Consider the following 72,089-nt stretch of genomic DNA (forward strand, 5'->3'; position numbering starts at 1 on the left):
CAAAACTAATAATAGTAACTGCAACATTTCACCATATAAGCAAAATCATCTTGGAATTTCAGATGATTGGTTGAACTCTTTTTCCAAGCTGTACAGCCTAGTTCCTTCGCTACCTTTGCTTCCCTTGTATGACTGATCATTTATAGCATTCTGGTTCTCTCTTGTGATATGAGAACTGAGATTGACCTTTAAGTTCTGCACATCTTCAAGTGTTGTCTCCACTTGTCTCATTGTAGGCCTTTCTTCACCTTTTAAACGTAAGCATGCTTCTGTGAGTCTTGCAACCACCTCAGCATCTTCGGCCCCTCCCTCCTCAACAATTTGTGTATCTAGAATATCTAAGAATCGATTGTCCCTTATAAGTGACACAAAATGTGATGCAAGGCTTGTGCTTTCCAACGAATGAGAAGAAAAAACTGGTGTCACCCTCGTCAGTAGCTCTGCTAGGATAACACCAAAGCTGTAAACATCGCTCTTCTCCGTGAGTCGACTGGTATAGTAGTATTCAGGATCAAGGTAACCATAAGTTCCTTGGACGGCTGTAAGTATTCCTGTCTCATCTATTGCAATTGACCTTGAAGCTCCAAAATCTGATACTTTTGCTGTTAAAGTATCAGTAAGCAATATATTTGCGCATTTGATATCTCTATGGTATACTGATATGGAAGCAGCAGAGTGCAGATATGCAATAGCCCTTGCAGTCTCCAATGCAATTTTCAATCTATCTTTCCATGACAAAGGCTTCTCACTTTGGCCATGGAGATGAAATGAGAGAGTTCCATTTGATATAAACTCGTAAACAAGTAGAGGAACTTCTGTCTCAAGGCAGCAACCAAAAAGATTCACCACATTCCTATGGTTTGTCTGTGAAAGTATGACAACCTCATTTATGAACTGGTCGATTTCCCTTTGAACTACAATTTTAGCCTTCTTGATGGCCACCACATGTTGATCAGATAAGATGCCTTTGTAGACAGTGCCATGGCCACCGCCACCAAGGATGCGATTCTGGTCAAATTTGTTGGTTGCTTGCTCCAGCTCTTCCAAGCTGAAAATCCTCGTTCTTTCTGCTATGTCTTTGTTTGAAGAGATTAGCTGTTGCAGAAGCAATCCATGATTTTTCTTGAAGAACTTTTGTCTCAACTTCTTGGCTCTTCGTTGCTTGAGTTTATTGGTGATTTTGGCAATACCCAGAAGTGCAAACAGTATGCCAGAACCAGCACTAATTGCAATTACAGTAATCAGACCTGCACAAAATGTAATGTTTTAACCAAAAATAAAACAAAATACAGTAGCATTTTATATAGACGGTATAGTATACTATTGTATTTTTGAACTGATGAAAACTGTAGGGGATGGTGACCCCATTAACCATTGCTGCCCTGTCTGCGACCAAGATGAACTCTGCCGAAGATGCAAAATGCTGAAAGTGGCTGAAGTGCTTGTGAACATGGTGCCGCCGAACAGAACCCATGAGACGGGCAGCAAGGAACAATGCCATTATAGTCTCGTCAAACCAATTTATTCTATGGGATATCATGGTCAGCTAAATACACGTGCATTGCTATCGGAAAAAAAAAGGAAAACCTACAAGTCATCAGGTGCTCATGATGTCGGGCTGGTTGAATGAGTGGAAGCATAATTTTCTTATTCTATACAGTGGCATTTGCGGCAATTTCATTGCAACTTTGGTGGCAAATAGGTGGAGTTGTGCTTCCATCTACACTGTATTTCATATGAAATGGCTCGTGTCTAGAGGCGAGGAGGTTAATGGACCAACCTCGCCAACTCATATCTTTATAGGAGTACAGAAACTTCTAAGGACCTTAACTATCACTAGCGTAAGTCTTATATCTGATGATTGAGTTGTATGTGTACCTGGGAGGCTCGTGATACCTTTCTTTGCAAGGCATCGGTACGTCCCCGGCACATTGATGCAGGTTCCATGGCATGGATAAATATCTGGCCGTTGGCACTCATCAATATCTGAAAAGAGAGCACAAAAATACAGTGTTGAAAACACAAAGATATAAGCGTAAACACACATTTTGCTCACAAAGTAGGCATGGACAAATCTAATATGTTCAAAGTGCAGTTAAAACATCAAAGTCAGACGAAATTAACAACTAAAATTCCCGACGAGCAACATGGTCCCTGGCTATAACAAGTGCAAGAACACAACAAGTAGTAATATATACCTTGGCATCCATTTGCGATGTAAGGGTTGCCCTCGTATCCTTTGGAGCAGTTGCACCGTGCCTTTTGGATATAAAGACCATCTGCCGTTCGGATATAAAGACCATCTGCGACTATGAAGCAGTTTACACTTATGGATCCCCTGTGTTCATATAAGTCAAAGTCATCCCATCCCCAGTACAATTGCCCGTCATATCCCACATGAAGTGACCATTCTACCACCGTTGGGATCAAAGTGGAATCAACAATCTTATGTGGGTTGTCAAAGTAATTCAACTGCAGCATGGGTCCCTCTCTGGCCAACCACTCTTGGTCAGCTATGAACACCGCTCCATATCCCAACGAATCACCGGTTCTCTGGTTCAAAGCACCAAACTGGAAGACATAGGACGGGAAATCTAGCCGTGCGATGGGTGTCTGGCAGCAGCCAACACCAGAACATGAGGTGTCGCTCACCCCCGGTCCGTCAGCACAATACACGGCACAGACACTAAGATAGTCGCCAAAAGAGGCAAAGAGGCTGGCTAAGACATTGCATCCCATAGCAACGAACCGGTTGTGACCGATGGACACTCTCAGGGGGCCCTCATCCGTCAGGCCAGCGGACCACATGCCATCTGATTGATTAGAGCTTGTGTTCAGCCAGATACTCACCATCTTGCTGTGGATCCGCACCGTACCATCCGCAGGGGCGAACGCACGTACACGGTCGTGGGGGCGAATGCCCCCACTTGATTTTTTGGGCCACTTATACTTGGCTTCATATACGTGGCTTTGCCCCCACTCGGCCCATGGTATTTGCCCCCACTGCCTGGCTACTTCTCTACGGATCTGTTATATAAAGCCCAGCCCATCTTCTCTCGTGTGGAAAAAGGACAGCACTGGAGGAGCCCATCTTAGAGAGATTGAGACACGAGGCAATGCATACGAGCAAGCTAGAAGCGTACGCGTTCGTCAAACAAAAAGAAAACTGTATCGTTCGTCCGTCGGTTGGCTTCTCGCACGACCGCCAAAGCGAAACGAAGCTGCCGCCGACGCCCAACTATCAGCCTTGATCTGCAGTTCTGCACGTACACGCCGAGTCGCCGATCGGCCGGCTGGCCCGGGTTGCCGTCCCTAAGGAGAAAAACTGAAAAAGACGCGCGCCACTCATCAGCCCTAGGTTCAGTTCTGATCTTTCCCTTTTAATTTTTAAAGTATTAGTCTATTCTGCTTCCATGTTTAAAAGGTACAAGTTAGTAATTAGGTTGACTCAATCTAGCTTCATATAACCACTTCGTATGAATAAGTTTAACCACTCCAGAAACCCTAGGTTGAGTTCTGCTGGGAGTAGAATAAAATATAGACTATAGTATTATACTGACTTGATGTACGTCAATTTATGTATCATTTAACTATTTGACATTGCCAGGAAAGCTAATGAAGAGATATTTTGCAAAATCCACAACTGGTAGTATGCCTGAAATAGTTGATCTGGACAAGCTTACTCGGTATCCATCTAAAAGGAAGAGACTTATAGATTATAATATCAATCAGCATGAGGAGATTAGGAGAAAGTACCTGACATGGGGGGCTTATCAACCTTGTCCAGCCAAGTTTAAACCCAGGTGGATTGGTAAGAGTAAGCGGTATTTCAATCCTGAATGGTATGATCTCCCTATGTTTGAAAATGATTTTTTTTATGCAGCCTGAAGGCTAGAAATCAAGGACATAGCAACAAAAAGGGATGGCATACCCATATTTCTCAAGTTATTCTGTCTTAAGAGGTTAATTTACTTTTATTTTGGCACTGAACATGTCATAGTTATGTGTGTGATGACATTATCTTATAATAAATTATATGATTTTGCTTCTTCGACACTATATGTATGCTTGTGTGGTTGGTCCTTTAGATGATCTGCCCATTAGTTCGTATACATGTTTCTAAAAAAAATTGTGAACCTCGGTGCCCCCACTAGTTTTTCGTCCTGGCTCCGCCCCTGACCATCCGTGAGAGAAATATCAACCACTTCCAAGCCATCACCCACCAACAGCTTCGGTGGCTGGTGCGTATCGTCGCACGTGAGGTTGAAGCCCGCGCGGAAGCACCCTTGCCGGAGGCCGAAAGGGTAGGGGACAGCTATGCTGCCACATACCTCCGGGCAACCACGCAAGGCTATTGGAGCTGCTAATGTTGCCACTATAAGCTGGAGTGTTAATGCTGCAATACTGGTGCATAACTTTGCTTTTTGGAAAGGAGAAGAGGAGAACAGCCCCATCTTGCAAACATGTCTCTTTGGTGCAAGGAGAAGGGGCCTATTTAGCGCGCACTCTTCTCTGGAAAATCTATGCCATTGTGAACAGCTGGGCCGGTGGATGTTAAAGAGTTATGTGGTAATCTTTTGTATTATTTGGAAATCGTGTCCAACCTGTCTATGCCAACAATGACCTTGGTGGACTGGAGGCATCGGTCAATATGTTGGTCATTGGTCGCACCGTGCCATCCGGGGCAAGGAGATACGGCCATTGCCCACCAACGGATTCCGTGGACAGAGTGCGTTGGGTAGGCTGAAGCCCTCGAGGTCGCGGAAGCAGCCTCGCCGCAGGTCTTCACGAAACCAGATAATGGCAATTTCGAAAACAGGGGAGAAAAGAAAGTTTACCTCAATGCTGCTCGGCCCGCCCAGGCGCCATCCACATCCTCTTGAACCAAGAGTCTTGGCCGGAGCTGACTTAGCATTTCATCGAACAGCTCGCCTGCAGTGCCAAGACCCAAAATCGAACTGAAGAACTCTCGGCTGTGATTTATTCGCCAGAAACGTCGAGTCCTGAGTCGCTCACCATTGATTCCGATCCCCGGCGAGCACCAACCACCTCGGGAGGAAGTTATTAGCAGAGGCGGACTGCCCTGCTAGCACACGACCCCTCCGCACAGCTGCGCCGCCGGCCGACTGACTGCGGGTCACCGGGCAAATCCTATTTTCAGTTTCTGCAAACCGGCGCCTGCAGGCGCTGTAGCTGGGCTCGGCCCATTTCTGTTTTTTTTTTCTTTCTTTAAAACGTTCAAAAATAATGCAGCCGCTGGACGTCGAAGCCGCACCCAGCTGCTTCGAGGCAAGCAAGCGCAACCACTAGGCCAACGCAGGACATGTGCTTTCTAAGCGTTTTGTTTCTATTTCTAAGCGCACAGCTCTAACCACCAGAACATCAACCTGCTGCTGCACAAACACTTCGTTTTCTCTCTTTATTTTTTTCTTCAGTTCGGTTCATTTTTTATTTTCCTTTTTCTCATCTTTTTTGTTTCATTCTAATGCGTGTTTTTTATAAATTCGTGAACCTTTTTCTTAATTGACGAACTTTTTTCCAAATTTGATGAAATTTTAAAAAAAATCAATGATTTGTTTTCAAATTCGATGAACTTTTTTCAAATGTGATGAACTTTTTCTCAAAACCGGTGAACTTTTTTCTCAAATTGAATGAACCTTTTCCAAAATTGATGAAATTTTTTCAAATCAAATGAACTTTTTCCAAAATTGATGAACTTTTTTCAAATCCAGTGAACTTTTTTCAAAATCGATGAACCGTTTTTGAAGATTGGTAAACTTTTTCCATTTTTATGAGTTTTTTGTTTTAAATTCGTCAACGTTTTTTTGTGAACGGTTTTTTTAATTCCTAGGATACACATATTTTTTGAACATTCAATGGTCAACTGGTCAGACCGGTCAATTGGTGAACTTTTTTCCTCAAATTAGTGAACTTGTTCTAATTCAAATAGCGCAGCTAGAGTAGTTGTTAAATTGTGCGCGCTGCATTCATTCAGTAGTAAGAGGGTGGTGTAGCGGTAGCAAGTGTATTGGTCAATAGTTGCGGCCTGAGTTCGATTCCCCACGATGCCCTTTTTTTGGTGGTATTTTCGCCCTACAGTATTGCGGTACGTTACGTGTTTATGGGCCGGCCCATTAAGGTTCTCCTGTGAGCGCCGGTTAGCTTCGCGGGCGCTTAAGGCGTCGACTAGGACCTCCCGGGTCACCGCGTACCCGCACCCGTCGTCGTGCGGGCCTACTGCCGGGCTCCGGACTGCGGGTCACCGTGCAAACAATGTACCCAAAAATTGTGCTTTTTACAATATGAAAGAATAAGCAGATAATTGTTAAATTTTCACACAAAAAACTATCCTAAGAAGGAAAGAATTAATGGCATTGGTATTACCCTTCAAGAAAAAATAAAATAGAAATAAAATAAAACAAAATCAAAATAATGAAGTTTCCTGAGGAAGATTGAATTGAATTAGTTGCATCGGTAGTACCATTTAAGAAGAAATAAAAGAAAAAATACAAATAGTGAAAAAGTTTGGACACGGTTTGCACAGAAATTGAGCTTTTTTATAGCATAAAAATAATAAGCATATACGTCATATTTTAAAAAAAGTTTTCTAATTAGGAATGAATTAGTGTTATCGGTATTACCCTTAAAGAATAAATAAAATGAAATGAAACTTAAACAAAATTAAAATATTGAATCCTACGAATGAGTTAGTTTCATTGGTTTACCCTTTACCAAGAAATAAAATAAAAAATAATGATTTTTTTGCAAACAATTAATATAGAAATTGCGCATTTTCATAATATGCAAGAACAAGAATATAATAGTGGAATTTCCACAAAAAGGGAAGTATCCTAAAAGATATGAATTTGTGACATTGGTTTTATCATTAAAGAAGAAATGAAATAAAAGAGAAATTCCCTAAAAATAATTAAAATACCAAAGTTTCCAAGAAAGTATGCATTGATGGCATTGGTATTACTCTTTCAGGAAAAAGTAAATAAAATGAAAACAATAAGGTTTTCTAAGGAATATGAATTAGTGACATTGGTATTATTACCTTTTAAGAAGAAATAAAATAAAATAAAAACTAATTCAAAATAAAAACAATGAGATTTTGTAAGGAAGAATGAATTAGTGACATTGGTATTCCCTTTTATAAAACAATAAATTAAAAAAATTAAACAATGAAAAAATTTGCACATAATATACACAAAAAAATGCTCTTTTTTATAATATGCAAAAATAAGCATACGATTGTGCATTTTTTCAAAAAAGAAATTTCCTAAGAACGAATGAATTAGTGGCATTGGTATTACCCTTAAGATGAAATAAAATAAAATAATAACCAAGTAAAATTCAAAATAATGAAGTTTTATAAGGAAAATTGAATTAGTGACATTGGCAATACCCTTTTAAGAAGAAATAAAATGAAATAAAAACTAATTGAAAAGTTACCTAATAAATTTTTATAACAAACAATGAGTTAGTACCATCGGTATTTCACTTTAATAATAAATATAATAAAAAATAAAAAATATTATACATAATTTTACACTAAAATTGCACTTTTGTAGTATGCAAACAATTATGTAATAGTGTAATTTTCGCACATATTGATTATTTGTACATTTACTTACACTCACCCAACATCGCAAAAATATGTACAAAAGAAGAAGAAAATGAAGAAAAACAAATAATAAAAGAAGAACACATAAAAACAGAAAAAATAACAAAGGGAAAGAGATATGGGCTGGGTGGTACATGAAATGGGCTTCAGCCCAGTAGAATATCCACTGACCGAAATATGTGGTCAGTCCAAACAAAAAACAGGCCAAACAGCTCACAAAACAGTCCAGAAAAAAAAACGAATCTCAAAGCAAGAATCAATGGACAAGAAATTGACTGACCCAAATTCAAAATTCAGGCGACTTACATATATCTAAATTGGATAAATTTTCTAATTCCCACACATCTAGTACTCAGCCCGATGGGACAAGGGCTGGATGGAACTATATTTGGCGTAATGATGCACCCCCCAAAGTGAAAACTTTTGCATGGCGTCTGGCAGTTTAGATAATTATGTGTAATGGTAAGATGGCAGGTTTAGAATTGTTGATATTTAGGTAATGGAAATTGTAGGAAAATGTGTACGGGCGATATGACAAAAAAATAGATAATTATTTTCTAAACAACATGGTAAAATTACAGAAAAATTTGCCATAGACAGCCATGGAAAATGAATCGTTACAGTTAAAACTCTCCCTGAACACTTCCTCATCACGGCACAAATGGTCATGGCAAAAGGTCCATACAAATGCAGAACAAAAAAACACAAAAAATGGAGGCAGAGATATCCAGAATTTGCCTTCATGGGTGTGGTTGAACTTCCACTGGACATTATGAATGCCGCGTGTGATTAGATCCTGAGCAGGAGTTTGTTGTGCGAAACCCTACAAAGCACCTGTTATTGGCAACAGCAAACCCAAAAGCACCAGCGGGCGAGAAGAGGAAGGGATTACACCAGAGGAGAGAAGACATGCGTGCAGCTACACCGCAGGGCACAGAGAACGCTTACTACATGGTGGTGTCGCATGTCGTTAGCTTCTTGCATAAGTAATTTGTGGGCTTGCTCACGATCCCGATCTCGGTGGGCGGGTAGTTAAGATCCCAATATACCTACATACCGAAATAAACTGAAAAATAATATTTGCGGCGGGGGGGGGGGGGGGGGGGGGGGCAAATGCCCCCTCACGCACACTGCACATGGGGATATGCCCCGCCCCCGGGCACTTCGCAGTGGTGTATTTATTTAATACTTGTTTACCTGTTCCTACTTAAATAATGGGTAATGTTTCCCCGTTCCGCCCTTCTTCTTTCCACCGTCCCCCTGCCTATGCATGACAACAACCCACAATGCTGATCGCATCTCCCCTTTCCACACTCCAGGGTTCCGGTACCTACCCGGAAGCCAATTTGGTGGGGGTAGTGGTTGATCCCATCACAACAAGCAATGGGGATGGCTTTCATACTCGCACGAAGCAACACCATTTTCACATTTAGTCACGCACTGGTCAACGTATAGGCAGGATGCAGGGGGAGGAACTTGAATGCTTGAAGTAATGCATTTGGAGGCATTCCTCTCTTTTGCCAGGACCAACGCACAAGCATTGTGCTAGTAGGAACAAAAATTATGTTTGGATTTTATGCCCATCTCTGAATAACATATAGAAGCAATGAATGTGATTTTCCTGATTCCAAACCAACGTGATCTCTTCCATGCATATCAAAACCTCCCTCATAATAATTCTCATGATCTCTTTCATGCATATGAAAAACTCCCTCGTAATAATTCTCCTTATTGCCCACTCATGATACTCTATGATATATTTGCTCATGTATGTACAGTACATGGGGCCATGTAGCTAGTCTCTTGCTGGCCCTAGTTGCAATCGTGTAAATTTGATTATTGCCTGGTGGATGCACACATGGAAACAATCCTCCATGCTTTGACATACATAAGCTAGTATGGTGTACGGCCATGTCATGTTTGCATGTGACAACATCAATGTTAGGGGTAGCCACGGCATATCAAAATGTCATGAAAAACACAAGCATAGCAATTTTTTGAGATATATGGCTAATTGGCCATAGCGCGCTGAAACGTACAATAGAAATTTCCATGAATATATAAAAATAATAAATTTGCATGCTATAGAGCATGGAAAATTTAGTTTGTACTAGTCACATGGCAAGTTTAGAAAAACTATATGGTAGGCAATTTTGTACTATGGCAAGGGAACTACAGAGAAATTAGATTATATCGAGGCAAATGTAGGGAAATTTGTACTCGTGACACGGAAAATTTAGGAAAAAAAGTTTTTTCTAAAAGAAGACACCTAGGATTTGTATAGGTTTTGTTCAAAAATATTTAATATGTGTTATTAATATGTATGGATGGCAAGCAGAAGGTTTATGAAAAAACTTAATGGCCAATTTGTAAGAAAGTTTATTATACAATGTAATTATATATAGCCCGTGGCACCTACACAAACAGAATGCAATCAAGACAATACATATATTAGGGAGATTGAAGTCCAGTTCATCATAATTTAGATAATTATGTGTAATAGTCAGATGGCAAGTTTAGAACTGTTGATATCTTAGGTAATGGCAATTATAGGAAAATGTGTACCGGTGAAATGGCGAAGAATTTAGAAATTTATTTTCTAAACAACATACCAAAATTACAGAAAAAGTTGCCATTGAAAGCCATGGAAAATGTATCCTCATAGTTAAAACTCTCTGTGAATGCTTCCTTGGCACGACACAAATGGTCATGACAAAAGGTCCATACATATGCAGCAAAGAAAAACACAGAAAATTGAGGCAAAGATATCCAAAACTTGCCTCACACCTTCACCTCTCTCGCCACGTATCCACTTTGCCACGTCAAAACAAGGTTCAAAATATGGTCAGTGTTTTTTTTTTGCCACTGCCATGGTTACATGCGGTGTGTTGTGTCACGATTTGTATTGAGGTGCTTTTCACATTTCAGGACACTATTGCGGTGGTTTTATGCATTTTACTCTATAACTCTGCGATGAGATTATTGTCTACTCCACTACAGTACCACCATAGAGTACCCAACGTAGGGTGCCCTTGTGCAGCTTGCTATGTAGAGTCCGGATTTAAACTCACTGAGTTATGAATGGGATTGACACACACAATTTTATTCATGATTTGCCGCCAGGGCTTCCAACCGCAGTTCATAAAACGAAACAAAAACAAGGAAAACAGATATTCCAACAAATTAAAACTCATGGAGCATACCACCACATCCACATGTACTTTCTACATAGCCAACTCACAAAGCATTGGAAATACACTTTGGTTCCTGATTGTATATACACCCTATATGGGGATTTTTTTAACAATTCAACAATAAGTCAAAATAATTAAGAACTATTTTTTAGAATAAACTTGACTTACTTGCGCACTAGTACAAAAAAAACAACATTGACTTCACAGTGAAAAAGACAAAATTTATTTGCTATTATAGGTCTCTATTCACGCTATTTTGGCCAAAACATTGTCTTTTTTTAGAAGAAGTCAAAGAGAAATTTTCTTTTTGTGGAACTTTTCGCACGAGTACAATGAAAGGTCAAGTTTATTTCAAAAGTATTTTCAGATTTTTTTGATTTTCGTTAAATTACTAAAGTGTTTTTTCATATAGGATACATATATGTACCCATAGGCCAAATGTGTGCGTCCGCATTCAGACATCTTATCTTCCCGTCACACGGAGCTTGGGTATAATATACTTGTCTTCAAGACTTCAACCCACATGGACATCTCCTTTGCCAGCCTCTCCGTGGCATGTCTGGGCAATAACATGGGCACCACAACCGTGTCCTCGCCATGCTCGTTCTTGCAAGCCATGAGAAAGCTTGAGGTCCCCATCCTCGGCAACCCACCACCAACCCTTCTGGCCCAACCAAAATTAAATTTATCCGCCTGCCCGAGCCGAGTGAGGTCAGACACATGGAACACTCGTCGACTCGCCACCAACCGTTCGTCGTCCGTGCGCGCCGGCGCCATCATGTCCACCTTGGACCTGAAGTGCTCCTCCGTGGCGCGAAAAATGTCATTTCTTAATAATAAAAATACAGTCCCTTAATAATAAAAAATTCCATCCCTTAATAATAAAAAATTCCATCCCTTAATGATAGAAATGCTAATAATAAATATTACATCTCTTAATAGTAAAAACTCCATGTACAAAAACAAACTTATCTTTAAAAAAAGTCTAAATTGCCATGTCACGTATTTTTAAAATCTATAAACTGCCATGTTAACTTTTCTAGAAAAAATTCCATGTATAAAAGCAAAAGAACATATATCATTCCATCATGTTGAAAAGAAAGAAGGCCTTGAGGAGGTCTTGGGATTCGAACCAACGTATCCCATGTGCAAGCTCTCGTCTCTAGCCAATGTAGTGCGTTGGGGTGTTTTGAGAAGTAAAATTTTACGCCTTCCGCACGAGCCCTACAGCGTGCCCCAAAGGCCTGCTGCACAGATCCTCGACTCCGGCCTCCGCCATCGGCCGGAGGACGGCGTTGCCGTAGTACCCTCTCGGGATCGGCGGGTCGAGCTTGCACCTGCCACTAGTAGAAAACAGGGCTTTGGTTCGGGTCTACCCAGCCCATTAATCCCGGTTCTACACGAACCGGGACCCATTGGGGGCATTCGACCGGTTCCTAAGCCCAGGGGGCCGGCCGGGGCCTCGTGGGCATTGGTCCTAGTTCGTCTGGACCCAGTTGTCCCGGTTCTGGGCACGAACCGGGACAAATGGTCCTCGCTCCTGGCCCACAACCATTTGTCCCGGTTCGTGCCTAGAACCGGGACAGAAGGGGGAGCTTTAGGTTCCAGCTACGAACCGGGACAAATAAGTTGCCTATATATACCCCATCGCCGCAGCAGAGCACTCCACAGTGCTTTGTTTTTTCTGGCCGGCGAGGGGAGGGCATTTGGGTGCTCTAGCTCACCTCCTATACACATGAGGTGTTCGATGAAATGCCCGAGCCACAGTAGTTAAGCTTTCTCCTCTCGAAGCTCGACCTCCGAGCTCCATTTCCCGAGATTTGTCTAGGTTTAGCGGTCTGTCACGCCCTGTCCCCGTCTTCACCGCCGTCGATCGCCCGCTGGCGCCATAGGCTTTAGGACTTTTGGCACTAGGGAATCATACTTTGATCAGACCCGAGCATATGGAGGACAAGTGGAAAGTGGATTCCAGGTTCGAGAGGTTCCTCTTGTTCCCTACTGGTACCAGTGGTGGCTTGATCACTTCAAATTGGAGGGACTATTGGGGCTCTGCAGCTCCGTTCGCTTCGGCACCACTCCCTTGCTTCTTATCGAGGGCTACTGCTGTTTTGCCAGTCTGTCTGTCCCCAATAATGAACTCTCGCGCCGATCTCGTCGCCGGCACCACAATGGTGAGCCTCTTGTTCTTATCTTCTTTCTGAAAGAAAAAAAATTCTTACTTTAGATAGATACTTGTCTAATTTTCTTACTTTTGATACACATAATTATATATAATGCACGCAGATGAAACGGCAATGGATGTACGGTGACAAACACACCTCCGAGTACATTAAGGGCGTGCATAATTTTCTCGAAGTGGCTGAGGCAAACAAGCAGAATGGTTTTATGTGTTGTCCATGCCCTAATTTGCGAAGTCTTACTCTGACCGGTAAATCCTTCACACCCACCTGCTTTATAAGGGTTTCATGCCACACTATAATGTTTGGACGAGGCACGGAGAAATAGGGTTATGATGGAAGACAGCGAAGAAGAAGAGGACGATGACAACTATGTGCCCCCTGAATACGGTGATGCTGCAACGGGGGAAGCTGCTGAAGATCAAGAGGAACCAGACGATGTGCTCGATGATGATGATCTCCGCCGGGTCATTGTCGATGCAAGGACACAATGCGAAAATTAAAAGGAGAAGCTGAAGTTCGATCACATGTTAGATGATCACAAAGAAGGGTTGTACCCCAATTGCGAAGATGACAACACAAAGCTCGGTACCGTACTGGAATTGCTGTAGTGGAAGGCAGAGAATGTTGTGCCTGACAAAGGATTTGAGAAGCTACTAAAAATATTGAAGAAGAAGCTTCCAAAGGATAACGAATTGCCCGACAGTACATACGCAGCAAAGAAGGTCGTATGCCCTCTAGGATTGGAGGTGCAGAAGATACATGCATGCCCTAATGACTGCATCCTCTACCGCGGTGCGTACGAGGATTTGAACGCATGCCCGGTATGCGGTGCATTACGGTATAAGATCAGACGAGATGACCCTGGTGATGTTGACGGCGAGCCCCCCAGGAAGAGGGTTCCTGCGAAGGTGATGTGGTATGCTCCTATAATACCACGGTTGAAACGTCTGTTCAGAAATGAAGAGCATGCCAACTTGATGCGATGGCACAGAGAGGGCCATAAGAAAGATGGGAAGTTGAGAGCACCCACTGACGGGTCGCAGTGGAGAAAAATCGAGAGAAAGTACTGGGCTGAGTTTGCAGGTGACCCAAGGAACGTATGGTTTGGTTTAAGTGTGGATGGCATTAATCCTTTCGGGGAGCAGAGCAGCAATCACAGGACCTGGCCCGTGACTCTATGTATGTATAACCTTCCTCCTTGGATGTGCATGAAGCGGAAGTTCATTATGATGCCAGTTCTCATCCAAGGCCCTAAGCAACCCGGCAACGACATTGATGTGTACCTAAGGCCATTAGTTGAAGAACTTTTACAGCTGTGGAATGGAAACGGTGTACATGTGTGGGATGAGCACAAACAGAAGGAATTTAACCTGCACGCGTTGCTATTTGTAACCATCAACGATTGGCTCGCTCTCAGTAACCTTTCAGGACAGACAAACAAGGGATACCACGCATGCACACACTGTTTAGCTGACACTGAAAGTATATACCTGGACAAATGCAGGAAGAATGTGTACCTGGGCCATCGTCGATTTCTTCCGACCAACCATCAATGTCGAAAGAAAGGCGAGGCAGATCACCGGAAGAAGCCCGCCATGCGTACATGTGATCACATACTTGCTATGGTCAATGATTTACACATAATCTTTGGAAAGGGTCCCGGTGGACTAGCTGTTTCAAATGACGTTGAGGGACGCGCACCCATGTGGAAGAAGAAATCTATATTTTGGGACCTACCCTACTGGAAAGACCTAGAGGTCCGCTCTTCAATCGACGTGATGCACGGGACGAAGAACCTTTGCGTGAACCTGCTAGGCTTCTTGGGCGTTTATGGGAAGACAAAAGATACACCTGAGGCACGGGAGGACCTGCAACGTTTGCACGAAAAAGACGACATGCCTCCAAAGCAGTATGAAGGTCCTGCCAGCTACGCTCTTACCAAAGAAGAGAAGGAAATCTTCTTTGAATGCCTGCTCAGTATGAAGGTCCCGACTGGCTTCTCGTCGAATATAAAGAGAATAATAAATATGCCAGAGAAAAAGTTCCAGAACCTAAAGTCTCATGACTGCCACGTGATTATGACGCAACTGCTTCCGGTTGCATTGAGGGGGCTTCTACCGGAAAACGTCCGATTAGCCATTGTGAAGCTATGTGCATTCCTCAATGCAATCTCTCAGAAGGTGATCGATCCAGAAATCATACCAAGGCTAAGGAGTGATGTGGCGCAATGTCTTGTCAGTTTCGAGCTGGTGTTCCCACCATCCTTCTTCAATATCATGACGCACGTCCTAGTTCATCTAGTCGACGAGATTGTCATTCTGGGCCCCGTATTTCTACACAATATGTTCCCCTTTGAGAGGTTCATGGGAGTCCTAAAGAAATATGTCCGTAACCGCGCTAGGCCAGAAGGAAGCATCTCCATGGGCCATCAAACAGAGGATGTCATTGGGTTTTGTGTTGACTTCATTCCTGGCCTTAAGAAGATAGGTCTCCCTATATCGCGGTTTGAGGGGAGACTGACTGGAAAAGGCACGCTTGGAGGGGACTCAATAATATGCATGGACAGGCATTCTTGGTCTCAAGCACACTACACAGTTCTACAGAACTCTACCTTGGTGACCTCGTATGTCGATGAACATAAGAACAGTCTGCGCTCCAAACACCCGGAGCAGTGTGATGACTGGATTACATGTGAACACATCAGGACTTTCTGCAGTTGGTTGGAAACACATCTCAGAGGTGACAACACTGTTTGTGATGAGCTGTACTCGTTGTGCAGGGGACCATCTTCGACTGTATTGACTTACAAAGGATACAAGATAAATGGGAATACATTTTACACGATCACCCAAGATCAAAAGAGCACCAACCAAAACAGCGGTGTCCGCTTTGATGCAGCAACCAAGAGGGGAAAGGACACATATTATGGTTACATAGTGGACATATGGGAACTTGACTACGGACATGATTTTAAGGTCCCTTTGTTTAAATGCAAATGGGTCAATCTGTGAGGAGGCGGGGTACAGGTAGACCCACAATACGGAATGACAACAGTGGATCTGAACAATCTTGGGTACACTGACGAACCGTTCGTCCTAGCCAATGATGTGGCGCAGGTTATCTATGTGAAGGACATGTCTACCAAAACGAGAAAAAGAAAAGATAAGGAAGCGAATACATCATACGATGAGCCAAAGCGCCACATAGTTCTTTCAGAAAAAAGGGACATCGTGGGAGTGGAGGGCAAGACAGACATGTTTGAAGATTATGAAAAGTTTCGTGAAATTCCTCCCTTCAAAGTCAAGGCTGACCCAAGCATCTTGATAAACGATGAAGATTATCCATGGTTATGGCGCAATAAGCAAAGAACACAAGCGAAGAATAAGTGAAGACTTTCTCTCCACAACTATTATGATGATACCATGCCAACTTTCAACCTTTTCGTAGTTCATTTGAAATGCCTGTTGTAACAGACGAGTTTCCGTATGAAACCCTGATATCTCGAAACAGATTGTCTGTTTTATACACGAAGTGCATCCAGTTTTTGTCGTAACCCTCTCAACTTTTCAGCACATGCTATGTGGGCGAAATGATGATACCATGTCAACTTTCAACCTTTTCATAGTTCATTTGAAATGCTTTTCAATTTCAGGGTCTCTCCTTCATCGTCTCTGCACTTAGGGCTTATTAACCGCTGCGAATGCCTCTCGCTTGGCGAGGTGGGACTAAAAAACTCTATTACCGGTTCATGCCACGAACCGGTACTAAAGGTGCTCGTGGGGCCCCAGCCTTAGAACCGGTACCAAATGAAATGCCTTTGTAACAGCCTTAGAACCGGTACTAAAGGAATCAACTAAAAAGCTTTTATAAACCTCTAGTATTATTGAAACTAAAATTATATAGAATTTATGCAACTAAAATTATCAAAGTATTTTTTGTTCAAAACAAAGCAAAAAGAATTTTCATAAAATAAACAAAAAGCAAAAAAGAAAATAAAATAAATAAGTATAAACAAAATAAAATAAACTTTTATGAAATAAATAAGTACAAACAAAATAAAACAAAATAAAATAAATAAGTACAAACAAAATAAAATAAAATAAAATAAATAAGTAGAAACAAAATAAGACAAAATAAAATAAAATAAAATAAACTATAATGAAATAAAATAAATAAACCTTAATAAAATAAATAAAAATAGCAACAGTAAGTATTTTGTTGTAAGTATAAAAAAATAAAAAAATAAAACAAAAAATAAAAATAAAAATGCCACCTACTGGGCCACCACGGCGTGAATACGACTAGAAACCCAGCTAGTTGGGCCAGGATTCAGGCCCGCAGAAGGCCCAGCAGGCCCACAGGCAAAGCAGTGTCAGATTAGGCCCATAGGCCTGCAGTTCAGAGGAGTTCGAGAGAGAGGAGGCAGCGGAGCTTATAAACAGGTCTTCGGCGCTATCAACTAGCGAGGTGGGACTAAACTCCCACCACCACGCCGCTGTGCAAGGCCATTGGTCCCGGTTGGTGGCACGAACAGGGACCAATGCCCTCCTTTGGTACCGGTTGGTGCCACCAACCGGGACCAAAGCCCTCCTTTAGTACCGGTTGGTGCCACCAACCGGGACCAAAGGCCTCTGCTTCCCGCCTTTTGGGCTGCTGAAAAGAGACCTTTGGTGCATTGGTACCGGTTCGTGCTACGAACCGGGACCAATGCTCCATCTATATAAGCAAGACTTGTGAAAATTTTCATTCAGTTCGTCTTCCCCGCCCAAATGCCGCCGCCAGGCTGCCCCTTTGCCTCGCCGTCGCCGTCGTCGCCCTGCCTCCGACGCCGTCCCGCGCCGCCCCGATGCCGTCGCCGCCCCGCGCCACCCCCTGCCCCGACGCCGCCGGCCCTGCCGGCCTCCTCGTCGCCCGTCGCCGCGCTCCTACCCCTCTGCCTCGCCATCGCTGTCGCCGTCGCCCTGCTTCCTCGTCGCCGTCGCTGTGCCCTGCCTCCTCGTCGCCGTCCCCGTGCCCTGCCTCCTCGTCGCCGCCCCCTGCAGTGAGCTCATTCTCCTCGTCGCCGGCGCCCTCTGCATATGCATTTTCCTAATTAAGTTTAGATGTGTAGTTGTATTAATTTAGATGTGTAGTTAATTTAGTTGTTGTAATTTGTTCATAAAAGAATATGCAAAAGTTAGAATTTTAATGGTGATATTATTAATGAATATGCAAATGTTTGTATGTTCATATGCAAAGAATATGTCAATTTTTTCATCGAATTTTTATGATTTTTTGTTGTAATTTTGTTCATAGAATTTTTTTTCATAGATTTATGATTTTTTCTGTTGTAATTTTGTTCATATTGTGTATATGTTCATATTGTGTATGTATAGGAAAATTGTGATCAAAGTCATTTATGTATATGTTCTTATTTAGAAGAAAAAGTAGGAGAGGAAAAAGGAAAATAAGAAGAGGAAGAAGGAGAAGAAGAAGAAGAAGAAGAAGAAGAAGAAGAAGAAGAAGAAGAAGAGGAAGAAGAGGAGAAATAAATAAGAAGATGAAAAAGAAGAAAAAAAGAGGAGAAGAAGAAGGAATAGAGGAGAATAAGAAGAAATAGAATAATATATTATTCTATTTTTTATTCTTCTCCTCTATTCCTTTCTTCTTCTCCTTTTTTTTCTTCTTTTTTTTCTTCGATCTCCTCCTCTATTCCTTTCTTCTTCTCCTCTTTTTTTCTTCTTCTTCCTCTTCTTATTTTTTATCGGGTATGTCGTTGTCGATATACCCCCCTCCCCGATAACTTTTAGTAAGTACTAATTAATTAGAAAGTGTTTAATATAATTAGTTAGAAAAATAATAGAACTAGTTAAACTAGTTTATTTTTAGTAAGTACTACTTTATTTTATTTATAGTAAGTGCTTATAGTAGTTGAACTAGTTGATTTAATAAAACTACTTTATTTTACTATATATAGAAGTAGTTTATTTTTAGTAAGTACTACTTTATTTTATTTATAGTAAGTGCTTAGTAGTTGAACTAGTTGATTTAATAAAACTACTTTATTTTACTATAGAAGTAGTTTATTTTTAGCAAGAAAATTAATAGAACTAGTTTATTTTTTTAGTTCAACAATTATTCCCGCATCGACGTCGATGATGCCTATCCCGCATCCTCGTAGTCGACTCGGCGGAGGAGGCCTGCTTGATCAGAGGGGCCATGTCCGGGACTGGGCTCCGCCGGGCTGGTATTGGGAGGTGCTACCTTCCGGGGGGCGTAGGTTGGTGAGGAGCCAGCCCGTCGTTGACCCGAACCTTGTTTGGTGGCGGTCGCATAGGCCAGTGATGGTGCCGAGGCTTCCGAACACCGCGGAGGTGGTACGTCACCATGTCAGCGAGGAGGACGAGCACGTCCGTCGCTACATGGTTGCGTTGGAGGTCAGCTTCGACAATATCTGGTAGGTTCTTCAGTGATCTTACTGGGGCTATGATCCTGTGATGGTTCCTTCTCTTTGGGTGTCCACCGCCCGCGCCGATACCCGTCGAGCGCTACGGTTCTAGCTGTATTAGCGATGCTATATGTATGATACTATTCGAGGTGTATTAGTGATAATATTCGACGATGTACAGACGCAAGAGATGATGTAGTTTTGCTTATAATTGAATGCATGCTAATTTGAATACTACTTTATTTTACGATTTGGTTTTGCTTATTGAATGCTCAAATTGGAAAACTACTCCTACTTTGAATGCTAAAATTGGAGAGCACTATGCAAGGCATATGCATTTGATTAGTTGATAGCTTATAGGGTTTTTGTTTTTACAGGAATCTAGGAGCCCGCCCTCCATCATCCTCGCCGTCGTCCCCGTCACCGCGACCCCCCTCCAACCTCGAGGTGAGACCAGCCAAATCTCCATGTCAATATGAGTCCTATAAGATATTTTGAATTTTTTTTCTCATATTTTCAACCATTTAAATGTAATGGCCATCAAAGTTTGAATGCTCATGTGATGTAGATAAAAACATGTATATTTTCGTTCCTGCAAATTTTAGGCGCTCGATATGTCCTTTTTTAGAAAGATAATTAAACGATATTTCGGGTTGACTTTAAGTCTGTCGAGTCTCCACCATATATGAGAGGACGAAGAATCCCGACTGTTGTCGTGGGGGTAGCTTCTCGTTCGTTCCCGTGTGCTAGACAATTTGGTGTAATGCACTCGGGAACGAAAGGAGGAGCTACCATCACCGATAGTCGGCACAATATGTGAAAAGCTCGTAGGCATTGGATCAGTGATGGATAATTATGTCGGATGCGATTCCTCACGTAATAGTTATAACATAGGGTGATACAGAACTAGCTCCAATTCATCAATGTAATGTAGGCATGTATTCCGAATATAGTCATACGTGCTTATGGAAAAGAACTTGCATGACATCTTTTGTCCTACCCTCCCGTGGCAGCGGGGCCCTAATGGAAACTAAGGGATATTAAGGCCTCCTTTTAATAGAGTACCGGACCAAAGCATTAGCACTTAGTGAATACATGAACTCCTCAAACTACGGTCATCACCGAGAAGTATCCTGATTATTGTCACTTCGGGGTTGTCGGATCATAACACATAATTGTGACTATAGACTTGCAAGATAGGATCAAGAACTCACATATATTCATGAAAACATAATAGGTTCAGATCTGAAATCATGGCACTCAGGCCCTACTGACAAGCATTAAGTATAGCAAAGTCATAGCAACATCAATCTCAGAACATAGTCAATACTAGGGATCAAACCCTAACAAAACTAACTTGATTACATGGTAAATCTCGTCCAACCCATCACCGTCCAGCAAGCCTACGATGGAATTACTCACGCACGGCGGTGAGCATCATGAAATTGGTGATGGAGGATGGTTGATGATGACGACGGCGACGAATCCCCCTCTCCGGAGCCATGAACAGACTCCAGATCAGCCCTCCCGAGAGAGATTAGGGCTTGGCGGCGGCTCCATATCGTAAAACATGATGAATCTTTCTCTCTGATTTTTTTCTCCACGAAAGCAAATATATGGAGTTGGAGTTGAGGTCGGTGGACATCCAGGGGGCCCACGTGGCAGGGGGCGCGCCCAGGGGGAGGGGGCGCGCCGCCCACCCTCGTGGACAGGGTGTGGCCCCCCTGGCCTTGATTCTTTCACCAGTATTTTTTATATTTTCCAAAAATAATCTCCGAGGAGTTTCAGGTCATTCCGAGAACTTTTGTTTCTGCACAAAGATAACACCATGGCAATTCTACTGAAAACAGCGCCAGTCCGGGTTAGTTCCATTCAAATCATGCATATTAGAGTCCAAAACAAGGGCAAAAGTGTTTGGAAAAGTAGATACGACGGAGACGTATCAACTCCCCCAATCTTAAACCTTTGCTTGTCCTCAAGCAATTCAGTTCATAAACTGAAAGTGATAAAGAAAAACTTTTACAAACTCTGTTTGCTCTTGTTGTTGTAAATATGTAAAGCCAGCATTCAAGTTTTCAGCAAAGATTATGAACTAACCATATTCACAATAACACTTAGGTCTCATGTTTACTCATATCAATGGCATAATCAACTAGCGAGCAATAATAATAAATCTCAGATGACAACACTTTCTCAAAACAATCATAATATGATATGACAATATGGTATCTCGCTAGCCCTTTCTGAGACCGCAAAACACAAATGCAGAGCACCTTTAAAGATCAAGGACTGACTAAACATTGTAATTCATGGTAAAAGAGATCCAGTCAAGTCATACCTAATATAAACTAATAGTTATGCATGCAAATGACAGCGGTGCTCTCCAGCGGGTGCTTTTTAATAAGAGGGCGATGACTCAACATAAAAGTAAATAGATAGGCCCTTCGCAGATGGAAGCAGGGATTTGTAGAGGTGCCAGAGCTCGATTTTAAAATAGAGATGAATAACATTTTGAGCGGTATACTTTCACTGTCAACATAACAACTATGAGATCTCGATATCTTCCATGCTACACACATTATAGGCGGTTCCCAAACAGAATGGTAAAGTTTATACTCCCCCACCACCAACAAGCACACTCCACGGCTGATCCAAAACAACGGGTACCGTCCAACTAACAACAATCCTAGGGGAGTTTTGTTTGCAATTATTTTGATTTGATTTTCATAAAGCATGGGACTAGGCATCCCGGTTACCAGCCATTTTCTCGTGAATGAGGAGTGGAGTCCACTCCTCTTGAGAATAACCCACCTAGCATGGAAGATACAGACAACCCTAGTTGATACATGAGCTGCTCGAGCATACAAAACAGAATTTCATTTGAAGGTTTGGAGTTTGGCACTCACAAATTTACTTGGAACGGCAGGTAAATACCGCATATAGGAAGGTATGGTGGACTCATATGGAATAACTTTGGGGTTTATGGAGTTTGGATGCACAAGCAGTATTCCCGCTTAGTACAGGTGAAGGCTAGCAAAAGACTGGGAAGCGAACAACTGAGAGAGCGACAACAGTCGTGAACATGCATTAAAATTAATCAACACCGAGTGCAAGCATGGGTAGGATATAATCCACCATGAACATAAATATCGTGAAGGCTATGTTGATTTTGTTTCAACTACATGCGTGAACATGTGCCAAGTCAAGTCACTCGAATCATTCAAAGGAGGATACCACCCTATCATACCACATCACAACCATTTTAATAGCATGTTCGCATGCAAGGTAAACCATTATAAGCCCCTAGCTAATTAAGCATGGCATAAGCAACTATAATCTCTAATTGTCATTGCAAACATGTTTATTCATAATAGGCTGAATCAGGAACGATGAACTAATCATATTTACAAAAAACAAGAGAGGTCGAGTTCATACCAGCTTCTCTCATCTCAATCAGTCCATCATATATCGTCATTATTACCTTTCACTTGCACGACCAAACGGTGTGTATAATAATAATAGTGCACGTGCATTGGACTAAGCTGGAATCTGCAAGCACTCAATTCAAGGGAGAAGACAAGGTAATATGGGCTCTTGGTTAAATCAACAATCATGCATATTAGAGCCACTAAACATTTTCATTATGGGCTTCTCCTCTCGACCCCAAAGGAAAAGAAAAGAAATAAAACTATTTACACGGGAAAGCTCCCAACAAGCAAAAGAAGAACGAGAAATCTTTTTGGGTTTTCTTTTAATTATTACTACTACAAGCATGGAAATTAAACTAACTAATATTTTTTTTGGTTTTTTCTTAAAGTTTATTAAGCACACAAGAAGAAAGCTAGAAAAAGAAATTAAACTAGCATGGATAATACAATGAAAAAGTATGAGCACCGACAACTAGAGTGAATGTGTGGACATGAATGTAATGTCGGTGAGAGATACGTACTCCCCCAAGCTTAGGCTTTTGGCCTAAGTTGGTCTATACCCATGGATCATAGCCTGACTGATATCCGAAGTTGTAACTGGGGTCGTACTGAGATGCAGCAGCCAATGCCTCATGAGCTACGGCATGGCGGCGTGCTGCCTCCATCCTCCTCTCGTATTCGGTTGCCTCCTCCCTGGTTACAACATATCTTCTTTTTGCCTGATAATCAAAAAGGGCAGGAGCAGGGAGAGTAACATGGACAGCGCGACGTCTGTCAAAGATTAGTCGATACTGGAGGAATTGTTCATTCCTCTCAACAAAATGATGACTGACCATAGCATTATAATCTAAATAAGCGAGAGGCAACTCTATATCGCCCTCACGTGAAGGTATACCAAGATAATTAGCAACACGGGTTGCATAGATCCCTCCAAACAAATCTCCAAATAAACCATTATTATGCAACCTACGTGCAACAATTGCCCCCAAGTTGTAATCTTTATTACCTAATACAGCACTCTTGAGAACACAAAGATCAGGAACACACATGTGACATGCTTCATCCTTCCCGTTAATGCATCTACCAATGAAGAGAGCAAAATAATGTATAGCAGGAAAATGAATGCTCCCTATGGTAGCTTGCGCTATATCTCTAGATTCTCCCACAGTGATACTAGCAAGAAAGTCTTTATATTCAGATTTACAGGGTTCATTAACACTACCCCACTGCGGGAGTTTGCAAGCAGTAGTAAAATCTTCTAAGTCCATGGTATATGATTGATCATAAATATCAAACAGGACACTTTGAGAATTACGCGAAGATGAAAATTTAAACCTTCTCACGAATGAATCAGTCAAATAGTAGTACTAAGGACACTTATCTTGCATGAAGTCCTCAAGATCGGCATTACACACATATGCATCAAATTCATCCTTGATGCCCGCATTGACCATAAATTGTTCTGACGGCCATTCACAAGGCCGCACGTCAGCTTCCCTTGGTGGTTCATCGTCTTGCTCACGCATTGCGCGCCTGGGTGCTTGCTTTCTTGAAGAACCACCTTGATACATTTTCCTAGACATATTTCTTCCTCTGAAAAATTTCTGAAATTTTTAGTAACTCAAAATAAAAGTGAATCAAACTCAACAAAACTGATAGCAACTACTCCCACAAGTGCCTAGAGCCTATATCATGCATTAGAATTACTTGGGACCATATAAATTTGACATGCAAGCTCAAGAACAGGGTCACCTAGGCAGCAAAAATTTGCAATGAATAAAGCACTAGAACAAAAACTAATTGGACCATTGGAGGAGTCACATACCAAGGAACAATCCCCCAAAACAGTTTTGTGAAAGGAGGTTTGAGCAAGGAGATCAAAAATGGCAGCAAAGTGAGCTAGAACTCGTGCTTGAGCTGGATGGTGAATTTTTTTGGGAGGAAGATGGAGTGTGTGGGTGCAGGAATAAGTGGAGGGGGGCCACCGTGGGCCCACGAGGCAGGGGGCGCGCCCTGGACCCTCGTGGCCAGGTGCGAGCTCCCCATGCTGTATTCTCAGTGCCAGATATTCTCAAATATTCCAGAAAAAATCATATTAAATTGGCAGGGCATTTGGAGAAAATTTATTTTCGGGGTATTTTTTTATTGCATGGACAATTCAGAAAACAGAGAGATAATACCATTTTGCTTTATTTATTCTAAATAACATAAAGTAAAAAGAGGGTACAGAAGGTTGTGCCTTCTAATTTCATCCATCTCATGATCATCAAAAGGAATCCACTAACAAGGTTGATCAAGTCTTGTTAACAAACTCATTTCGAATAACATGGAACCGGGGAAATTTCGAATAACACCAGGTTACCTCAACGGGGATATGAACATCCCCAATAATAAGAATATCATATTTCTTCTTAACAGTAGGAAGAGGAAATTCAAAACCTCCAATAATAATAGTTGGACTTTTTCCAATAGAATTGATGCTATGAACTTGAGGTTGTTTCCTCGGAAAGTGTACCGTATGCTCATTACCATTAACATGCAAAGCGACATTGCCTTTGTTGCAATCAAAACAGCCCCTGCAGTATTCAAAAAGGGTCTACCAAGGATAATCGACATACTATCGTCCTCGGGAATATCAAGAATAACAAAGTCCGTTAAGATAGTGACATTTGCAACCACAACAGGCACATCCTCACAAATGCCGACAGGTATAGCAGTTGATTTACAACCATTTGCAAAGATATTTCAGTAGGTGTCAACTTATTCAATTCAAGTCTACGACATAAAGAGAGAGGCATAACACTAACACCGGCTCCAAGATCACATAAAGCAGTTTTAACATAGTTTCTTTTAATGGAGCATGGTATAGTTGGTACTCCTGGATCTCCTAGTTTCTTAGGTATTCCACCTTTAAAAGTATAATTAGCAAGCATGATGGAAATTTCAGCTTCCGGTATCTTTCTTTTATTTGTAATAATATCCTTCATATATTTAGCATAAGAATTTACTTTAAGCATATCAGTTAAGCGCAAACGTAAGAAGATAGGTCTAATCATTTCAGCAAAGCGCTCAAAATCCTCATCATCCTTTTTCTTGGATGGCTTAGGAGGAAAAGGCATGGGTTTCTGAATCCATGGTTCTCTTTCTTTACCATGTTTCCTAGCAACAAAATCTCTCTTATCATAACGTTGATTCTTTGATTGTGGGTTATCAAGATCAACAGCAGGTTCAATCTCTATATCATCATTATTGCTAGGTTGAGCATCAACATGAACATTATCATTAACATTATCACTAGGTTCATGTTCATCACCTGATTGTGTTTCGGCATCAGAAATAGAAATATCATTGGGATTCTCAGGTGTGTCTACAACAGGTTCACTAGAAGCATGCAAAGTCCTATCATTTTTCTTTTTCTTCTTTTTAGAAGGACTAGGTGCATCTAAATTATTTCTTTGAGAATCTTGCTCAATTCTCTTAGGGTGGCCTTCAGGATACAAAGGTTCCTGAGTCATCTTACTAGTTCTAGTAGCCACTCTAATAGCAAAATCATGTTTATTATTTAATTCATCGAGCAAATCACTTTGAGCTTTAAGTACTTGTTCTGCTTGAGTGGTAACCATAGAAGCATATTTACTAATGAGTTTAAGTTCACCTTTAACTCTAGCCATATAATCACTCAAGCGTCCAATCATGTAAGAATTACTCTTTAATTCTCTACCATCATAAGCATTGAAGTTTTCTTGTCTAGCCATAAAGTCATCAAATTCATCTAAACATTGGCTAGGAACCTTAGTAGACGGGATTTCAACTTTATCATATCTATAGAGAGAATTTACCTTTACTACCTGTGTCGGGTTATCAAGACCATGTGTTTCTTCAGTAGGTGGTAGATTAAGACCATGTATTTCTTCAACAGGAGGTAAATTCTTAACATCTTCAGCTTTAATACCTTTTTCTTTCATAGATTTCTTTGCCTCTTGCATATCTTCAGGACTGAGAAATAGAACACCCCTCTTCTTCGGAGTTGGTTTAAGAATAGGTTCAGGAGTTGGCTCAATTGGCTCAGGAAGAGTCCAATTATTTTCATTAGTCAACATATTATTCAATAGCAATTCATCTTGATCGACTGTTCTTTCCCTTAAAACACAACCAACACAACTATCCAAGTGGTCCTTGGAAGCATCGGTTAGTCCATTATAAAAGATATCAAGTATTTCATTTTTCTTAAGAGGATGATCAGGCAAAGCATTAAGTAATTGGAGAAGCCTCCCCCAAGCTTGTGGGAGACTCTCTTCTTCAATTTGCACAAAATTATATATTTCCCTTAAAGAAGCTTGTTTCTTATGAGCGGGAAAATATTTAGCAGAGAAGTAATAAATCATATCCTGGGGACTACGCACACAACCAGGATCAAGAGAATTAAACCAAGTTTTAGCATCACCCTTTAATGAGAACGGAAATATCTTAAGGATATAATAGTAGCGAGATTTCTCATCATTAGTGAACAGGGTGGCTATATCATTCAATTTAGTAAGATGTGCCACAACAGTTTCAGATTCATAGCCATAGAAAGGATCAGATTCAACCAAAGTAATTATCTCAGGATCGACAGAGAATTCATAATCCTTATCAGTAACAAAGATAGGTGAAGTAGCAAAAGCAGGGTCATATTTCATTCTAGCATTCAGAGTTTTCTGTTTAAGTTTAGCTAATAACTTCTTAAGATCAGATCTATCATTGCAAGCAAGAAAATCTCTAACAGTTTCTTCATCCATAACATAACCCTCAGGAACAACAGGCAATTCATATTTAGGGGGAGAACCTTCATCATCACTATCTTCAATAATATCATTTTCAATAATTTCATTCTCTCTAGCCCTAGCAAGTTGTTCATCGAGAAATTCACCTAATGGCACAGTAGTATCAAGCACAGAAGTAGTTTCATCATAAGTATCATGCATAGCAGAAGTGGCATCATTAATAACATGCGACATATCAGAATTAATAGCAGAAGCAGGTTTAGGTGTCGCAAGCTTACTCAAAACAGAAGGAGAATCTAGTGCAGAGCTAGATGGCAGTTCCTTACCTCCCCTCGTAGTTGAGGGAAAAACCTTAGTTCTTTCATCTTTCAGGTTCTTCATAGTGACCAGCAGATATAAATCCCAAGTGACTCAAAGAATAGAGCTATGCTCCCCTGCAACGGCGCCAGAAAATAGTTTTGATGACCCACAAGTATAGGAGATCGCAACAATTTTCGAGGGTAGAGTATTCAACCCAAATTTATTGATTCGACACAAGGGGAGCCAAAGAATATTCTCAAGTATTAGCAGTTGAGTTGTCAATTCAACCACACCTGGATAACTTAGTATCTGCAGCAAAGTATTTAGTAGCAAAGTAGTATGGAAGTAACGGTAACAGTGATAAAAGTAGCGGTAGTAGTTTTGTAGTAATTGTAACAGTAGCAACAGTAAAATAAATAAGCAAAGCACAATATGTGAAAAGCTCGTAGGCATTGGATCAGTGATGGATAATTATGTCGGATGCGATTCCTCATGTAATAGTTATAACATAGGGTGATACAGAACTAGAGCCAATTCATCAATGTAATGTAGGAATGTATTCCGAATATAGTCATACGTGCTTATGGAAAAGAACTTGCATGACATCTTTTGTCAGTAAAAGTAGCGGTAGTAGTTTTGAAGTTATTTTTTACTCGTGGACAGGGTGTGGGCCCCCTAGCCTTGATTCTTTTGCCAGTATTTTTCATATTTTCCAAAAATAATCTCCGAGGAGTTTCAGGTCATTCCGAGAACTTTTGTTTCTGCACAAAGATAACACCATGGCAATTCTGCTGAAAATAGCGTCAGTCCGGGTTAGTTCCATTCAAATCATGCATATTAGAGTCCAAAACAAGGGCAAAAGTGTTTGGGAAAGTAGATATGACGGAGACGTATCAACGGTCGCAAATGTCAGAGAGGAATCAGTTAGGGAGAGTGTCCACCATATATGAGAGGACGAAGAATCCCGACTGTTGTCGTGGGGGTAGCTTCTCCTTCGTTCCTGTGTGCTAGACAATTTGGTGTAATGCACTCGGGAACGAAAGGAGGATCTACCATCACCGACGGTCGAATATATACACCACGTGAGCTGAGAGTTTTCAAGAAAAGATTCGACAGACCGATAGTCAACCCGTGATGAATAATAATGTTCTAATTTAGTTTTTGTAGTACATATATTTAATTGTACAAGTTTAATCTTTGAATTATGAACGTAGGAAATGTCGTACTCGGACGACGAAAGTCTCCCGGGGGAGTGCGACTGGTGCCACGACGATCGAGGTCTGTGCGATAGGCCTCACCTGGACGAAGATCGGCGCTTCAGCATTAAGCTCGAGGAGACCTTCGATGTTGAAACGGTACGCAACGACGACAAGTGTTTTTTTCGTAATTAAGCACGACTTCAAATATTTCAACGTGTACTTTTCATCTTCTACAATTCGACTAGCTTATCCCATGCTATGCAAGACGCTATGTCTTGGAGAGGATGGGTTTTGAAGACCATGAAAGTTTTGAAACAAAGAAAATTCACCTAAGGACCCATCATGGTGTGGATTTTGAAGTAAAGTTGTACAATTCTGAGAGCGTAACCCATTTTGGTTGCAAAAAATGGGAAGCACTTTGCAAGATGTATGGTTTTGATGAGGGTATGCTTGTCACCATGGATCTTGGTGATCCTGAAATCGAGCAAGACAATATGGACATTTGGGTCCTTGTTGATACGCCTCCAATTCTACCGCTACGTGAGTTTCTCAAACATAGTTATTAGCTAATTTATATTGTTTATTTTAAAATAGTCGACAACTTATTTCCATTGACAGCTTATTTTCATTCTTCAAAGAATGTGCGGAAGATGGTAGACAGAACCTACTACACCGAAGGCTCCGAATTAACTTATCAGGAGAAAAATCATCTGATCGCATTTTGTACTGATCTTGAGAATTACAATATCTACAATCAAACTCCTCAACATTATGGTCAATACGTGCCACTAGTGCACGTGTTGAACTACGGTAACTTCCATGGAGATGCCCTGGTAAGATTTTTTACTATTACGACGTCCATGCATCTTTTGCATACTTCTAAAACTAGTCATCATTGCTAACTATGAAGTTATTACTAATTTTTTCAACAGAGAATCCCGATGGCTTGTGTGCCTCATTTGATGTATCAGAATGGTAGTCTTGATGTTTTGAACATACAGCCAGGTCATCCTACGAATCTCAACTGTCCATACCAGATTTCTAAAAAAAGTGGAGACATGAAAATCAAAGAACGGAAAAAAATGTATGGACAGTCGTAAGGAGGTTCTTGAAAGCAAAAGGAAGCGAAGCGCAAGAATTGGAGACAGGATGATCTCCATTCTCCATAATGGAGAGTCAGGGTCTATATTGTTTTATGCTTTTTTATCTTAAAGAGGGTATTTAGGTCCTACCTAATACTGATGATCATGTGCTAAGAACAATTAACTAGGGTTGGTTCGATGACTATGAGGATGATGATCGTATGACTTGTTATTAATAACGAGTAGAAGTTGTATGATGATGATTAGTAGGACTTGTTATTATGAGGATGCATGATGCGAGCATGAAGAGTTATTATATATCAGTGGGTGAAATGAACATGGATTGAATTGAAGTGAAGGCAACATGCATGTGGTGCATGTCAAAAGTAGTACAATCCAAACTTGATCAAGTTAGGATTAGTATTACTTTCAACATGCACCACATGTTGCCTTCACTTCAATCTAAGCCATGTTTAGGCATAGCAGTAGCATTGGTAAACCAAGCACGGAGATAAGAGAGGACACTTCTCTTTATTAGCTAGCTAACAACCTAAATTAACCCCAAAACCCCTAAACCACCCTCTTTCAGAAAAAACAAAAACCTCAGCTCCTGCCAGCTGCTGACGTGTGGATGCCTTTTGGTCCCTGTTGATGTCACCAACCGGGACCAAAGGGCCTCCTGCCTGGGCTCGCCGCAGCGGCCACGTGGAGGTCCATCTGTCCCGCTTCGTGTAAGAACCGGGACTAAAAGCCTAGGGCTTTAGTAGCGACCCTTTAGTCCCGGTTCCACAACCGGAACAGATAGACCTTACGAACCGGGACAAATGGCCCTTTTTCTACTAATGTGCTGTTGCCACGCACGTCCACACGCAACACCAGCCGGACGCGTTGCCAGGGACGGTAGCCCAGCGCCGCCGTGCGGCATTTCCACAGGAAAGCGGTTAAGAGCTCGAACGTCGTGCATGGCTGCGCCGTATCCAGATGCCTGCGCAGAGCGACGACCTCCTTCCGGCCAAAGCGCAGGTATTGCCCAACCATTTCTTCCGTCGGCGTCGACAGCATCGGGTCGTCAACGTCGTCGTGGTCACCGAGGACGGTTCTACTTGGCGACGTTGGATCATACGCTGGGTAGACGTCATGCCGGACGCGGGGTGGGTCGCGCGCCTTGAAGATCCCCCTCTCCCACACCGGCGATACGGACGGATGCGCTTCGCCGCGTGCCAACTCGGCTATCGCCCTGATGAACTGGGTCACGCCGGCGGCGTCGCCGATGACGTGGCACACTTGGAAACCCAGCACAAATGCACCGTCTTTTAGTCTCGTCACCTGTATATATGCAGATAAATTGGCGATTTTCCTTGAATATATACCAACAAGTACTTTTTTTTTGCGGGAAGTATACCAACAAGTACTACATATACTACCTGGTACCATGCGAGGTCAAAAAACAAAAAACACTACATACCTGCATGTAGAAGAGCGGTCGGCCAACTACAACGACGGCGCCACTGCCGCGCTCGACCACGTCATCCCAGACGAACTCCTCGGCGCACGGATAGGGGGGCTGCCCGCCGAGCTCCTCGAGCGACACGTCGGCGTCGGCCTCCACGAACACCACCCCTTCGCCGGTGCAGTCAACCACGAGCTTGCCGCCGGGGATCTCCCGGAGGCAGCCGGCGATCGGGTAGTAGTAAACCAACGCCTCTGCCAGGGCCGCCACGATTGATCTGGCTGGGTGGACGTTGTCCGCCGTGGCCGTCGGGTCGCGGCTAAAGAAGTCGATGGCGGAGGCGTAGTACCGGCACTCGGAGAAGTCGTCGATGTCGGAGAGCGTCTTGGCCCCGCCGTGGGGCGTCGGCCGCGCCGGCGCCACCAGCTCCGGTGCGCTTCAGCGAGCCGTGAAGTGCACCATGTAGGTAGCCGGTAACGCCATGCAGATAATTAATGGGCAAATGATTCGATCTAAATAAATCGCGTGCAGCCCAAAGGTGGGCGTGCCTGCCCTGTCCAGCTAATATAGTGTTCTCTTTTTTAAACCTTTTTAACTACTCACTAGCCCATCTGAAGATAAGGCACTAACTTAAAACAAACTGAAGATAGCGGTGCCCGTCAATTTTCCACTTTGTAGCTAGTGGTGTTGTATAACCCATCGAGCACCAAAAGTATACTTTTACTCGGCAGACGGCACTGACATATATTCTAGAAGAGTCAACTTGTATTCTTGCAAGCTTTTGCAATTCACTGCCAGGAAGACAAGAACTAGATGTTTTAATTGTAAAAATATACTTAACCACTTTGTTTATGTTCACATAGTTCTACATGACCGATCAGTAGTATAGGGACTATAGACATGGTTATAGTTATGCCATCCAAACTAATAATAGTAACTGCAACTCTTCACTTCAACATGTAATGTAAGTAAAACAATCATCTTGGAATTTCAGATGATTGGATGAACTCTTTCTCCAAGTTGTACATAGTTCCTTCACTAGCTTTGCTTCCCATGTACGTTTTACAGCATTCTGGGTCACTCTTGTGATTTGAGAACTGAGGTGGAACCTCTAGTTCTGCACATCTTCAAGTGTTGTGTCAACTTGCCTCAATGTAGGCCTTTCTCCACCTTCCAAACTTAAGCATGCTTCCGCGATTCTACCCACCACCTTAGCATCTTCAGCTCCTCCTTCCTCAACAATTTGTGTATCTAGAATATCTAACAATCGGTTGTCTCTTATAACTGACACAAAATGTGCTAGGTTTGTTCCTTGTGACAAATAAGAAGAAAAAACTGGGGTCAGCCTTGTCAGTAGCTCTGTTAGGATGACCACCTAAGCTGTAAACATCGTTTTTCTCCGTGAGCCGACTAGCGTAGTAGTATTCACGATCAAGGTAACTATAGGTTCCTTGGACAGCTGTAAGTATTCCTGTCTCGTCAATTGCAATTGACCTTGAAGCTCCGAAATGTGATACTTCTGATGTTAAGGTATTCAGTAAGTAGTATATTTGCACAATTGATATCTCTATGGTATACTATATGGAAGCAGCAGAGTGTAGATATGCAATGGCCCTTGCTGTTTCCAGTGCAATCCTCAACCTATCTTTCCATGACAAAGGGTTCTCACTTTGGGCTTGAAGATGAAAAGAGAGAGTTACATTTGATATGAACTCATAAACAAGTAGAGGAACTTCTGTCTCAAGGCAACAACCAAAGAGATTCACCACATTCCTATGATCTGTCTGTGAAAATATGACAACCTCATTGATGAACTGGTTGATTTCCCTTTGGGCGACAATTTTACCCTTCTTGGTTGCTTGCTCCAGCTCTTCCAAGCTGAAAATTCTCATCCGTTTGGCCATATCTTTGTTTGAAGTGATTAGTTGTGTTAGAAGCAACCCATGGTTTTTCTTGAATAATTTTTGTCTCAACTTCTTGACTCTTTGTTGCTTAATTTTATTGCTAATCTTGGCAACACCCAGAAGTGAAGAGAGCAACCCAAAACCAGCACTAATCACAATTACGGTAATCACTCCTGCGGAGAACGAAAATAAAGGATCAACTATAGAGTATATGCCACATGCATTTCAAATATCTGAACTGAAAGTTTAAACCTATTCAGCCAAAGGTTGTCTTGTAGTTAAACCTGGAGAAAAGTATACTTTTCGTCCCTCAACTTCTAGCCAAGTCTAGATTTGGTCACTCAACTATAAAACCGGATAACTTGCACCCCCAACTCTTTAAACCGGACAAGTTTCACTACCAGAATAACTGGCGATGCCGACGGCCGAACCTATGCCAACGGCCCCCGTCGGCATAGATTGGCCTATCCCGACGGCCCAGCCTAAGCCATCGGCATAGAAAAGCCGTCGGCGTATATCCATCTATGCCGACGGCCCCCGTCAGCAAAGCTCAGCCGTCGGCATCGCGAGAAATATGCCTACGGCGGCCGTCGACATAGAGGAGCCCGTCGGCATAGAACGTGGGCCCGGCTACCCGGGCGGAAACGGCCTTTTGACGGCGTCAGTCTACGCCGACGGGCTAACGACGGCCGTCGGCATAGCCCCCACGTCATCGATCCGCGTCGCCCGCCACATCATCGATCCGCGTCGCTCGCCGGTCCGTGGGGTGGCAACTCTATGCCGACGGCCTGGCCGTCGGCATATGCCTGGCCCATGGATGTTGCCACATCATCGATCCCCGCCCTTTGCCACGTCATCGATCTGTGGCCGTGTGCGCAAGTATGCCGACGGCCTTGCCGTCGGCATACCTCTATTTTTTTATTATTTTTTTATTTTTTATTTATATTATTTACTTTTTCCTTTTTTTCACAACATAAATGTGTCTTATCTAACAAAAAAAACATACCCCGATGGTATATCGATTGCCCCCCTCACGGACGTTGCTGCTGCCGTGCCCCACAGCGACGCCGGTGAGGGGGGGCACACCCCGGAGCTGCGTGCCGGGTGCCTGCGCCAGCCACCACGCTTCCACAACCGTAGGAGGGCCCAAAGCAACACCTAGCGGCATTGCTACCCCCCAGGTACATCGTCCCGTCTAACCGGGCCCTCAAACATGCGGGGCGGTGTGGTGCCATGTCTGAAGAGGCGGGACGGGGGCCCTGGGGGGATAGCAATACCACCGGAGCGTCGCACCGGGCCCTCATACATGCGGGGTGGTGTGGTGCCATGTCCAAAGAGGCGGCGCGCATCTCCGGGGTGTGCCCCCCCTCACGGACGGTGGCGCCGCCGACACCTGGAGGGGGGAAACGGACGCGTCGGGTCTACACGGAGGGGATCTTGCTGTGGGTCTGGCCCGGATGGTTCTCCAAAGTGTTCCTATGGGCTGACCTAACACAACCGGGTGGAGAGTTCCACTGGTAAAAGCCCGTCCGTGTAAAGTCAAAGGGCTAGATCTCGTGGTCTAACGCTACATGGTTAGGCGGGACGGGGCCCCTAGGGGTAGCAATGCCACCGGAGCGTCGCACCGGGCCCTCATACATGCAGGGTGGTGTCGTGGCATGTCCGAAGAGGCGGCACGCGTCTCCGGGGTGTGGCCCCCCTCACGGACGGCGCCGCCGCCGGCACCTGGAAGGGTGAAACAGACGCGTAGGGTCTCCACGGAGGGGATCTTGCTATGGGTATGGCCCGGATGTTGCTCCAAAGTGTTCCTATGGGCTGACCTAACACAACCGGGGGGAGAGATCCACTGGTCAAAGCCCGTCCGTGTAAAGTCAAAGGGCTAGATCTCGTGGTCTAACGCTACAGGGTTAGGTGGGACGGGGGCCCCGGGGGTAGCAATGCCACCGGAGCGTCGCACCGGGCCCTCATACATGCGGGGTGGTGTGGTGGCATGTCCGAAGAGGCAGCACGCGTCTCCGGGGTGTGGCCCCCCTCACGGACGGCGCCGCCGCCGGCACCTGGAGGGGTGAAACGGACGCGTCGGGTCTACACGGAGGGGATCTTGCTGTGGGTTTGGCCCGGATGTTGCTCCAAAGTGTTCCTATGGGCTGACCTAACACAACCGGGGGGAGAGTTCCACTGGAGCCCATCCGTGTAAAGTCAAAGGGCTAGATCTCGTGGTCTAACGCTACAGGGTTAGGCGGGACGGGGGCCCTGGGGGTAGCAATGCCACCGGAGCGTCGCACCGGGCCCTCATACATGTGGGGTGGTGTGGTGGCATGTCCGAAGAGGCGGCACGCGTCTCCGGGCTGTGGCCCCCCTCACGGACGGCGCCGCCGCCGGCACCTGGAGGGGTGAAACAGACGCGTCGGGTTTACACGGAGGGGATCTTGCCGTGGGTTTGGCCCGGATGTTGCTCCAAAGTGTTCCTATGGGCTGACCTAACACAACCTGGGGGAGAGTTCCACTGGTCAAAGCCTGTCTGTGTAAAGTCAAATGGCTAGATCTCGTGGTCTAACGCTACAGGGTTAGGCGGGACGGGGGCCCTGGGGGTAGCAATGCCACCGAAGCGTCGCACCGGGCCCTCATACATGCGGGGTGGTGTGGTGGCATGTCCGAAGAGGCGGCACGCGTCTCCAGCGTGTGGCCCCCCTCACGGACGGCATTGCTACCCCCCCGCCCACAGGTACCCCGTCCTGTCTAACCCTGACATAGACGACCGCCGGGTCTAGCCCTTTGACTTTCGCCGGACGGGGTTTGACCGGTGGACCTTTTCACCTGGTTGTCATAGCCCAGCCCATAGCTACACCCCCAACACCGTCCCGGCCCAACCCACCCCAAGATTCCCTCCGTGTCGGCCCGACTTGGTCGTTTCACCCCTCTTTGGACATGCCACCACAACACCCCGCATGTATGAGGTCCCGGTGCGACGCTCCGGTGGCATTGCTACCCCCCAAGGGCCCCCGTCCCGCCTAACCCTGTAGCGTTTGACCACGGGATCTAGCCCTTTGACTTTGCACGGACGGGCTTTGACCAGTGGACCTCTCCACCCAGTTGTGTTAGGTCAGCCCATAGGAACACTTTGGAGCAACATCCGGGCCAGGCCCACAGCAAGATCCCCTTCGTGTAGACCTGACGCGTCCGTTTCCCCCCTCTAGGTGCCGGCGGCGGCGCCGTCCGTGAGGGGGGGCACACCCCGGAGACGCGTGCCGCCTCTTCGGACATGCCACCACAACACCCCGCATGTATGAGGTCCCGGTGCAATGCTCCAGTGGCATTGCTACCCCCCCAGGGCCCCCGTCCCGCCTAACCCTGTAGCGTTTGACCACGTGATCTAGCCCTTTGACTTTGCACGGACGGGCTTTCACCAGTGGAACTCTCCACCCGGTCGTGTTAGGTCAGCCCATAGGAACACTTTGGAGCAACATCCGGGCAAAAGCCACAGTAAGATCCCCTCCGTGTAGACCCGACGCGTCCGTTTCCCCCCTCCAGGTGCCGCCACCGGCGCCGTCCGTGAGAGGGGGCACACCCCGGAGACGTGTGCCGCCTCTTCGGACATGCCAGCACACTGTACGGCATGTATGAGGTCCCTGTGCGAAGCTCCAGTGGCATTGCTACCCCCTACAGCCCCCGTACCGCCTAACCCCCCAGGGTCCCGGTGTCACGGGCGTCGCACCGGGTACCGGGTCCCATACAGACGGTAAACTAAGAATCTAAAAATGTAATAATTGAATTGATTAAAAACTCCGGTATTCATCATTGAAAACGTACTATCACTGTGAAACCTTTAGTGCCCGGGCACCGGGCCGGCTGCCTGGGCACTGAAAGTTTCATAGTAATTGTCCGTTTTCTTCATATAAGTCTAATGAATACCAGAGCTTATAACGTATGGATTAGTGAACTATTTAAACAGGTCAAATTGCTTTTCCCTCGGCGAGGTGGGACTATTTTTTCAAAAAAAAGTAGTTGCCATCTATGCCTACGGCATAGCCGTCGGCATAGGCCTCCTATCTATGCCGACGGCCTGGCCGTCGGCATAGAGCCACCCTTATCCACTCGATGGCCCTCTCGCTGTCAGGTGGGACCACTCCTATGCCGACGGCATGGCCGTCGGCATAGATCCACCCTTATCCACTCGGGCCACGCCGTGGCCACTCGTTCAACTGCCCCTCCTCAACCACTCCTCCTACTTTGACCCACGCCGCGCCGCCGCCCGACCCCGACCCCCACCCGCGCCGCCGCCGCCACCGGATCCCGACCCGCCGCGCCGCCGTCCAACCCCCTCCACCCGCCGCCGCCGTCCGCCCCAGCCCCCCTCCACCCGCCGCCCCGGCCGCCCCCCTCCACCCGCCCCCCTCCACCCGCCGCCCCATCCGCCGCCTCCACCCGCCGCCGCCCTCCATCGCTGCCGCCGTCCGCCCCCCTCCACCCAAGCCCCGGCCGCCCCTCCACCCACCGCCCCGTCCACCTCCTGCTGCTGCTGGTGAGCTGGCCGCGGCCGTGGCTCCGGCGCCCTCCCGGCCCTCCTCTGCTGCTGGTGAGCACCAGGGAGGCCTCGGCCGCTCACGCTCCACCGCCCGTCGCCGGCCCCTCAGACACCACCTCCGCCACCACGTCCCCCGCCGCTCCCCTACTGCCCCCTCGGTGAGCTCCCCCGCCACCCTGCCGCTCCCCCCGCTGCTGCCTTGCTCCCCTGCCGCTACTGCCTTGCTCCCCTGCCGCTATTGTGTTGCTAGATGAATGGATGGATAGATAGTTAGATAAATAAAAAAATTGTATGTCTTTTGTTCTTCTTGCTACTGTTTTTAGGTGAATGGATGTATGGATTATTTTTTGTTAGATGGATGCATGGATCTTGTTAGAATCATAGATGGTGGATGGATGGAATGTCGGTGAATTTTTTTAGAAACTTTGTTTGTCATAAATTTAATGTTAGGTCATGTTGATAAATGGATGTTGGTCAAGTTAATGATATATGAATGGATGGATGGATGTTGGACAAAATTTTGACACTTGACTGAGATGTGATGATCTTGCTATTTTTTTATACTCATAATGATCTTGATAAAATAATTGAAGACAAAATTTTGAAACTTACTAAGATGTGATGATCTTGCTAAAAAAAAGATAGTCATGATGATCTTGCTAAAAGAATAGAAGACAAAAGTTTGACACTTGACTGAGATGTGATGATCTAAGTTGTTCTTTCGGTGGATTTTGCAGGCTTTGTGGTGTCACATTTCACCGGAGTGGTCGTTGTCCGACGCGTTGGTACCTGAGCATCCCTCTGCTGTTCGACTACTTCCTCTACAGCAGAGGGTGAGCTACAAATCCATCACCTCCTTTTGCATGTGACTAGATTTCATTCTCAAGTCAACTGGCGTAACCTAGGCGTCTCCCGTCCGAAACGGTTGCATCGATAAATATGCATTCAATTGCATATTTATCACCGCAGCTCTTTCGGATTGTCCAGCATTTTCCACGGACAGCCCGAGGATGTGTAGATTGGGTATGTTCTCCATGTTCTACCCTGTTCCGAGACAGGATTTCGGCGGCGCCTCCCCATTGTTCTCCGGAGCACATTCTCTCGGCTATTTGCCGAGACGTGTATCTGGAGAACAGCGGGGAGGTGCTGCCGCAATTTTGTCTCGGAACGGGGTAGAATGGAGAACGTACTCAATCGTCTATGCCGGAGCCGATCTCTTCATCGCGGCTACCCAAGCTACACAAGTATATTATCTGCCTTACCCATGCTAGAAAGAGTACCTAAAGGGTTGGGAAGTTGTGTTCAAGGTGTTGCCACATGGTAAGCTACCGAACCCAAATGAAGACGATTACTACAACATTAACCCCATGACATACGAGGGAGTGTTCTATCAAGAGCAACCTGATGATGATGATGTGGTTAGAAACGATGATGCTAGACCATTGGGTGATGATGATGTGGATCCAAACGACGACGATGCACGGAATGATGGTGAGACCATTGTCAATGAAAATGACATACTTATGCTAGAAAAGTTAAACGAAGACGCTGACGACGAGGAAGAGCCTCCACCTCCGTCAGACAACGAAGATGATATGATTGATAGTGATGATGAGACGGACCGAGAAAGAGGTTACAACAGTGATGATTCATATGGTTTCTAGCAGATGTACGTTTCAAGTCTTTTTTTCTATAGTTTAGGAATATGCCTTTTTATGCATTTTTATTAATGTGTTTATTATCATGCCTTTTCCTTCATTTCATTAATTTACTAATTGCTTATTTTCTTTTCAATGCAGGTTCGTGGAACATGGGCAAGGGGAAGGCCGACGGCGTGGGTTTCCTACGCAAGGTCATCGGCCTGCCTAGTCGGAGTGGTCGAGCACGTAATCCTCCCCCCGGCTACTTGATGATGACTCCTCACGGGGAGGTCGAGGGAGAGGTGCCCCTAGAGGAGGAGGGGGCGGGGGGAGAGCCCCTAGAGGGCGAGGTGGTGGGGGGAGAGCCACTACAGGGGGTCGCGGCCAGAAAGAGCGCACCCTCACCGACTTAGGGGTGTTGTCTTCGAGGCCCTCCTCTAGTGAGGTACCCTCCTCTGGCGAGGAGGAGGAGGAGGACGAGGCAGGCAAGGAGGAGGAGGTTCGGGATGGGGCCGAGGAGGAGGTGGAGGAGGAGGACGAGGAGGAGGTTGGGGAGGAGGAGGCAGGCGAGGAGGAGGGTGGTGGCAGGGATGATGGTGGTGGCGGGGAGGGGGTTGACAACAAGGGGTGGCTGCATGGTAACGCAAAGCTACCAAAGCAGGTTCCTGCTACTGAGGAGCAAAAGTGGCTCATTGAGCCCACGGGGAAAGAGTAAGTGCCACTTTATAATAATTTCATTATTTTGCTTGTCACATGCTCATTCCGGTTGTTATTTATTTTGCTTGTCACATGCTAATAGTTCATTCTTTTGCAGCAACTGGATATATTCTAAAGGGGTCCGTATTCCCAACGGCCTCATCACCGTCTTGCTGAAGTTACACTGGCCGGGGTTGTACTGTCCGGATCCAGTCAGGCACCCGGACCATCGGGTCTTGGCCACGAGCTGGGAGCACTGGGAAGCGGCCCTCCACGCGGACCATGGGACCCATGCCAAGGCCGTGATCACCACTTTCTGGGTGAGTTCTCTTCAGAAGCACAAGTCCATTCTAGTTTCATGAATGATTTAACTCATGGCTTCTTCCATTCTTGTTTCATGCATGATTGTAGAAATTCTATCGAGTTCTTCCGGAGCACAGGGCCAGAGCGGACCAGATCGTGCTGCGCCAATGCAAGAAGAAGGCCCGCTAGATGCAGTACGAGGTGCGCTATGTGGCCATCTCGACATACCATCACGACTAACTTGGTGTGAAGATGACCAAGGAAGACGCGCGGAGGATGGGCATTACCTTGGAGAGGGACGAGTTCTTGAAGGTAAGTATAAAAGATTTTTCATTATGCTTTCATTATGCTTTCATTACCTTGTGGTACATTTCACCATTTCGTGTTGACATGCCATTATGCTTTCATTATGTAGGTGTTACCAAATTGGTGTTATGGAAAAGACGAGTCCTGGGCGGCATTGGTGGATCTTTGGTGTGATGAGGCTGGAGCCTGGGCGGCTATGAGAGTCAAAAACAAGGCTAACCGAGGGAAGGAGGGAGTACATGCTTAGGGAAACCGAAACCACTATCTCCACAAGGCAGTTAATGTATGACTAACCCCGTTAAACATTCTTCTTCTATTTACCATCACTTTCTTATGTATGACTAACCTCTGTTTGGTGGTGCAGGAGGAGAAACTGAAGCGGCCGCTCTCACACATGCAGGCGTGGGAGATCGCCCATACGCGGAAGGACCCCAAGCCTGGCGAGCCCAAGTACTACGGCAAGAAGACCGCGCATAGGAAGAAGGCCTACTTCGATGGGTATCTGCAGTTACATCCTGACACACCTGACCCCATTGCGGCGGATCTGGACGAAAGGGTGGTGGTGGGCATGGGGCCGAAGGAGCACGGTCGGGAGGCGGTTCTCGATGCTGTGATCACTCCTACTATCTCCTACACACAGCTCCGGCGGATCGACCAGACCCTGAGCCAGCGCACGAGCACGCCCATGAGCAGTGCACCGTCACAGTTCCTCTTTCAGGAGCAACAAACTATAAGTATTTTCCCTTTTATCTTCATTGCTCACTTTATTTTCCGCATTTAGTAGTTTTATGAGTTTCATCATGTCATACTGTAGGCCTACATGGAGTACACACGCTAGGAGACCATGGCGTGGCACGACCGCCTTCATGCATACCATCAGCAGAGGGATCGCCAGATGCAGCACGCTTTTCAGGAAATGGCGGCCGGCAGGTGTCCTCAATGGCCATCAGCAGAGGGTCCTCCAGCACAACCAACGTTGCTGACCTTTGAGGAGTTTGTGGCACAGGACGCTGGCCCCTCGCCGGTTAGTTCATCCCCAATCTATTCACTCAAAGCATATCATGCCTTTCAACACAGTCATATATCCCATTAATATGTCTTTTCAACATCCAGGGAACCGCTGGATCAACCGTTGGCGGTGGTCTTCGCAGCACTCCCAAGTCACGGAGCCCGACCACTCCGATCCATGGAGGCGGAGGCGGAGGTGGAGGCGGTCTTGGCGGTACCGCTGCCAATAGGAGTGATGACCTGGGCTTCGGCGGTCTTGGCGGTGACGACCTCCGCGGTGCTCGACGTCCTGGCGCTTAAGCCTTTGGGTCACATTGTGGCGGTTCTCGATGCTAGGATACTTATATGCTTGTGATGTTTCTTATCTTATTGTTGTTTGTGAGATTCTTATATGCTTGGTGGTGATGATACTTATATGTTTATGCTTTGTGATGCTTCTTATGATGTGTGATGATGAATTTGTTGTGTGATGCTGCTCCTTATTGTTACGTGATGCTGCTTCTTATATATGCTGTGTATATTCAAATGAATTGAGCTGAAAAGAAACAGAAAAAAGGAAAAAAATCTGGACAGAAACTATGCCGACGGCCTGGCCGTCGGCATAGGCCTGGCGTGAGCTCCCAGTGGCCGACACGTGGCAGGTCTATGCCGACGGCTAGACGGCCTAGCCGTCGGCAGACCTGCCCCAGGAGCGCCAAGTTTCTGACACGTGGTAGGTCTATGCCGATGGCCTAGCTGTCGGCATAGTTTTAAACTATGCCGACGGCTAGGCCGTCGGCATAGACCTGCCCCAGGAGCGCCCAGTTTCTCACACATGGCATGTCTATGCCGACGCCTAGCCGACGGCTAGGCCGTCGGCATAGACCTGCCCCAAGAACGCCCAGTTTCTGACACATGGCATAGTTTCAAACTAAGCCGACGGCTAGGCCGTCGGCATAGACCTGCCCCAAGAGCAACGGTTTCTCGCCACGTGGCGAGAAGCCATTGGTCAACACTTGACGGCGGCCGCCGTTAGGCGATGACGTTGCCGATGGCCAGGGCCGTCGGCATAGATGTACGGCCACCGTCGGGATAGGGGCTATGCCGACGGTCATCCTGGCTACGCCGACGGATATGTTGCCGATGTCCCTATGCCGACGGGGGCCGTCGGCATAGACCTGTCCCGACGGCTAGTCAGGGCTGGCCGTCGGCATAGGGTGCGATTCCGGTAGTGTTTTGTCCATAGAGCGGTATCCACGCTGAATCAACGTGGTTTTGACCAGTACAAAGTGAAACGTGGCCAAGGTTTTAGAGGTACAAAGAGAAGAAAACACTTGCAGCGCTCATGGTGTTGTGCGTGCCGCTCGCATGGGCCATGCTGCTGTCCAGGATAACACCCATCAGGATCCCCTCCGGCACCCCCGGCTTCTCGTACACGCATCGGCACGGCCAATTGTGCCGAGGACTGTTCACCACGGCAAGCTTGGGCAACGCACGGATGCGGTGGCGACGATCAGCAGGGCCAAATATGTCTCGGCACGGCAAGCCTGGCCAAGGCGCGGGTGGGTCTCGACGAGCAATTTTGGTAACAGGGCAGGGCAGACGACAGTGGTGCGGCAGCTCGAGTGGTGGCCGACAGCGGCCATGGGAGCGGGCGGGCGTTGAGGCTGCCTTGTTCGAGGAGCTCGTAGACAAGGATGCGCTGACGCGGTCGGGTCCGGCGACGTAGTAGCCGAGTAGGGCCATGACTTGCTGGCTGGGTTCCCGACGCAGAGACCGCGCGGAGTAGTCTGAGCTTCTCGTCCTTGCTGTACAAGACTACAAGTATGACTGTATGAGTGCAGCGTCGATGTGACCGGCAAGTGGCCGAGCTGCTTGAGCAACCCGGAGGACGCCACGGCTGCCAGCTCTGCCGCCGCTGCCACTACGCTCGGTGTTGCAATCAGCTCGCCATGGCTGTCGGGTGGAGCGAGCGCAAGCGCGAGAGCTGAGGGAAAGAGCACTTGGAGCGGGCGAGTGTATGCTGTCAGATGCGCACGTGGTCTTGAGCGCGTCGCCGGTCACCGCCATGAGCTCCCGCGCCAGCGACATGCAGACTTTACTGCCGTCGTCCTCGCGCTGGTGAGCCCGGCACGGTACAAACGTGTTCGTGTCGCCAGAGCACGATCTCGGTGTCAACGTCCGCGGCGTGGGTAGTGCGCTGGGGGACGCGAGCCGTAGCAGCCTTACGGAGGTCGCCAAGGACCAGAGCCACCTCGCCGGAGGCTTCCACGCCCATGTCCTCCTCCTGCTGCAACACGCACGCCAACTGCTCGACAAAATGCCTAGCCGAGTTAGAACATGAAGGAAGAACAAGATCCGCTAGGGATTGCCACGTGGACACAGACCCAGTCAAAACCATGCCACATAATCGTGAAACCGCTTGTAATCGGGAGAGGGACTTAGCTTGTCCGGTTTCAGGAGTTGGGGGTGCTAGTTGTCCGGTTTCGTAGTTGAGGGACCAAATGTAGACTTCATCAAGAGTTGAGAGATGAAAAGTATACTTTTCTCTTAAACCTGTAAAAAATGAAACCGAGGATTGATATATCCATTGACATATTGAACAAAAAACTAAAATTTTGAAATGACTCACCATGCCATGCATGATAATGGTTTTCTTGCTGTGTTTAACTATTTACCATAGAAATCATATATGAAGTATTTTGTTCCAGTTCAATGGTCACATTGTTAGAATTAATGGGCTAGGCCCATAGCAATTTCTGAAATCTCAAAGCCCATGTGCAAAATGGCAAGTGGTGGTGCTAAGTTTAGTCCCACCTTGGAAGTTGAAGAAGAGTTGGACCTCTTTATATAGTGGGTTCTCTCCACCACTCTAAGTGGTGTGTGAGAAGAGAAAGGGAAAACCACACGCGCGCGCTCGCTCGCCTCGCCTCGCCTGGCCGGGCCGGGCCGGGCCGGGCCGGGCCGTGGCGAGGCGAGGCGAGGCGGCGCGTACATGCGACATGCGCGTGAATGGTCCGCCGAAATCCGGTCCGTCTCCTTGCAGGAGCGCAGCTTCCTTTTGACATTTTATTTTTATGTCTTGGCAGACAAGTTTTTGATTTCTTGTCCGGTAAGTATACGAATTAGAAACCGAGTCGGTTTGGGATTGTGGTCACGACACAATACCGCCTCTGGTCCTAATATATATACAGCTACCGGCTGCGGCCAGAGACACGCCGGAAAAACACCTAGGGTTTTGCCTCATCTCACAACTTGCGCCGCCATCGTAGTCTACTCCATCCCAAACGCCGGCGTGCATCGGCGCGTGGGAGAGCAGGTCTCCGGAACCGTTCGGCTTTGCGATCCTGCACCGGGAGAGGACGAATTAGGTTTTTGGGAAGCGCTGTGCGCGACTGCTCAAATTCGTCATCACGGGTCGTCTTCCGTCCAAGTCGGGCGGTGCTACTCATCGTCGTATTCATCGCCGTCAGCAGCAGATCGTCGCCAACATTGTCATCAACACTGTCGCACCCATAATAGCTAACGATCAGTACGTCCAACATCCTCTGTTCATGTCTGTTTCTACAGCTATTGTTACGTGTTTGCTGCTGTTATGCATGTCTTGCTGTTCTTCTAGTTTGCTAGATTATTGCATGCTAGTATCTCTTCTAGTCATGAATTATTTACTGGAATTAATCATGAACTTGCCTAATATTCCAACAATCCAAAAACCTAATTATAGGCAATTTCCTGAGTTAACTATGGCCGGATTCGCTGATGCATTGAGGCCGGATAAGTTTACCGGTGTGCACTTTAAGAGGTGGCAGGTGAAGACCACGCTCTGGCTTACTGCTCTGAAAGTTTTCCACGCTAGTGTTGGTGTTCCAGAGGGAATGACCGACGAAGATCGGAGAAAATTCCAGGAAGCCAATACTATGTTTGTGGGATGCATTCTGAGTGTTCTTGCTGACCGTCTGTGTGATGTGTACATGCACAAAAACGACGGAAAAATTCTGTGGGATGCACTGAATGCAAAATTTGGTGCAACAGATGCAGGCAGTGAACTGTACATCATGGAGAGTTTTCATGACTACAAGATGGTGAATAACCGTTCTGTGGTTGAACAAGCTCATGAGATACAATGCATTGTGAAGGAACTTGAACTCCTTAAATGTGTTCTACCCGACAAATTCGTGGCTGGGTGCATGATTGCAAAGTTGCCTCCTTCATGGAGGAATTTTGCCACATTCTGAAGCATAAGAGACAGCAGATATCAGTTGAAAATCTGATTGCATCTCTTGATGTTGAAGAAAAAGCTCGGGCTAAAGATACCACTGAAAAAGGAGGTGAGGTTCAGCATACTGCTAACATGGTGCAGAGGTACCCACAGAACAAGAACAAAGGGAAGAACAAACCTGTTTTCAACAAGCCTACCAAGACTACTACCTTCAAGAAGAAGAAGTTCAACAAGGCTGAGCTAGAGTGCTATGCCTGTGGGAAGCCTGGACACTTTTCCAAGGAATGCCCTGAACGTGCAGACCGCAGAGGGAAAACAAGCTCCAAGACTGTCAACATGGTGACCGCTAGCAATACTGATGGGTATGGTAATTTACCTATTGTGCTTTCAGTATTTCAATCATCTTCGTGGTGGATTGATTCGGGTGCTAACGTTCATGTGTGTGCTGACATCTCCCTGTTTACTTCTTATCAGGTCGCAAGGGATTCTTCCGTCCTAATGGGGAATGGGTCACATGCTTCTGTTCGTGGCATTGGCACGGTGGATCTGAAGTTTACTTCGGGAAAGATCGTGCAACTAAGGAACGTGCAGCATGTCCCTACTATGAACAAGAATCTAGTTAGCGGCTCCCTTCTATGTCGAGATGGATTTAAGGTAGTTTTAGAGTCCAATAAAGTAATCGTGTCAAGATTTGGACAATTTATAGGAAAAGGCTATGAGTGCGGAGGCTTGTTCCGCTTTTCTCTTTCAGATTTTTGCAATAAGTCAATAAACCAAATTTGTGCTAATGTTAATGATGATGCAAGTATTTGGCACTCTCGTTTATGTCATATTAATTTTGGTTTAATGTCTCGGCTATCCAGCATGAGTTTAATTCCGAACTTCACAGTTGCCAAAGGTTCTAAGTGCCATAGTTGTGTGCAATCTAAGCAACCTCGAAAGCCTCATAAGGCTGCCGAGGAGAGAAACTTGGCACCTCTAGAACTCATACATTCTGATCTTTGTGAGATGAATGGTGTGTTGACAAAAGGTGGAAAGAGATATTTCATGACTTTGATTGATGATGCGACTAGATTTTGCTATGTTTATTTGTTGCAAACTAAAGATGAAGCATTAGACTACTTTAAAATCTATAAAGCTGAAGTTGAAAATCAACTAGAGAGAAAGATCAAGCGTCTTAGGTCCGATCATGGTGGAGAGTATTTTCCAAAAGTTTTTGATGAATTTTGTGAGGAACATGGTATTATTCATGAGAGGACGCCTCCCTATTCACCTCAATCAAATGGAGTGGCCGAGAGGAAAAACCGCACATTGACTGACTTGGTGAATGCCATGTTAGACACTGCTGGTTTATCTAAGGCATGGTGGGGGGAGGCTCTATTGACTTCATGTCATGTCCTGAATAGAGTTCCCAACAATAATAAAGAGAAAACCCCTTATGAGGAGTGGGTTGGGAGAAAACCATCACTTTCTTATTTGCGCACTTGGGGATGTTTGGCAAAGGTCAATATTCCTATTCCTAAGAAACGCAAACTTGGACCAAAGACAGTGGATTGTGTCTTTCTAGGGTATGCTCAACGGAGCATTGCTTATAGGTTTTTAGTGGTAAAATCTGAAGTACCTGATATGCATGTTGATACTATAATGGAATCTCGTGATGCAACATTTTTTGAGAACATATTTCCTATGAAAGATATGCATAGCATTGCTAGATTTTCTTCTGAGATAATTCCTGAATCTAGTACAACTGATGAATATTTCGAACAATCACATGAGGAAGTCCTTGAGAAGGATAACAATGAAGTTCCTAGAAGGAACAAGAGACAAAGGATTGCAAAATCCTTTGGTGATGATTTCATTGTATACCTTGTGGATGACACACCCAAGACGATTGCAGAAGCATATGCATCTCCGGATGTAGATGATTGGAAAGAAGCTGTTCATAATGAGATGGACTCAATTCTTTCTAATGGAACTTGGGAACTAACTGATAGACCATATGGTTGTAAACCTGTGGGCTGTAAGTGGGTGTTCAAAAAGAAGCTAAAGCCTGATGGTACTATTGATAAGTACAAGGCGCGGCTAGTGGCCAAGGGCTACACTCAGAAAGAAGGCGAAGATTACTTTGACACCTATTCACCCGTTGCTAGAATGACCACCATTCGAGTGTTACTTTCCTTGGCTGCCTCTTATGGTCTTATCATTCATCAAATGGATGTAAAGACAGCTTTTCTCAATGGAGAGTTGGAAGAGGAGATCTATATGGATCAGCCTGACGGGTTTGTGGTAAAGGGTGAAGAGAGAAAGGTGTGCAAGTTGTTAAAATCTTTGTATGGTCTGAAACAGGCACCTAAGCAATGGCATGAGAAGTTTGAAAGAACTCTGACTTCTGCAGGATTTGTCATTAACGAGGCTGATAGGTGTGTTTACTATCGCCATGGTGGGGGCAATAGTGTCATATTATGTTTGTATGTGGACGACATACTGATCTTTGGTACAAACATTAATGCAATTAATGAGGTCAAGTCTTTTCTATCAAAAAGTTTTGACATGAAAGATCTGGGAGAAGCCGATGTAATTCTAAACATCAAACTTATTAAGGATGAGAGTGGGATTACATTAACGCAATCTCACTATGTTGAGAAGGTCTTGAACCGATTCGGTTTTATGGATAGCAAGCCTTCTCCAACACCTTATGATCCCAGCGTGACACTCAGAAAGAACAAGAAAGAAACGAGAGATCAATTAAGATACTCTCAAATTGTCGGTTCACTCATGTACTTAGCTAGCGCTACAAGACCAGATATCTCTTTTGCTGTGAGCAAACTGAGTAGGTTCATGTCCAACTCCGGTGATGATCATTGGCATGCACTAGAAAGGGTCTTGCGCTATCTGAGAGGTACTATGAGTTACGGAATTACTTATTCAGGGCATCCTGCTGTGCTAGAAGGATATAGTGATTCAAATTGGATCTCCGATGTTGATGTACTTTACGCAACAAGTGGGTATGTATTTACTCATGGTGGTGGCGCAGTGTCATGGAGGTCTTGCAAGCAAACCATATTGACGAGGTCAACTATGGAAGCAGAATTAACTGCTTTGGACACAGCTACTGTTGAGGCAGAATGGATGCGTGAGCTCTTGATGGACTTGCCGGTTGTTGAAAAACCTGTACCGGCTATTCTTATGAATTGTGATAACCAAACGTTTATCGCTAAAGTGAACAATTCTAAAGATAATGCAAAGTCATCAAGACACGTGAAAAGACATTTGAAGTCTGTCAGGAAGTTGAGAAACTCCGGAGTAATAACTGTTACGTATATACAAACAGACAAAAACCTGGCAGATCCCTTTACAAAGGGACTATCACGAAATGTGATAGATATTGCATCGAGGGAGATGGGTATGAGACCCATAGATGTTACACCATAGTAGTAACCCAACCTTTGTGATCGGAGATCCCGTGAATTAGAATCTGGGAAGAACAAGCTATTGGTTAACTGAGGAGAGTAATAACTTATGATCGTCTCCAAGTGAAGATGCAAAACTCTCAGAGCTGTAAGGCTCAGATCTGTAAGGCAGGTTGGCAACATGCCTTAATGTGTTTCTATTGGCTATAATTAGCAAAGATGCTGTCCTACAGAGCAGTCTTGAAAGAACACACCTATATGAGTTCTGACTGTAAACGTCGCAGTCTATGAGATTTGGGTGATCTCTAGTAAGCTCACGAAGAGACCAGGGAGTATGACGTATAAGCTCCAAACCGCGTGGTAGCCTACTGGCGGTCAGGTACTGGTTATGACTTTGAGTGAAACCTGTTCACACAAAACTAGCAATTCAAGGCATAGTCCATTGTCAAGTTGTGAATGGATGTAGCTTAAAGTTCTAGGCAGAAGTTCAACTTAACAGTCTCTGCTGAAACACTGGTATATTAAACAAGTGGTGAGAGAAGGCAAATCTCTAAATGGGTATTTGAGATCTGGTGGGGGATTGTTAGAATTAATGGGCTAGGCCCATAGCAATTTCTGAAATCTCAAAGCCCATGTGTAAAATGGCAAGTGGTGGTGCTAAGTTTAGTCCCACCTTGAAAGTTGAAGAAGAGTTGGACCTCTTTATATAGTGGGTTCTCTCCACCACTCTAAGTGGTGTGTGAGAAGAGAAAGGGAAAACCACACGCGCGCGCTCGCTCGCCTCGCCGGGCCGGGCCGTGGCGTGGCGAGGCGAGGCGAGGCGAGGCGGCGCGTACATGCGACATGCGCGTGAATGGTCCGCCGAAATCCGGTCCGTCTCCTTGCAGGAGCGCAGCTTCCTTTTGCCGTTTTATTTTTATGTCTTGGCAGACAAGTTTTTGATTTCTTGTCCGGTAAGTATACGAATTAGAAACCGAGTCGGTTTGGGATTATGATCGCGACACAATACCGTCTCTGGTCCTAATATATATACAGCTACCGGCTGCGGCCAGAGACACACCGGAAAAACACCTAGGGTTTTGCCTCATCTCACAACTTGCGCCGCCATCGTAGTCTACTCCATCCCAAACGCCGGCGTGCATCGGCGCGTGGGAGAGCAGGTCTCCGGAACCGTTCGTCTTTGCGATCCTGCACCGGGAGAGGACGAATTAGGTTTTTGAGAAGCGCTGTGCGCGACTGCTCAAATTCGTCATCACGGGTCGTCTTCCGTCCAAGTCGGGCGGTGCTAGTCATCGTCGTATTCATCGCCGTCAGCAGCAGATCGTCGCCAACATCGTCATCAACACTGTCGCACCCATAATAGCTAACGATCAGTACGTCCAACATCCTCTGTTCATGTCTGTTTCTACAGCTATTGTTACGTGTTTGCTGCTGTTATGCATGTCTTGCTGTTCTTCTAGTTTGCTAGATTATTGCATGCTAGTATCTCTTCTAGTCATGAATTATTTACTGAAATTAATCATGAACTTGCCTAATATTCCAACACACATGGTATCTAGTTTCCTAAGCACCCAACATTCTCTATTATTTTTCTTCTTCTTTTCTTTTGTCTTTCATTTCTGAGTAGTCAGATGTTGATGCTTTCAGTATTAGGATAGGGAAAGATGAAAATTGCATAGTACTGTACCTGGGAGGCTGCCGATACTTTTCTTTGTTTTGTATATCTTTAATTAAAGTGAGTGGCTTTTGTTTGTAGTACTGTACCTAGGAGGCTGTCGATACTTTTCTTTGTTGAGCATCGGTATGTTCCTGGAATATTTATGCAGGTTACGTGGTGACATGGATAAACATCTAGGGACTGGAACTCGTTGATATCTGAAAGGGGAAAGAAAATACAGTTGGGAAGCATAGAGATTTCATAAATGAAATACACAAATAGGCTTGTTTGCTATGCTCGGAGTGCAATTATAGCCTCAAAACGTCAAACCAAGAAACCGTCAGTGATGTAAAGATTTCCCTAATGTCCTTGGGAACAGTTGTCCCATGCCACCATCTTCTGCCATAATTTAGACCACAATGTTTAAGCTTGAGCGTCTACAATAAAACTCAGACCCGACATACAACGGGAACAATGTCTTTGTCATCCCTAATATCTGAGCAAGTATAATAAGGTACAGTCAGCAGGTTGTATGGATTAAAATATTGTATGTTTGCTTAGTTGGATAAGAGAGAAGAGGAGAGAGAAGAGAAGCGAGTTGTACATTAATAGCCAGCTGCAGCACGTGCTCCAAGAAAACAATGTGAGAGTGTAAGATGGGCCATCTATCAACGGAGTAGTACTACTTAGTAACTAGCTACTATACATGTTGGCTATTACGTTGGCTATAGATGATGTGACAACCTCATATAGCTGATCGTTGGCTATACTATTAGAGCATGGTTAATAATATAGTCAACTGTCGACTATAAGAGGTTGCCATGTCTATTGAATTCATGCACCGACCAACTCATCCAAAAGTCCAAACTGATGGAGGGAGGTGGGCAATATATTTCAACGCTCCCCCTCACGTCTAGACTAGTTTAGTCCTTAGACGTGGGATCGATGTAGGCCGCAGAATCGTTTTATTTAATACTGCGTTGGCAGGGTTTTGAACTCAAGACCTCTTGGCTCTGATACCATATTGAATTCATGCACCGACCAACTCATCCAAAAGTTCGAATTGATGAAGGGAGGTGGGCAGTATATTTCAACAATGTCATCTAGAGCCAAGCTTAAAGCCGGAATATACAATAGTAAGCTTTAAGTGTGTACTACTTTATTAATAGTTGGTTCACCTTATATCCTCACGAAGTGTTTTGGGTCTCGTGTTGCAGCTGGCTACTAACCAAGAGCCCGATTCTCTTCTCTCTCCTCTTCTCTCTCCTTCAATTAAGCAAAAATATAATATTCTATTCGTTATAGCCTGCTTATCTCACCTTATTGTACTTGCTCTTAACCATGCTCTCAGAGCGTAGTAGTTGAGTCTAGTACAGTATTATTTTTTATTTGAGGCTAATAGCTAGCAGCCTCCTCAGATTCTTACTGGCCGAGCGCCCTCCTCAAGTAGTCGAGTTCAAAGTCCACCCCAAAATTCCATGCAAGGAACCTCGAAACGACTACCAATAAACCGTAGTGACTAAAGTTGCAGGGCGGAATAATTGTCACGTGAAAGAGATTTTTGAGCAGGATTGCGTGTTATGTAGGGAAGATGGAATTTCTTAGGAAAGATATTCTTGGCCCTTTCTAGAACACACAATAATTTTTGCAATTCCAAATTACTAAGGTGATTTAATTGCCTCATTTTCCCAGTTTGACATAGCAGACCACATTTACCACATGGTGACTAAACTGATTAATGTGATCTTCTTGTGTTACAAGGGCACTTAATGGCGGAAATAAAATTTTACTTTATAGATTATTCTTTTCTATTAATAGTTTAATATACATGTTCTAATTTAACCCCCACCAAAATAAACGCCGTGAATCCTTCCCTTTTCTCTCGGAGGAGATTCTAGGATTGATTTGCCTTCTAAAGGTTATCATTACCTTGAGATTTACTTACCATCAGAGCCCAAACTCACGAGTTTTATACTCACACAAATATGGATATTAGATACAACAAGAACTGTCAAGCCACCGGATGGAAAATAGGGGGAGATCAATGGTATAGCAGTGATACCTTGGCATCCGTGACCCATGTAAGGATTGCCTTCGTATCCATCCAAGCAACTGCACCTTATTGCGTATCCATTAACATAGGTAACGACGCTGTTCAAACTTACGCATCTCCAGCGAGAGATGGCAGGATCATAGAACACCACATCATGGTCGCGATCTTGTACCAGCCACCAAATTAATACGGTGGGTACGGTGCTTAGACTTCCCTGATGGTCAGCATCGAAGGTGTTATTAAGCATCACCCCCACATTCCCGTTGAACCACTCGCGATCGACTATGAACGCGGCCACCGTCTCCGATGACGCTCGGTAAACGACCTCCGTATCGTCTAAAACCTTGAACATCACCTGGTACTCGTCCTTCTTATCGATCAAATCCTTGAAAATCGTCCGGAGCCACACCCACGAACCGTTGGAGTTGATGAGAGATGGCGTCCGTGTGCCATTTCTCATAGAGCCGGGCCGCGCGATAGGGCCAGACCGCGCAGCGACCACGATCTTGCTCTGGACATGCACAGTGCCATCCACTAGGGAGATGGCATCCACTTGAAATATGTACATCCATGGTTCCCGTCAAAACGAGTTCTCGCAAACTTTTGAACTTCGGTTTACGAACAAGATGTTTAACTGTAGAAACTGTAACTGAATTACTTTTATTTACTTTCACATGGTTCTACATGATCCATTAGCATAGGAAAATACATACATAGTTATAATTCGGGGTTCATAATTGACATATGGTTTGTAGTATAGCACCCAAACTAATAATAGTAACTGCAACACTTAACCGTGTAGGTAGAATCATCTTGGAATTTTAGATGACTGGATAAATTCCTTTTCCAAGCTGTACAATCTAGTTCCTTCGCCACATTTGCTTCCTTTGTATGACTGATCATTTATAGCATTCTGGTCCACTCTTGTAATCTGAGAATTGAGATGGACCCTTGAGCTCTGCACATCTTCAAGTGTTGTCTCCACTTGCCTCATTGTAGGCCTTTCTTCGCCTCTTAAATTTAAGCATGTTTCCGCGAGTCTTGCAACTACCTCGGCATCTTCAGCCCCTCCCTCCTCAACAATTTGTGTATCGACAATATCGAAGAATCGACTATCTCTTATAAGTGACACAAAATGTGATGCTAAGCATGTGACTTCTGAGGAATGAGAAGAAAAAACTGATGTCACCCTTGTCAGTAACTCTGCTAGGATGACACCGAAGCTGTAAACATCGCTTTTCTCCGTGAACCGACTAGTGTAGTAATATTTAGGATCAAGGTAACCATAGGTTCCTTGGACAGCTGTTAGTATTCCAGTCTCATCAATTGCAATTGACCTTGAAGCTCCAAAATCTGATACTTTTGATGTTAAGGTATCAGTAAGCAGTATATTTGCGCACTTGATATCTCTATGGTATACAAATATGGAAGCATCAGAGTGTAGATATGCAATTGCCCTTGCAGTTTCCAATGCAATTCTCAATCTATCTTTCCATGACAAAGGGTTCTCACTTTGGCCATGGAGATGATACGATAGGGTTCCATTCGGTGTGAAATTATAGACTAGTAGAGGAACTTCTGTCTCGAGGCAGCTGAGGGAGTCCTGGACTAAGGGGTCCTCGGGCGTCCGACCTGTTAGCCATGGGTCGGACTGATGGGCCGTGAAGATACGAAGATCGAAGACTGCACCTGTGTCCGGATGGGACTCTCCTTGGCGTGGAAGGCAAGCTTGGCGACCGGATATGTAGATTCCTTTTTATGTAACCGACTCCATGTAACCCTAGATCTCTCCGGTGGCTATATAAACTGGAGAGAGTCCGGATAGACGGATACTCATTATCATAACCATAGGCTAGCTTCTAGGGTTTAGCCTCTACGATCTCGTGGTAGATCAACTCTTGTAACACTCATATTCATCAAGATCAATCAAGCAGGAAGTAGGGTATTACCTCTATAGAGAGGGCCCAAACCTGGGTAAACATCGTGTCCCCGGTCTCCTGTTACCATCGACCTTAGACGCACAGTTCAGGACCCCCTACCCGAGATCCGCCGGTTTTGACACCGACATTGGTGCTTTCATTGAGAGTTCCACTATGCCGTCGGCAACAGGATCGATGACTCGCCTCGTCCTTAAAGACGATATCACCGCCGGAGGAGCTCTGGCCCCATGCCAGACTCTCCGGCTGGGCAGTTTCACCATGACCGCCCACTCGGCCGTTAAGCCGACGATGACCTCTCGGGCCATCGAAAATCCCCTTTGTATCAACTCCGAACACTCCAAGCAGATGGATCCGGCGGAACTCTCGTCCTTAAACGAGCTCCTAGATTGCATCGCCGCCTTGGGAATCGCTACGGATTACGATCGGATTGGGCTTAAACCCGACCAGAGAGAAATCAAGTCTCCATCGATCACCCACCATGTGGCGATGGTCGAGGAACAAGACGGCGGCCTTTCTTCTATACTGAAGCCGAACTATGTTCGGGTCGCAAATCTTGAAGAGCCGGCCGATCACCTGCGAAAGGATGTGACCTGTCCTCCGAACATAGAGTCGGACGGCGGACCTAAACAATCGGAAGATATTCCGGCGCCCGGACTGTTGAGTCCGGAAGGCCTCCAGATTCCGGATGGTTGATTGGGTCAAGGGCCGGATTTTCCGCCGCCCACCCACCCAGACATAAGCGATCTCACCAACATAAAACAGCAGTCTCAGGAAACAGTCCATCACTTCTGGGCCAGATTCCTCCTTGTCAAAGACAATATAAAAGATTACAGCGATAAGGACGCAATACCAGCTTTCTGCAACAACTGTGCGGACGAAGGAATTCTCAATGCCATCAATCGCTGCCGCATTCTACGCTTCAATGACCTGGCAACTATCGTACAAAAGTATAGCGGAATGGAAAGCGCCTGGAAAATTCAGGTAGCTCGCTGGGAGCCATCGACCCCGACGCAACCCCTCTGCCAGGCAAAAAGGGCGCACCCCCGTGGCACGCTCAACAGAACAGCCAAAAAATGTAAACCCATTACGCGTCACGGAACCGTTTTGGAAGGATGGCTCGATGGGCCATGCAAACTTCACACAACACCGGATAATATATCAACCCACAACCTTAGAGCATGTTGGATACTCCGGTAAGTAGCCAAAAGCGGTGAAGATATTCTTACCAAAATCGCCGCAGAGCAACACCCTCCGGAAGACGACGACCCCAGAGTACTGATGGTCTTCGAGACATTCGCTTCAAGCAATAAGCGTAAAAGGGCACTGCGTGACCTCGCCGAAGTCTGCCAGATCGCCGCCATTGACCCTTGGAACGACACGGCCATAACCTTTAATGCTAGTGACGAACCTAAATACAGAACAGTCCGAGCGCCAGCCGCATTAGTCCTCAGTCCCATCGTGGACGGTTTTCGGCTTACAAAAGTCCTCAGGGACGGCGGCAGCGGACTAAACCTCATTTACGAGGACACGCTCCTCAAAATGGAAATAGACAAGAGCCGCATGGAGCAAAGCAGCACAACCTTTCGGGGTATCATTCCCAGTCGGGAAGCGCGGTGTGCGGGAAAAATTACACTTGATGTGGTATTCGGCATGCCAGAGAATTATCGGTCCGAGGAAATAACCTTCCAGGTGGCCCCTTTCAACAGCGGATATCACGCCCTGTTAGGGCGAGAGGCCTTCATGCGCTTTCAAGCTGTACCTCATTATGGGTATATGAAGCTAAAAATGCCCGGGCCCAATGGAATAATCACCCTCGTCAGCGATCCGGATATATCACTCCGCGCCGAGAACAAAACCGCATCCCTGGCCCTCGAGGCATTGTCTGAGGCCCTTGCGGCCAAAGAATTAACCGCATTACGCTCCACTGTGGATAGGGACGATGTGATCCTGGACAAACAACCCAAATCCACTTCCTTCAAGCCAGCAGAAGAAATAATTAAATTTCAGGTCCATCCAACAGACCCGAAGAAGACAACATCTATCGGAGCGCAACTCAGCCCCATAGTCGACGCCCGCACTACGAGACTTCCTGCGCGAAAACTGGGATATATTCGCCTGGCACCCCTCAGATATGCCAGGAATCCCGCGCGAGTTAGCCGAGCACAGCCTCAACATACTGAAGGGATACAAACCGGTCAAACAAACACTGCGGCGCTTTTCTGAACCCAAATGACAAGCTATGGGGGAAGAGCTGGCCAAACTCATTGAAGCCGGATTCATCTGAGATATTAAACATCCGGACTGGCTGGCAAACCTGGTAATGGTACCAAAGAAGGATAAATCCTGGCGCCTGTGCGTCGATTTCAAAGACCTTAACAAGGCTTGCCCTAAGGATCCCTTCCCCCCCCTCGCATTGATCAAATCATTGACACTACCGCAGGACACGACTCGCTGTGCTTCCTCGATGCATATTCCGGATACCATCAAATCAAAATGAAGGAGTTCGATCAAGCCGCAACATCATTCATTACACCATATGGGCCGTTTTGCTTCAATACCATGCCTTTCGGGCTCAAGAACGCCGGCGCCACCTACCAGCGCATGATCCAAACATGCCTCGAGAAACAGATCGGCAAGACAGTGGAGGCCTACGTGGACGACATCGTCATCAAAACTAGACACGTCGAAACACTACTAGACGATTTGCGCCTCACATTCGACAACCTCCGCTCATATGACATCAAGCTTAATCCGGAAAAGTGCGCCTTCGGCGTTCCCGCCGGAAAAATGCTGGGCTTCATCGTTTCTAACAGAGGAATCGAAGCAAATCCAGCCAAAATCCGAGATCTGTCTTAGCTGGCTACGCCAACCGAACTTAAACAGGTCCAGAAGCTCGCTGGGTGCGTGGCAGCTTTAAGCCGCTTTATCTCCAGATTGGGGGAAAAGGCACTGCCACTTTATTACCTTCTACGGCGCACCGATAACTTCGAGTGGACAGACACGGCGACGGCCAGACTAGAAGAAATAAAGGCCCTTCTGGCGAGCAACCCAGTCCTGGCCGCGCCAAACGTCGGCGAGCCAATGCTCCTATACATATCGGCAACACACCAGGTGGTGAGCGCCGTACTCGTCGTCGAGCGAGAACAGGACGGCCACAAATTTCCGCTCCAAAAGCCTGTATACTACGTATCCACCGTCCTCACACCATGCAAATCCCGGTACCCCCACTATCAGAAAATAGCATACGCAGTCTTTATGGCATCTCGAAAGCTCCAACACTACTTTCAGGAGTGTTCGATCACGGTGGCTTCTGAAGTGTCCCTCAATGATATAATAAACAACCGGGATGCCATGGGCCGGATTGCCAAATGGGTCATTGAGCTCCTTCCATTCGACATCACGTACAAACCACGTCGAGTCATCAAATCCCAAGTACTGGCTGACTTCATCGCCGAATGGACAGAGGCCGAACTCCCTAAAGAGTATGGCACGTATTCCAACTGGGTTATGCATTTTGATGGCTCTAAAATGTTGGCGGGGCTAGGAGCGGGTGTTGTATTAACATCCCCCATGGGAGATATCGTCCAGTACGTACTCCAAATATTATACACAGACTCCAACAACGCAGCCGAATACGAGGCCTTGTTGCATGGCCTTCGGATGGCCGTATCAACGGGCATACAACGCCTGGAGGTGCGCGGGGACTCAAACCTCGCAATATCCCAAATTAACGGAGACTTTGACGCCAAAGATCTAAAGATGGCAGCTTATCGCGACGCCGTCTTAAAGATGTCGGCCCGGTTCGAGGGGCTCGAATTTCATCACGTCACCTACGAAAGTAATCAGGCGGCGGACGTCCTTGCTCGCATCGGCGCTAAGCGCGACCCTATCCCACCTAACATCTTCCTGGAAAGGCTCTTTAAGCCATCCGTGGTGTGGCAAGGGGGAGACAACAACGACAGTCCCGTTCCGAACACAAACATAGATGGCGAACACACCGACATCATCGGAGGCTCAGCCACCAAAATAACACCATCGGCCCACCTCATCATGGCAGTCATTGCCCCGTGGACCGAACCTTTCTTGGCCTACCTTAATAGGAAGGAGCTCCCAGAAGATCAGAACGAGGCTCGCCGCATTGTTCGGCGTTCGAAGGCCTATAAAGTTCATGAAGGAGAGCTCTACAAGAAAAGTACTACCGGAGTCCTTCAAAGGTGTATCTCCGAGGAGGAGGGGCGGCACCTTTTGGCAGATATTCACGCCGGTCTTGGTGGACACCACGCCGCAGCCCGGGCACTTGTTAGCAAGGCCTTCCGTACAGGATTCTATTGGCCTACGACCCGAGCATATGCACATGACCTCGTCCAGCGTTGCGCTGGATGCCAGCTCTTTGCCAACCAAAGCCATATGCCCCCAACTGCCCTACAAACAATCCCCATTACATGGCCCTTCGCGGTCTGGGGCTTGGACATGGTTGGACCCCTTAAAGGGGGAAGCCATAAGAAAAAATATCTGCTGGTCATGGTGGATAAATTCACCAAGTGGATAGAGGCTAGACCAGTTAAAACGGCCGAGTCCGGACCGGTGATCGCATTCATATCCGATGTGGTGCACCGTTATGGTGTCCCGCACAGCATCATCACCGACAACGGTTCCAATTTCACAGCTGATGAGGTGAAAACCTGGTGTGCTAATCTGGGCATTAAGCTCGATTACGCCTTTGTCTACCACCCGCAAACTAACGGTCAAGTTGAACGAGCCAATGGTCTTATTATGAGCGTCATTAAACCCAGACTAGTGCGGTCTTTGAAAGAGTCAGACAAGCACTGGGTTGAGGAGCTCGACTTCGTACTCTGGGGGCTGCGGACCACGCCTAACAGCACTACCGGATACACACCCTTTTTCATGGTGTACGGTGCAGAGGCTGTGTTACCTTGCGATATTATACATGACTCACCTAGAGTCCGTATGTACGAAGAGAGAGAAGCCGAGCTAGATCGGCAGGACAGCCTAGATGCCTTGGAAGAGGAGCGCGATGTCACAAAAGCTCGTTCCGCATTCTATCAACAACAGGCTCGAAGATACCAAAGCAGAGAAGTACGGGCCAAGACTTACAACGTTGGCGAACTCGTTCTACGCCTACCAGAGAAGAAAAAGGACAATCTCAAGCCCAAATGGGAGGGTCCCTTCATAATTGATGAAGTTCTCACCAGAGGAGCGTACCATCTTCGTGATGCATCCGACAATCGCCTCGAGCCAAACCCCTAGAACACAGCCAGACTCCGACGATTCTATGCCTAGCGCCGAACTCTTTGTGTTTGTCCTCCTCCCTTTTAATTTCCATTATCTGTTCTCTCTTTTTCGGTTATTTTTTCCTTTCTTGCCTTAAAGCTTTCAAACGGCTAGACCGTACACCACGGACGCATACATTTTTAATACGTACGTCCATCATACCTGGGGGCTTCTTCGATAGAAGCTTGTTATTATTCTTCGAGCATCAAGCTCTTCACATATGCATTCTTTTCCATATGTGCCTTTTCTTCGCCATTATATGCATCGATATGACTTAAGTTTTGGCCAAGCTGGGTTGCCTGGCTCCTGTGCTTATGCCCTACGTTCCCGTTAGTTCGGCTAGGGCATAAAGGGAGCACCTCTGCGATTGCTACTGCCGGGTCATCCGGATGTGTACCTCAGACTGGGTGAAGCCGAAAGCTAGCATTCTTAAGGGAATATTCGGTCGGTGAATTAAAGACATTTTCCGCACTCATTGCGAACCCCCAGAAGTTACATATACTGTGATCCTCTCATCACAATTCAGACATGTACACTAAATGCATGCACACCCAGGGAAAGGAACCCCTAACGGAACTATTCTCTCTGGAAGATGTTTCTTACAACTGTAATATAACATAACTAGCTGGATACAACTTGTCTGTTCAAGCAACTATGACCCCTACGCCTAGTTTTCCACGCATACCCTGGTCTATTCGGCCACGACGGTATTCGGAAACACTCCGCACCCTAGGGCCCGGAGGGGGAGGCGAAAAGGTCTGCCATGACAAATGATATACAATTCGGCTAGACGGACAGTACATAGTCATTTGGACTTTCATACTTCCTCCTCTATACCGTCCAGCAGGCGGTCTAACTTACAATCCTGCTGGGAGTATTTAGCGACCAATTCTACTTGGTCGTATATTAAACTAACGGGAATTTCTTCCCCATCAGACCCTACAGGTCCAACACGGGCCATGTGGTTAGGATCCGACTTCGTGTATCGTGTTTTCACCATGGCCCAGGCTTCTCGCGCACCCTCCCGGCAGGCCAATATCTTCCATAATCAGATGCGCCACCGCGCTCCTTTGAACAGCTCTACAAGCTCCTCCATACTTCCTGGAGGGGAGGCGGACGGCCATAAAGCCTTGGCAACACTCCGCATGGCCAACCGAGCCCGCTCGTGCACTTGCGACAGCCTCTGCAGAAGATCACTTGATGATTCGGACACCTCCCTTTCAGGACGGCCCGTCAAAATACCTGCAATCATAACTGAATTAGTTCCATTCATCGCCAACCTACTATAAAGGTTAGTTCGGGCACATACCGAATACGCCGCCTCGCAATTCCTTATTCTCCTTCACGGAGTCGGCTAGCTGGCCTCGCACATCCTTTAGTTCAATACCCAAGCTGGTCTTGGCATCCTGAAGCTTGTTTTTCTCTATTATGGCTTGCGTCAGTATACGCTCGCTTGCGGCATGCATCTTTTTTGCTTTTTGCTCTCCTTCCGGAGCAGCGGCCAGCCTGTCATCATATTGTTCTGATGACCCTATTATGAGATCAACAACAATATTAGCCCGGCGGATATACGGTCATTGTTATCGTTCCTCCATGGAAGGAAATATTACCAGCAGATGCCTTCTTGGAATTTTCCAGCTCGGCGGTGGCAGCATTTAGCTGTGCCCAACACTGCTCCAGCTCTTGAGTTAGCAGGTTGTTCTTCTCGGTAAGAACCTGGTTACACAATGATCCTTAAATCAGTTGTACCAACTGCTTTCAGTCTCGGGGGCTACTGACATATAGTCATCCTATTCAGACAAAGAAAATTTACCTGCACATCTTTTAAATTGCTTTGTGGCAATGCTAAGCCCAGTTCGAGCAGCCCGGACATAAGCGTCAGCCGAACCAAAGGCTTTAAACGCCTCCTCCGAGAACTGGGGGTCTCGTAAAATAACCCCGCAGCACCGATGATTCATGGCGCTCTCTACTTCCGAGTTGGTAGCGAACATATCTTCCAAACCCTCGGCCGAAGGACAGTCTGGCGTTGTTCTCATATCATCCCTCGATTCTCCAACGGGATCTAAATCCCGGTTGTTGGGAGTACGGCTGGCCGGACCCCCGGACATAGTCCGGCGAACCTTTTTCCTGCTATAAGACGAATGTACAAGTTACGGTTGGACGTGACTACTGAAGTACACCTTCAAATCCGTACCTCTTCGACGAGGGACCGGTCGGGTCTTCTTTGACCTTCCTTTTAAAGGCCTTGCTCGGCGCTGGATCCGCTCTCTTTGGAGTCGCCCCCGGAGTAGCATGGCGAGCCGAACGCCTCCCCTTTGAAGCACGAGGTAGTGCGGCAGGTGAGGCAATGCAAGGAAACTCTTTCGAGGAGGATTTTTCTTGATGACTTACGTGGGAAGCAGGAAGAAGACCAGGATAATCGGCGATAAGGGACACTTCTGTGCCATCGTAGCTCGGCTGGTAAAACACCCCTTCCGCAAGTACCACGAATATGTCCGGATCCTTTTCAAACCCAGGATCCAATTCCCGGTTGTGGTTCTCTGGCTGTGGGGCGGGGCTGTAGAGCCCCTCGGTGATTTTTCGCCAATGCTGTTATAAGCGGATTAGATATCTGTTAAAGGTGACCCGGGAAGCAGAATGAGTAAAGCAGAAGGATCGGGGCTTACCCAACTGGGAGGATTAAACATGGAATACCCCTCTCTGCGATTGATTCGGAGAAATTCCTCTTCTCCCCCTTTGAACAGCTCGGCCAGTATCTTGGCTAGAGCGGCGGGGGTGTCCGGACCCTTTCGACCACAGCGGGAGGCGTCATCCTCCCCGTTGTAGTGCCACATTGGGAGCCCCCTATATTGAAGCGGCTGAACCCCTCGCACTATGGAGGTCGCCATTACCTCAACTATTGTTAGACCGGACTGGGCAAGCGTCTTTATCTTGCCCAGGAGCTGACCAACTTCCGCACTGTCATCCTCTTCAAGACTCCGGGGACGCCAACTGTGGCGTTTCCTCAGCGGAACGCTGGCGAACTCAGGAAGACCCTTTCGAATTGGGTCGGGAAGTGCGACGTCCTTGATGTAGAACCATTCGGAAGGCCATTTTTCAGATGCCCTCCTCGATGTGCCGGACGGATATCCGGTATCGGCGATGCGCCATACTTCGGCTTCGCCCACTTCAAATATTGACCCCTCGTAGTTACGCGGGACAAGACCGAACAATTTTCTCCACAGTTCAAAATGAGCCTCAACGCCCAGAAATAATTTGCACAAAGCGACATAACCTGCAATATGCAGGATGGAAGTGGGAGTGAAGTTGTGTAGCTGGGGCCATAGTACTCCAGGAGCCCTCGGAGGAACGGATGGATTAGAAATCCAACGCCTCTTAATAAAAAGGGAACGAAACACACTCGCTCCCCCCAGATGGGCTGGGGAAGTCCTCTGCTTGGGTCTCGCCATCGAAAGAGGCCAGCCCTGCTTGAACAGGGACCAGATCCGCAGGAGGAAGGAATCCCTGCGTTTGCAGCTCCGCCAGTTGACTGTGGGTCACAGAACACTTCTCCCACTCGCCCTTCTCTGGGCCGGAACGCGAGGAGGAGCTGGGAACGCTAGCCATGTTGGAATGGTTTCTCCTAGTATTCTTCGGGGATTTTTCTCGGCGTAGTGTTGAATGGATCTGGGATCCAATCTCTTTAAATAGGCACTTTGCCTTGCATGGATAGGGTGTTATTTGCAAAAATACCCTAACCTTCCGCATTCTCTCGACACGTGGAAGACGAAGCTATTAAACGCGCGGAAGCTGGGGCGAAAAGCATTGAATCCGCGATCGAATACATTACATGGACGTTATGAAAGGAAGAACCCGCCTTGCAATGCCGAAGACAATCCGAACGCCGAACACCTCGTCATTGAAGCCTGGTTCGAGGGCTACTGAGGGAGTTCTGGACTAAGGGGTCCTCGGGCGTCCGGCCTGTTAGCCATGGGCCGGACTGATGGGCCGTGAAGATACGAAGATCAAAGACTGCACCCGTGTCCGGATGGGACTCTCCTTGGCGTGGAAGGCAAGCTTGGCGACCGGATATGTAGATTCCTTTTTATGTAACCGACTCCATGTAACCCTAGATCTCTCCGGTGGCTATATAAACCGGAGAGAGTCCGGATAGACGGATACTCATTATCATAACCATAGGCTAGCTTCTAGGGTTTAGCCTCTACGATCTCGTGGTAGATCAACTCTTGTAACACTCATATTCATCAAGATCAATCAAGCAGGAAGTAGGGTATTACCTCAAAAGAGAGGGCCCAAACCTGGGTAAACATCGTGTCCCCTGTCTCCTATTACCATCGACCTTAGACGCACAGTTCGGGACCCCCTACCCGAGATCCGTCGGTTTTGACACCGACAGCAGCAGCCAAAGAGCTTGACCACATTCCTATGGTTTGTCTGCGAAAGTATGACAACGTCATTTATGAACTCACTAGTAGGAAATGGGGCTTTTACCCCGGTTTGTAAGGGCCTTTTGTCCCGGTTTTCGAACCGGGACTAAAGGGTCGTTACTAAAGCCCTAACCCTTTAGTCCCGGTTCTTACACGAACCGGGACAGAAGGTCCTCCACGTGGCCGCTGCTGCCAGCCCAGGCAGGGGGGCCTTTGGTCCCGGTTGGTGCCACCAACCGGGACCAATAGGCATCCATGCGTCAGCATTTCAGGGGCTGGGGTTTTTGTTTTTTTTTTGAAAGGGGGAGGGGGGTTGGGGGTTTGGGGGGTTAATTTAGGTGTTTCATATATTGTGTTAGCTAGCTAATTAATAGAGAGAAGTGTCCTCTCTTATCTCCGTGCTTGGTCGACGCTACGTACTATATACGTATGGAGAGGACTAGACACACTAGCTAGTAATCAAATGAAGGAAACAGAAGATCGTCATGAACATATGCATACAGAGAGAAGTGATATCGACCACCTCTCCTTCTCCGAGAGATTGGTCGAACAACAAGTTCTCATATATCTATCTGACACTACCGGCTACATATATACAATAATTATCTCTTACAATACAATCTCCTAATTAAATTGTAAGAACACAGGGTCCACATAGTATTCTCCGTTTTCATCGATCACGTGGTCAAGGAAGAATGCCGCCAATTCCTCTTGAATTGCTCGCATACGATCTGGTGCTAGGAGTTCATCCCGCTTCCGAAACATCTAATTTAAAGAAGGGGGTCAATACATATATATATATGAATAAATGAAACTCAACAGAAATGATGGTAATAAAATAAAATTATGAATATTATTGCTTACGCACTTCATATTGTTCGTCAGAGTAGCCCCGCTCACAGGTCGTGTAGCGGATGGACTCGCAAACGTAGTATCCACAGTAATTATTCCCGGCTTCCTGCCACAACCACTTTACAAGAAATAGAGGTCAATCAAACTGATAAGCAAGCATGCTAAATGGTATTGATGAAACTAGCGCTTGAATCACTAGGAGATGCGCGGAACATGCTACTATAGTACTTACTTTCGGGTGTTTAAATTGCAGCTTCGTCGGCAGTCCCGGAGCTTTTGTGGTGAATTTTCTCCAAACCCTGCCAGACAAAGAAAACAATTACTTGATATCAGGAAATGAACAAAGTTGCTGATATGGTGGATAATGATCGATTTAACTTACTTCTCGAGCATTTGAGTCATGTTCGCATAGTCCTGGGGATCTTTTCGTCTCAAGTCTAAGACGGTTACTACTCCTTGCTCAAGCTTAATCTCTAGGAGAATATAGTGGAAGCTGCGCATGCATGCATAAGTCATCAATTACATTACCATAACCTGGACTAATAAGGGAAACCGAATATGCACAAGACAGTAACACTCACTTGAAGTTGTAAGGAAAGAGTATTATATCTTTGTTTTGATTTAATACCAACGATCGTAGCAAGTTGGCCTCGGCTTCTTTGGCATGTTTTTCAACCGTATAGATTTGTGTTAATGAACCCAATATCACCGATTTGTCTTTTCTTCAATTCGGCGATCTTCAATCTGCATAATATAGTGAGGATAATTATAAATACATGCAATGAAAGAGCTGACCTATATAGAGAGACTTAATGACAGAAGTAGTACTACTTACAGACAGTAGCAAGTGATCGTTGTTTTATTGAGGGCCTTTTGATTGTAAAACTGGAAGAAATCCTCAAATGGAACATTCAGCAGATCAATTCCAACGAGGTCATGCTCCGGTTTAACTCTCAGCGTCAAAGTATTCATCCCATCAGACTCTCTACAGGTTTTCATGTACCAATCATGTAGTCTTCGCATCATCGTTGTTAGAGATCTTTCATCTTTGACGAGAGGCTTCCAGTAATGGTATTTGTGTTCGTTGACCTCCATGATTTCATAATGTACATTGTCGGGCAGGTAATCTCCAAGATTGCTATAACCTGCCACCATCCTCGGATCATTAGCGACGATGTCTTTTGATACCTTGAGCGGGGGGCACGATTGGTTCGCTTGTTCGCCGAGCTGGGCAATTTTTTTCCCAGCTCGTCGTTCTTTTAACCTTTGATCACTGACAGTACTTCCCGACCGCTCCGCTTCGGCATATGTCTTTGCAAGAATACGCTCATAGTTTCCTCTAGGCGGAGACTTTGGTGGTTTTGTCAGGGCAGCCAGAGTGCGATTTGCTTTCACCGGATCTACCTTCTCCTCCGGAGGTGGATGTTTCTTTGCTTTCACCCCTTCAAAGAAGTTTGTCACTTTGGCTCGCACGATCTTCCTGGTTTCCTCCTCGGTCCTCTCATATGGTAACTTCTCTGGAGTCTTCAGAGAAGGACCGAATCTGTATTGCCTCCCGCCTTTGGCAGCTGTACTGCTAGACGCCGGCAGAGCAGACGGAGCGGCTGCAGCTATCTTCTTTCCTTGCTTACGAGGCGGAGGAGAAGGACTACGACACGCCGGAGTAGCCGGAGTGGCGGCGGGTCTCTTCCACCCTTGCTGACGAGGCGGAGAAGGAGGAGGCTGGCTGCTCTGGCGCGCCGGCACAGGCGGAGGAGGCGGAGTGCCGCCACGCGCCGAAGAAGGAGGCTGAGTGCCCTGATCACTCGCCGGAGGAGGAGGCGGAGTGCCGCCACGCGCCGGAGAAGGAGGCTGAGTGCCCTGATCACTCGCCGGAGGAGGAGGCGGAGTGCCCTTACTCGCCGGAGCCGTCCAGTTCGGAAGCTTGATGAGCTCCTTCCGCCATAGGCATGGAGTCTTCAGAGCAGAACCCAGCCGAGTCTCCCCTTCACTTGTAGGGTGGTCAAGCTGGAGGTCCTCAAATCCCTCCGTTATTTCATCCACCATCACCCTAGCATATCCTTCTGGAATCGGCCGGCAGTGGTAGGTTGCGCCGGGTTCAGGAGGTAAAACAGAGCCAACAGCCGCCTTGACTTTGAAGTTCTGCCATTCCGCCATAAGGTGGCAATGTTGAGACTCCGTGATAGCATCCACGGGGTAGCTAGCAAGAGCCGTCAAGACATGCTCCAGCTAAAGCAGCTCGGTGGAAGCCACGCTGCTTCTCCGCTGAGATGGCGGTGTAGCTTCGGGGGTAGTTTCGGCATGTCGATTGCCGTCTCGTTCCTCTAGCGCTTGAACCCTTTCGTGCAGCTTCTGAATTTGGATCTGCTCCACTTTTTTCCTCCTCTCCTGGCTTTTGTAACCGCCCGCGTCCGGAAAACCAGCCTTCCACGGAACGGAGCCTGGCGTGCCTCGTGTCCGTCCAGGGTGCTCAGGATTCCCGAGGGCCATTGTGAGCTCGTCGTTCTCTCTGTCTGGAACGAACGTCCCTTCCTGCGCTGCATCGATATATTGCTGAATCTTCTTGACTGGTATTCTCAAAAGCTCGTTCATCCAAACGCACCTCCTTGATACAGGGTCCAAGGTTCCGCCAGCCCCGAAGAACCAAGTCCGGCAACGGTCTGTCCAGTTCATTGTCTGTGGTTCGATCCCTTTTTCAAGCAGATCATTCTCAGCCTTGGCCCAATTAGGTCGGGCTTTGAGGTAGCCACCTGACCCCGTGCGATGGTGAAGCTTCTTCTTCGCAGCATTCTTCTTGTTTGTCGCTGACATCTTCTTACTCTTTTCCGATGTCTTGTGGGCCACAAATGCGGGCCAGTGATCTCTGATCTTCTCATACCGGCCGATGAATTCTGGTGTCTCTTCTTTGTCGACAAACGTTTTCAGCTCATTCTTCCACCTCCTGAATAGGTCTGCCATCTTCTTAAGAGCATGAGACTTGATTAATTGCTCTTTAACTGGCTTCTCCGGATCCTCCTCTGGTGGTAGGGTGAAATTTGCCTTCAGCTCAGTCCAAAGATCATCTTTCTGCATATCATTAACATAAGACACCTCAAGGTCTTCCTTCTTAGGCTTATACCATTGGTGGATGCTGATCGGGATCTTGTCCCTAACTAGAACCCCGCACTGAGCAGCAAATGCATCCTTTGTCCGGATGGGTTCAATCGGTTGGCCGTCGCGCGCGATTGCTGTGATCTCAAACCTTTCATCCGAGCGCAACTTTCTCTTCGGGCCTCGTCTCTTTACCGAAGTTGTGCTCGATCCGGAGGGCTAGAAAAAAGAAGAAAGACGAGTGTTAATTAATATGTGTACATACCAAAACAATCAATGCATCAATTAGCTAGTCAGTACAGGCTTAACTAATATATTTACCTGGCCGGACTCTGTTCGGTCACCGGAGCCTTCACCACGGGCTCCTTCTTGCACCAGCATTGGGTCACCGGAGCCATCATAATCACGTCTTTCCTCCTCCACTCTTCGATCACCGTAGCCTGCTTCTTCACCCTGTTCTTCCAGACCATCATTGTCATTAAGATACGACAAGATATCACCTCCGGCTAAGATTATGTCCCCCAACACCCCTTCTGCTTGCTCGTCTCGTCCGTGCTCCATTGTTTCTGCAAATATTACAACATGGCAATTATTACACAAACATGACAGCAGGTGGATATATTAGTGCAAACGTAGACCTAGCTTATTCCGGGTTTGGGGTGGCCTCGGCAACGCTTCAAGGGTAGGGGCGCGGCGGGAGGGGGTAGGAGACCGACATTGTTTTTTCTAGGGTTTGGGTGTCCTCGAGAGTTTTGGTCGAGCGAGAGGGCCGGGGGTGCTCCCGTGGTATAAGTTATCATGGTCGACAGGGGGTATAAATATCGACCGTCCATCATGTCGAAGTTATCTGGGAGGGAGTTATATATATCGACAACGACGACATACATACATGGGAAAATAATGTTATCGGGGAGGGGGTATATCGACCCCCCCCCCATGTGTTGAAGTTATCGGGAGGGGGTTATATCGACAACGACGACATACATACATGGGAAAATAATATTATCGGGGACGGGGTATATCGACCCCCCCTCGTGTTGAAGTTATCGGGAGAGGGGTATATCGACGACGACAGACCCGATAAAACATAAGAAAACGAAGAAGAGAGAAGAAGAAAAGGAATAGAGGAGAAGATCGAAGAAAAAAAAGAAGAAAAAAAGAGGAGAAGAAGAAAGGAATAGAGGAGAGAAGAAGAAAAAATAGAATTTTTTCTATTTTTTCTTCTTCTCTTCTATTCCTTTCTTCTTCTCCTCTTCTTTTTCTTCTTTTTTCCTCTTCTTATTTATTTCTCCTCTTCTTCCTCTCCTCTTCTTCTCCTTTCTTCCTCTTCTTATTTTCCTTTTTCCTCTCATTCATAAAAAATGTTCAAATAGAAAATTTCGAAAAAAGTAAAGGTTTTGCCTAATGCATTGTTCATATTTCATCATGTTCTATGAACAAAAAAACATCATATTTCATCCACATCCATGCATACATCATATATGTGATCATCTATGAAAAAAACATCATATTCTATAAAAAAATCATTACATATATATATATGAACAAAAACAATTATGATAACAAGCATATATATCATCATATATATAAAAAAACAAGCATATATATGAAAAAAAACAAGCATATATATGAAAAAAAACAAGCATATATATGAAAAAAATATGCTAGGGCGCCGGCCGGACCAAGGTGAGGACGACCGTGAGGTCGGCGGCGAGGATGGCGATGGGGCAGTGGGCGCGCGCTCGGGGTAGGGGGCGACGGCGGCGAAGGGCGGGGCAGGGCGACGGCGACGACGGGAACGGGCCGGGGCGGCGCGCGTCGGGGCAGGGGCGCGGCTGACGGCGAGGGCGCGGGCAATAGCGACGGCGACGATGGGCACGGGCGACGGCGACGGCGGGGCCGGCGGGCGGCGTCGGGGCAGCCTGGCGGCGTCGGGGCGGCGGGCGGCGTCGGGGCAGCCTGGCGGCGTCGGCGTCGTCGGGGCAAACTGCAGATGAACTCTGAAAAATTTCCTAAGTGTTTGCTTATATAGCAAAGCCTTTAGTCCCGGTTCGTGGCACCAACCGGGACTAACGGTAGGCATTAGTCCCGGTTGGTGCCACCAACCGGGACCAAAGCCCTCTTTTCAGCAGCGCAAAGGGCGGGAAGCGGCGGCCTTTGGTCCCGGTTGGTGGCACCAACCGGGACTAAAGGGGGGCATTGGTCCCGGTTGGTGCCACGAACCGATACCAATGCACCCCTTTAGTCCCGGTTGGTGGCACCAACCGGGACCAAAGGCCTCTTGCTGCCCGCGTCGCGGCCAAAAGTTTAGTCCCACCTCGCTAGTTGAGAGGGGCTCGGAGTGGTTTATAAGCGTTTATAAGCCCCGTTGCGGCTGTTGTCTCGAACTCCTCTGTATACAGGCTTCTGGGCCTAACTTTGGCGCGCTGCCCGTTGAGCCCTCTAGCCCTTCTGGGCCTGTATTTGCAAACCCGAGGGTTGGAAGGCCCAGCGGGCAGCACCCCAACAATTTTTTTTGCTGTATTTAGTTTTTTGTTTTCTTTTTTGCTTTATTTATTTTGTATTGTTTCTACTTACAACAAAAAACTTATTTATTTTATTTTATTTTGTTTCTAATTACTTATTTATTTTACTTTATGATAATTCTTTTTGCTATTAAAGTTTCTATCAAAAAAAGTTCTTTATGAAAATTCTTTTTGCTGTATTTAGTTTTTTGTTTTCTTTTTTGCTTTATTTATTTTGTTTTGTTTCTACTTACAACAAAACACTTATTTTTTTTTATTTTTTTTTCTAATTACTTATTTATTTTACTTTATGATAATTCTTTTTGCTATTAAAGTTTCTATCAAAAAAAGTTCTTTATGAAAATTCTTTTTGCTGTATTTAGTTTTTTGTTTTCTTTTTTGCTTTATTTATTTTGTTTTGTTTCTACTTACAACAAAAAACTTATTTATTTTATTTTATTATGTTTCTAATTACTTATTTATTTTACTTTATGATAATTCTTTTTGCTATTAAAGTTTCTATCAAAAAAAGTTCTTTATGAAAATTCTTTTTGCTTTTAATGATTTTGAACAGAAAATACTTCGATAATTTTAGTTGCATCAATTTTATATGATTTTAGTTTCAATAATACTA

At 46.0% G+C, this 72,089-nt stretch overlaps 2 protein-coding genes and 1 pseudogene across 2 annotated transcripts; all 3 read right to left on the reverse strand.

Moving 5' to 3' along the window:
• Window positions 1-45: 45 nt before the first annotated feature.
• On the reverse strand, window positions 46-5,027 carry LOC123054899 (putative wall-associated receptor kinase-like 16). Its single transcript, XM_044478775.1, has 4 exons — window positions 4,189-5,027; window positions 2,199-2,884; window positions 1,879-1,986; window positions 46-1,247 (listed from the first exon to the last, which is right to left on the reverse strand). The coding sequence occupies exons 1-4, from the start codon at window positions 4,452-4,454 to the stop codon at window positions 46-48; spliced, it is 2,262 nt and encodes a 753-aa protein (XP_044334710.1). The 5' UTR covers window positions 4,455-5,027.
• Window positions 5,028-30,974: 25,947 nt separating this feature from the next.
• Window positions 30,975-32,169, reverse strand: LOC123050337 (spermidine hydroxycinnamoyltransferase 1). Its single transcript, XM_044473150.1, has 2 exons — window positions 31,666-32,169; window positions 30,975-31,526 (listed from the first exon to the last, which is right to left on the reverse strand). Exons 1-2 carry the CDS (start codon window positions 31,669-31,671, stop codon window positions 30,975-30,977), a joined length of 558 nt encoding a protein of 185 aa, XP_044329085.1. The 5' UTR covers window positions 31,672-32,169.
• A 458-nt stretch (window positions 32,170-32,627) lies between these two features.
• On the reverse strand, window positions 32,628-53,918 carry LOC123056030 (putative wall-associated receptor kinase-like 11; annotated as a pseudogene).
• Between the last annotated feature and the right edge of the window lie 18,171 nt (window positions 53,919-72,089).

Source organism: Triticum aestivum, chromosome 2D (assembly GCF_018294505.1).
Source record: "Triticum aestivum cultivar Chinese Spring chromosome 2D, IWGSC CS RefSeq v2.1, whole genome shotgun sequence".
Classification (NCBI taxonomy): Eukaryota; Viridiplantae; Streptophyta; class Magnoliopsida; order Poales; family Poaceae; genus Triticum; species Triticum aestivum.

Coding starts and splice junctions, on each gene's coding strand:
- LOC123054899 (XM_044478775.1), bottom strand. CDS start 4,454: ATGGGGCTGTTCTCCTCTTCTCCTTTCCAAAAAGCAAAGTTATGCACC. Junction 2,885..4,188: donor GAAGTGGTTGATATTTCTCT/CACGGATGGTCA, acceptor TGCGTTCGCCCC/TGCGGATGGTACGGTGCGGA. Junction 1,248..1,878: donor AGGTATCACGAGCCTCCCAG/GTACACATACAA, acceptor CATTTTGTGCAG/GTCTGATTACTGTAATTGCA.